This window comes from Centruroides vittatus, unplaced genomic scaffold (genome assembly GCF_030686945.1).
Source record: "Centruroides vittatus isolate TY-2023 unplaced genomic scaffold, ASM3068694v2 contig_753, whole genome shotgun sequence".
In the NCBI taxonomy this organism is placed as follows: domain Eukaryota; kingdom Metazoa; phylum Arthropoda; class Arachnida; order Scorpiones; family Buthidae; genus Centruroides; species Centruroides vittatus.
Genome location: NW_027122489.1, coordinates 672259 through 728638, shown reverse-complemented (window position 1 = coordinate 728638; position 56380 = coordinate 672259). Strand labels below are relative to the sequence as shown.

General features: G+C 30.8%; 1 protein-coding gene, 1 long non-coding RNA gene and 1 other non-coding gene across 3 annotated transcripts; 1 reads left to right on the top strand and 2 right to left on the bottom strand.

The window, feature by feature from the left end:
- Positions 1-6582: 6582 nt before the first annotated feature.
- On the bottom strand, positions 6583-6670 carry LOC136981359 (small nucleolar RNA U6-53/MBII-28). The gene has a single exon (XR_010881693.1). It is a non-coding gene; the product is annotated as a small nucleolar RNA U6-53/MBII-28 (small nucleolar RNA).
- A 3880-nt stretch (positions 6671-10550) lies between these two features.
- LOC136981338 (uncharacterized) lies at positions 10551-16549 on the bottom strand. Its single transcript, XR_010881688.1, has 3 exons — positions 16467-16549; positions 12548-12581; positions 10551-10758 (listed from the first exon to the last, which is right to left on the bottom strand). It is a non-coding gene; the product is annotated as an uncharacterized lncRNA (long non-coding RNA).
- Positions 16550-18951: 2402 nt separating this feature from the next.
- On the top strand, positions 18952-47071 carry LOC136981346 (ras-related protein Rab-2). The gene is made up of 8 exons (XM_067277663.1): positions 18952-19121; positions 36677-36748; positions 38250-38317; positions 43523-43605; positions 44638-44730; positions 44812-44923; positions 44993-45061; positions 45741-47071. The coding sequence occupies exons 1-8, from the start codon at positions 19076-19078 to the stop codon at positions 45834-45836; spliced, it is 639 nt and encodes a 212-aa protein (XP_067133764.1). The 5' UTR covers positions 18952-19075; the 3' UTR covers positions 45837-47071.
- Positions 47072-56380: the final 9309 nt, after the last annotated feature.

The window sequence follows — 56380 nt, the reverse complement described above, 5'->3', positions numbered from 1 at the left end:
GCCCTGGATGAGTTTAAAAGTTTTTATCGCACCCTTACTAACAAATATGTTGACAACCCCTGATTTATTTAATGTTCATTCTACAAGAGAATAAATTAAAATTATACCTTTGAAAATTTAAACATTGACATCTATTTCGTTTGAAATTTAGAATTAAATTTTATTTTTTACAGATATTTACGTTTAACGATTCTAAATAAAAATATAAGTAGAATTTTAGGAATTTTCCTGTTTCGAAATGTAATTGGAAGTCTTGTTATTGCAGGAAAATATTCCTAAATTAAAATTTATTTTGGGGAGATATTTCCTGTTAATTATCATTAAAACTGTGAGTTGCTTGAAGTTTTACATAATATACAGTCTTTGAAACAAGTTCTCTATATTTGATTAAGGTTCTCTAGTTTTTTCATCAGACTTAATATTGATCGTAATCATTGACTACAAAAAAGGGGAACATAAATATTTGTGTAGGTGTGCGTGTACGTGTATGTATGTATACGTGATCAAAATAAAATGTAAATAGGACTATGGAAATTAATGTTGCTTTTATAAAAATCCTTCAAATTGAAATTAATATGAAATATCTGACGTTATTTTGTAATTTTTTAGTACTGTAGTATAATATAACCATATTATCGTCATTATCGATAGAAAATTTTAATCTAACTTCTTAGAATAATTTTAATATGAAACAGAAACAACAATAAAAAATACACAGAGATTATTCTATTAAATATTTAATGTTTTAAAATTAAAATTATATAGAAGCAGTAGGCCATAGGCCAGTTTCCATAGCCCTACTAGGCCTGGGCCCAGGAGCGCAAGAGTTTGGGGTACAAAAATTAATAATAATAATAATAATAATAATGATGAAAAAATAATTTTAAGTAAAAACAATTCATAAAGGAATTAGTACAAATTGAAAGCTTAAGTAGGGACAAAATAACACATATCAAATAACATTAATGTATGAATATATTTAGCATGAACAGAGTGGTAGGACTAATAACGGGTTTTCAATAGCATTGCCCTTTGCCCCTTTTATTCCTACTCCATTATGGCTGGAAAGCAACGTCGACAACTCACGAAAATCACTTTTCACCTGAGGGAAAAAACTATCTGAAAGACTGGTAGTGTGTAAGTTACTATTGTATTAACTTCACTACTTGCATTCAATTTTAGTTCAATTCAATCTGTATAACAAAAATTGCTTTATTCTCTCAATATTCTAAACAACAAATTTGTTTTTCACGATTTCGATATTTAAAAATGAGTAAAAATACAATTATTGCAGAATTAAAATTATAAAATAGAATCATTCGGTGCAAAAATGGCGCTAATAGTTACGAGGCGCAGGCACATTGTGGGCCTGGGGTGCCATATTTTTAAATAAACCACTGTGCAGACGTTGTCATCATTTCTGCCTCTTCATTGCTGAAGACTATACTGTTTACCTTCTGTATAAAATTTATATAGAAGCTAAGCATTGTTGTCTGCTATCATTCTTGTTGCAGTTTTCAAATTACGAAGTGTGATCTGTTTGGTCGAATACAATTTAATCACGTCGAAGTTTATAATAGCAACGATTAAAGCCGAAATATTCATGAAATATGACAAATAACTAGAGATGGGTAGTAGTTAATCATAGTTGGTTTAACGAGTATTGGAAGGCATCTAATAACCTTTAACTAATAGAAGAAATGAGAGGTCACGTCACATCTTATCCCTAAATGTACGTAGTTTGTATTTTTCTGGCGAACTGTAACATTTAACTGAATCAGCCTTGTTCTAAGCTAAATTCGCGCTATAAATTCAAACGTTATTTTATTCGTGTCTTTGTACAAATTACGGTTAGAGATCAAATACACCAGCAAAGTGCTTTGTACATATTTATACAATTATTTGTTTAAAAAAACAATAAGCGTACGTTTAAGTTTGGTGTGAATATAAGTCACTAACAACGCTCCTTCCTGGAAACAGCCTCCAAAAACATTCTTTAGAATTTTCTCAAATCTCCTTCTAATTCTGTTCGAATTATTCTCAGTTCTCGAACTGAATTTGAGTGTTTCGCAGTACATTAATTTAAAAAAAAAAAAAACAGTGAAATCCACTACACACTAAAACTGTTTCTGTATATGGCGCTGTAATTATTCTTTTTTTTCTTCTTTTTTTAAGAAGAAGATTCTTTTAACAAAAGGATTCTAAATAATCCTAACAGCACTTGTGACAACAGAAATGATGTTTACGACCTTCACGTTCTAAGCGATCAGCAACATTTTATTTGGAACGTCATGTTCCAAATAAAGTGCTTCATCTTTCGCCAAAACAAATGTATTAATGTAATTAAATGATCTCAACAAATAACAATTAAAAAACCTGGTAAATTAGAGTCACTGTACAGTATATTATAAAAAGAAATAAAATTATGCATTATTGATAACTTCTACGTTTGAAACGTAAGATCGAGTACATTTCTATTATGAGCGGTTCATGCCAATTTCGGCGGTTTTTATTATTGAAATTAAACTAATTAAAAATGTAAGACTGATGATTGTAAATAAAACAGTGTTTCAAAATGCCGACCGTTCTGAGGGACCGTGGATCGAATTCGATTCGGTCGAAAAATACCCAGAAATTTTTCGGGGGTGGTCCGACCAGATATGTCGGCCCCGTCCCTTAACACTCGGTCGCCCCATTGTGGGCCTGGACGAACCCATAATGGGCTCGCAAAATGAGGCTCTCTTAGTGCCCATAAGGCGGAGAGTAAAAAAATTATTCAGTCTATTTTATTTTGAAAAATATTACAATTTTTTAATAAACTTAATGAATCCTAATAAAAAGTTTTTTAAAAAAACCAATGAACCCTTTTTTTTAAATGTACAGTACTTTTCAGTTTGTAAGATTTTGTCAATACACAAAAAAGAACTTCAAAAATTATTTATTGATCCACTTCTGCCAAAATTCATCCGTTATTTATTTATTTATAATTTATGGTTACGTATGACAATAAACATAAAAGTTTGAATAAACAAGGAAATATTTACAAAAACCATTGCAGCTTAAATGGCTTTATGACTACGACCTTAAATAAAACATCTGTTTTGATGTTTTTCAAAACAGAAACTTATTGCAATGTCAGTTTTCATTATTAAAATTTCAATTTTTTATTATATATATTAAAATGTGTTAGTATTTAAATAAAATTTGATTTTTAAAAATTTTAATTTTTTAAAAAAAATTACATTTTTTTTGGAAAAGGTGAAATTTTTTTCACCTATTATTTCTATTTAACACACATTTTACTAACACATTTTTATATATATAATAAAAATTCAATTTTATATACGCACATTCTATAATATTAATTTTATTACTAAATGACAATAATAATTATAAGAAAAAATTTATAAAGCATTTTCAGTACACAGATGCATCTATTGTTTCTAGTTCTGGGAGAATATTTCAGTAATACAAGTATTTCTACGGAATGTACGATCATTTCGCGACCCATAGTTTTAGAAACGCTGATCTAGATTAATTAATTAATAGCGTACAATTTCAGATTAATGCAATAAATCAACAAAACAAACTTTCAAATAATGCATTGTTTTGTTTGTTTTATTAAGTTACGGCAACGCAACACTTGGGCGATCCTAGGAGAGATGGCTTCCGGGAGGTCTTTTTAAGGGTAACTGGTCCCTATTCTGGTGTTACAGACGTGGAGAAAACCCGAAAAACTCTAACGTGGCCAGCCCATCCCGGCCAGGCAGGAACCCACGACCGAACTCTCAGTGTTCAGGGAACGGAACCGCTTAGCCACTGGTGGGCTTCAAATAATGCACTGGCATATCAAGAGGGCCTAGGAACTATAGCTTTTCCAAAAAAATGTAATTTTAATTTAAAAAATTTTTAAAAATCAATTTTAATTTAAATACTAACACATTTTTATTAATAAACATCAAAATATGTGACTACTATTAATTCGTTAGCCTCTACCAAACTTGACTTAGCATCATACTACTAAATAAAAATTGCAATTTGTTTTCATTTTAAAATAATTGAGCAAGTTACTATTCATTAAAAGAAAAATTTTTTGTTAGCAATTTAGAATTTCAAATAAATGATCTCAAGTTTGTTGTACTATACTTTTAGCTGTCGAAATGAATGATATACAGATAATGTAGGTACTACGCTTTTCCTCGTTCTATTTACTATTGAAATGAACTGAGTCAGGGTTACACCTTGCTTTTACCTTTTGGTCAACCAATTTTCGTCACACTTGAATTCTGTACTTGGCCAATATAAAATGAGAACAGTCGACAATATAAGTGATTATACAGATTTTAACCTATTTATCGATGAATCATAATAAGTTATTTTGAATATATCGCAAATTCATAATAAGCCATTTAATCTCTAAAAATCTTAATAAACGAAGAATAATAGGTCTTTTTAAACTCTCTGTGGACACTAAGAGGGCCTTTTTAGCAAGCCCTATCATGAGTTTGGCCAAATCCGACATAACAGGATGGACCACCCTCGAAATATTTCTGGGATTTTTTGACTCGTTTTGTTCTGGGTTCTCACAGCGGAAGGCTGCCACCTTAATAATAGACCTACTTTATCAGTTTTATTTTAAATATTAGAGAGGTTGAGGCGGACGCATTCAGCCCAAAACGTGAACGGCGGACGGATGAGCGCCACCATCTGGCAATTCTATACGGTTGATAATGGCGTTCGCTACTTCTAGAATGGCGAATAGAAAATCGGTTAAACTTCATTTTTTTGTGTTTGGAGTTAAAATTATGACTTATTTTATTAAAACAACGATTAAGCATTTACGAATAATATTGCAAAGAAACGGACGATTTTAATCCAGAAATTATTTAATTTCTTTGCAAGTGATGAGAAATGCCTATAGAATTTGCATATATTTGTCTTCATAATAGCTTATCATAATTCTGTAGTAGGTTTGTTCTTCCATGGCATCTTCTACCATCAATAGCGTAATACGTTTGTAAATTTTCTAAAAAATAATTTTCCAAGCCTCTTTCGAATTTATATAAGCCACTATTTCTCTCGATAAAAGTATGAAGTAGTCCTATCGTCCAATCATACGATAGAAGACACTAAATAATTATTTTAAATTAGCGTTGTTATTAAACATCCTATAAATACTTTTAAACAGTTTAATTTGTTTATTTACCTTCGCTGGTAACCCTCGATGTTAAATGTATCCGCCATTTTTTCAACAAATTTCCCGTGAGTCAATGCGCGAAGTTCAATGAGTCACGTGATGTTGTGAACGAGCTCCCCAACGTCTTTTACTCGGACTTAGAACGTCAAACGCGTACTTCTGCTTGCCGTACAAATTTAACGTTTGTACTTGCGCCTCAACCTCTCTAATATTAAATATTTTAAATTTTACATAATGAAAAATATTTCAAAATTAATATCTACTTACTAATACAGGCCATAGTTTTTATTTCATTGTTTCTAATACTTGGGATTTAAGAAAGTTTATATATTACTTAATTTGTATATTCCTGTGCTCTTTATTGCTGGTGATAAGTGTGCACTTGACGATAAACAAGAGCCATTTTACAAGCCTATTGAAATTACTCAGGAGAAGAAATTGAACCTGGACAAAGGTTACTGTCTACAGCATATGAACTAGGCTTGTCATACAGACAGTGAATATATGAAGGATGTGAAGGGACACTAATAAAGGAGCATGTAAATAATAATAAAGAAATACAAGATGAAGAAATTAACTATGGATGAAAGATAATATTAAGCAGCATACCCACTAAACCTTATAATGATCCTGGCTAAGGCATGAAGGCTTTCTTGTATAATTTTATTAGATGTGTTTACAATAAAGACAGGCTACAAAAAGCTACTCTAAGGTAAACTAGGCTGACTGGAAAATCTGACTTAATTAAATAATGAGTTACAGAATGATCTATTTGCTTAACTTGAGGACTGCCTTGTAGTACTGTACATTAAATGTAAAATTCTGAATATGTAAATCTCGTTTTATTCAACTAATTAACAAGTCAAGTATTTATCACAACAGATCAATGAAAATAGAAAATTAACATTTATAATTTAAATTTTCAATTTTTTAACATTATGACAGTTAACCAAAACTGATCATTTTATATGAAGATGAGCAACAATAAGTCCTAAGTACTAAATGTTTATTCAATAAAAGTTTTTATTTAGTTTCAAGTATCATTTGAAAATACTGTTACATAAAAAGTAATATCAAAATAAAACATTTTTTCATAAAGCTTATAATGTTTTTTTACTGAGCAAATTCACTTTCAGAGTTTAATACTGAATGAAGATGAGATATTGTAATACTCAATACAAAATCTTGAATCTAATGCTTCAAAAGTCATTACAATGATTTTCAGGTGTAAGATCTAGTATAGCTGTTTTTACTTAATGATTTAGATCCAAAGATAATTTTTTCAACTTCTTAATCTTCAGAATGACAGTCTAAATATAAATAGATAAAAAAAACTAGATTAATTTGAAATTATATTGTATATAAAATACCTGATGTAATAATATTTAACTCAGAAATTATATTTGAACTCACAGAGATCTCTGCTTAAAAAGCAAGTTCTCTCAGTATTAGCATGGCTAATCATCATAGCAACACACACCAAAATTAAATTTAAACTTCTACACAGATGCAACAATACTAAAGAACAAAGTATAAAAACTTCCATCATCTCACCAATGACATAAAAAGTTTATGGAGACAGGATTGGTAGTACTGGACAAAGAGAGAAGTGTTGACCAAGGACATCAGATGAAACCATTGATTGTGCATACAATTCATTATTATATATTTGTAAAAAACATCTTGGTGCTAATGGAACAGTAATCATACACATTACCAATTTGGCCAGGTCCACAACAGGAGTGGCCCTGAGATATTGAGAGAAGCTTGGAAGTTTGACATATCTGAAATAGATCACCCACAGCCTTCTCCCATTGATTTCTTTTGGGGCACGGTCAAGGATATTGTGTATCATATAAAAGTACAAGACATTGCAGACCTGAAACAAAAGATCCAGGATACAATTTCCCCATTCATGAAGATCAATTGTACCAAACATAGCTGGAAATAAGCATTGGCTTGATATGTTGCATGCAACAAATGGTGCATACATTTAGATGTGGTAAAAAAGTAACTTCATCAATTACCACATTATGTATTACTTTCAACAGTTTCTCTCTTTATCTGTGTTTACTACACTTTGTCAAATTGGCAAAAGGATTATAGACACCCTATTTTAAATTTTGCATGTAAAAAACACACTAAATCAGATAATATTAAATGTAAAACTAACATACCATTGTTATGTTCTCAAGCTATATTGTAATACAGTGTCACCTTGGGAACAAAACTTGCAGACTTCTACATCTGGTTTTGACACATTCTGAAAAAAAGTTTTTATTTGAGATAACTAAATTGACTAACACTTCAGGATATGTCTACATTTATAAATTAAACTTGAACTGAATACTGTATAATACATATTAGTGTCAATAATTAGTGTCATTTGAAATTGTTTTTCTTCTACTTTCTATAACAGCACAAGTAAAGATTATTATTAAATTTTTGTTGTTATAATCACAGAAAGAGTATTAAAAAATAAAACAAAGACAGAGAATATACCATTATTGAAATTTTGCTTTGTTAATTAAGTATGCTTTTAATCTGAGATAAACATGAAACAAGTATAGTAATTTGATTGATAATTTGGATATGTTTTAATTTTATTTTCTAGTGAAAAAAAAGCTAATAGTGTTAAAGTAAACTAAAAGACGTGTTATTAAAAAAAACACACTTTGCATCAATAACATTACATGTGATATTAGATTTATTATTAAGTGGACTGAAAAAATTAAATATGAAAATAGTTAGGCTGAGTTTTTACTCCAGAAAAGTGATCAGTAAGATTGCATTAAGGGTCCACATTAAGTTTTCACATGCCCCATATGGAGTTCCCACTACTATGCAGCAAAGGAAATAGAAGCGTAACATAACTACCAGAATGTGTCTCCATGTAACATGCCAAATTTCAAATGCTATTTATTTCAAGGTACATGTTTTGATTTCTTGCTAAAAAAGTTTGTAATTATAAAAGATTTTCTTTTGTTTAAGTCATGCTGCGGTTTCTGCACTTCTCTTCATCACACTGAATTTCTTCACACCTTCCAATAGCCGCTTTTTCAATTCCTTCCCAATTTTGGGAAGGAATTGAAAAAGCAAATGTACCCAAAGAATGGATTGGAAATAAAGTATTATCAACTCGATTAACAATAGGAGAATTGCCCTTACTTCGTATTCGAATACCTTCGATTTGATCAATTACGGTTAGAAAAAAACCCATGGAAACATTGACTACAAAAATTCCTAAACGGATTGCATCATCTAAAAAAAGCGTATTTCATGAAAAGATTATTGAGATCTATTTATTATAATCCATCCCATCCTGCATTGTTCGGTGGTGTAACAAGCTCAACAAAATTATATGAAACTAGCATTAGGAGATCCAGAAATTAGCAAGACATTTGGAGGCGTCTATCCTTCGGATTTATTACCTCAAAAAATTAGAAAGAATCAAGGATTTATAGTTAACACCCAGAACAGTCGAAAAACTGGACATTGAATTGCAATATTCTTTGAAAATTCTACCTGTTATTATTTAGATTCCTATGGACTACCTCCAAAAATTCCATCAATTATAAAATTTATTCATCAGAACTTTAACCATCTATGTTGAAATCAAAGAACAATACAAGGACCGTTCAGTTTTATGTGTTGTAAGGAACTGAGTCCGAACGTTATTTTTATTTTATTATTATTTCCGTTTTATTATCTTTTGTTTGGAGTTTATGTTTATTTAGGACAAATGTTCCCCACCACTCTCTTGTTAGTAATGAAAAATGAAGATAAAACAACTCACGGAGAAATAAGCGCCATAGGAAACATCTTGCGCACTTGCGCTGCCCAGCGGAAGTAACAGTCCGCAGAAAAAAAAATGGAGGGGGGAGTCCCCACAATCACTAGTAGAGAAATACTTGATAAACCGTCTTAAACATCCCAGAAAATTATGATAAATATTTTGTAAACGGTTTATAAGCTTTGTCGGAAACTTAAAGCTGCCAGAACAGAAAGTTAATGTTAGCAACTAAGTATGTAAATAAGAGGAGTAACCCAGCTCAAGTGTGACGTCACCTCACAGTATAAAACCCGTACGTTAACCGAAGGAAAGGTGATTTCCAAACCGAGGTGAATTCCAAATCGAGGCGACTGTGAGAGCGAGGTTAATTCGAAAGCGAAGTATTTTCTGATAGAAGTCCAGATTGATAATTGGACGATCCAAGGTGTTAAAGAGGAGTTTGATTGACGATTTGACGATATCGAAATGATTGAGGAAATAGTTTTCTTCGTATAGTGAGGTGACGGATAGACGTTTAATTAGTAAGAGATTTTGTTCATAGTTTCTAAGTATTTGATTTGTCGAATTTCAAGGGGAATTACTATTAAGTTAAGCTAAGTAGCTAAGTTTATTGTCAGGTTGACTTGTTGATTTTCGTTAATAAATTTTGTTTGGAATTATTGATATTTGTACGTAGTACGTTCTAGTTGCTAATTAAATATATTTGAATTTTTGATCTGACTTGATATTTGTCGTTATTATTACTAATTTTTCGGTGCACGCTTAAAAGCCCAGGCCTGGCAAACTAATCTCGAATCCGCGTAAAGTACCCATTAGGTTAACGGAAGTTTCACTGACCGTAATTATAGTCGGTTTCCTAAGCTACTAAAAAAATAGTACTTTACAGTGTGGTTACTTTTGTCTATTTTTTCTCTATAGATTAACAAGAAATAAAGATTTAGTAGAATTACACCTGAACACTAAACATTTCAATGACGCTTTTGTAACTATTTTCGTACGTATACAAAAATTTCCGTTTCACCTGATTACCGTCTAATATAAAAATTAAATGTAATCATTGTAGTACTAGTTTACTCTAATAAAGACTATTGTTTTTAAATTTAAAAAAAATGTTTTATTTAATCCAAAAGAAGGAAAAAAAAACTAGTATTAAATTTAACTGCCTATACATGAAAAAACAAATATTTTACTTACCACTTTTACTCTATAGAATCCATAGATTCTGGAAAGAAAAATATTAATTCTTTAAAAAAAAATGAAACTAAAAAAAGATTATTCAAAATTTATAAATTTTTGAAAAAGATACTTACCTTCTTCAACTAATATTATTTTATCTTTGAGTGTTACAACTATCCAATCATTATTTTGTTTTTAAATAATTACATTTTCTTTTGATAACGAATTTAAATATTTTCAATTTTTTATTATTTAAAAAAACTTCATATTTTATCAATTTAAATATTACTATTTCTGATTGTAATTTTTCGTTAAGTAGTGTTAAACCAGTAACATCATAGACATTATGGATGTCTGCCGACATCCATTTTGCATCTTGATATTCTGGAAATTAACTTTTTTAACTAAAACAGAAATTTTTATTTAAAAAAAAATAATTTTTACTAAAATATAAAAAAGATAGTTATCCTGTTCTTCTAATGACCACCACTTGTCGTTCTCATCTTTAAACATAATTTTCTCTCATCATGTTGAATGAGAATTTCTGTTAATATCCACTCCGCCAACAGGAAATTAGTTTTATGAAGACCATCTAAACATACAAGAAAATAGTTTTATAAAGACCATTTAAAAAAAAAACTCTCGTACTAGATTACTTTAGGTAAAATTTAAAAAAATGCTTTCGCTAGTAGAATCTATATTTCAAGATTTTTTACAATGCTATTGTAAATCTAATCTTGACTATGTTGATCTGACTATTTTTTTCAGAGGTATAAAATCTGAATTATTTAATATAATTACAAATTTTGGAAACGATTATAGAGTTTGATTTGTTATTAGTCTTAAAGTAATAATGTATAAATGCATAGAAACAGGACATAAATATGATTTTAAAGACTTTTTTTTACAAGTTACGCTGAATGAGTTTTATCTCCATTTCTGGCTTGGAAACATTGATAACGCAATAGAAAAAATTCTAGGAGACATATCAATCGCTGTTATATTATGTAGTGGGTAGGTAATTTATAAATTAGATTTCATAATGTTCATAGATCGGGATATGATGGATATAAAGGTGTGTGGAGGTCTATAATTTTACCCAAAATTTTTACAAATCATCTTTACATTGAATATTTAAAATATTCAATGTAAAGACAGTAAATGTTTTGTTTATTCCATTCTCGCATCTATTTTTCCATTTGCAAATAAAAAATAAAGTATCTACTTATAGAAAATATTTAAAATTCATTAATAGTTTGAATTTAAAATTTCCTATTTCATTAGATCAAATTCCAGTTTTTGAAAAATCAAATTCTATTTGTATTAATGTATATGGTTATAAAGATATTGTTTTTCCTTATTACCTAAGTAAATTTAAATTCGATAAAAATGAAAATTTATTATTGTACCAAAATCACTATTTTTTAATTTGAAATTTCAACAGACTTTTACATGAAAAACAAAAGTGTATTTATTACTATTGTAAAAATTGCTTAAATGGTTTTCAACACAAATCGAGTTTAAATTTACATAGAGAAATATGTACAAATTTCAAAGACTGTCAGTTCCTAAACTCGAAAATTCTATTCCTAAATTTTCTGATTATAATAAAATGTTAAAACACCCCATATGTATTTATGCCAATGTATTTGGCATTTATGAATAACGATTCATTAAAAAAATTAATTCTACCCGTAATTATTCACATAACCAAGATGCCTGCAAAGTGTCTTAAAAAGGTACTGTACAGTACATCTTCATCTTAAATGCTTCAAAGTTAATAATTACTCCTATATTAGAAACTATATTATTATACCTGGTATTAATTTTATACTAGGTATTACTCTAATTCAGAGAAGCTCATAAATATAACCGAAAGAAAGTGTTATCGACTATTAAGAATTGACAAAAAAAAGTTTCCCAATTATTCAGCTTTATATGAACAAGTTATGCTGTCAATTTTAAAGGATTTGCCCTTAAAGTTAAAATGCCAGTAATTTTGTGGGGGACATGGCTGGATTTAAGCATTCAGAGACCCTAAACTGAACTGTGTGAGTCCCCTTACCAACCTTTCACATTTTTAGAAGTGAATCATAAAAAGAAAATAATTAACAAACATATTAACTACATTTTATTTTGTGTAGTATTTAAAGTATTTTTGTTGGTTTGTAAAAAATTTTTTATTACAAAATTTGACTTTTTCTTTTTTATAGAAATTTTTGAGGCCCCTTGAGGCCCCCTAGAAGTAATGAATGGTTTAATGTGCCAAAGATTACATATACATATACTAATGTTATATAATATTAATTCAGAAAATTGATTTACTTTAGTAATTATTCCTTTAGAGTTAGTTTTAATATTTATAATTCCAGTTAACTTACCAATTCTTTTTAAAAATCCACAGTTGAAATGAAACTAAGAAAAAAAAAAAAATGTTTTTGTAAATTCTTTACGGTTTAATTAAAAAACTAATTTAAAACACTTTTCCAAATCAGAAAATTTTTACTTCATTTTAATCAGAACGTTTACTTAAATCATCATTTCACTACTTACACTTTGCTTTAATAAATATAAAAATTTTTATAGTAAAATCTATATATACTTCACACATTTCTTAAAAATATCAATTAAAGCAAACAAATTCAAAAATTTTAGTAATTTGACATCACAAAATATAAATATAGTAGGCCCTCAATTTATGAGACTAAAGTCCATTAAATCCAACATTTTAGCATCCTCTATTCACAAGTACAGGTACTCCTCACTTTACAACCTATCTGCTTAACGACCACTCTAGTTTCGACTTGCAGTTCGGAGAATCCCCTTTCTCAGCATGGGTGTCGATCAGTGGTGATTGGTGACATGCGAACTGAGCATACTATAGGCTTACTATACACTTTTTAGTCAGTTTGATGTAATTCAAACAATTGTGGGCCTTGCCAATGCGCTTAATTCAGATGTTGAAGTAGAGGACATTGTTGAATTAGTGAATTATGCCGATGGAGAGCTAACAAATGAGGATTTAATAGAAGCAATGCAGCATTTGGAAGAGGAGGAGGAAAGAACTGAAGAAGTGAAAAAGAAATTCATGGTACAGTACATGGGTTAGTTGGTGTGTTCTCCAAAATTAATGAACCTATGTTGGAACTTGAGGCTATGGATCCAAATACTGAACGTTTTAGTAAAGTTGAATGTGGGATGAGTAAACTTTTGAAGTGCTATAGAGAAATTTATCAAGGAAAAAAAGATTACAAAGCAAACCACACGAGTTTCTTTTCGACTGTTACATCCAGAACCTCCACCCTTGAAGGTACAACTTTTCATCGTTGTCATCTCCCTTACCTGGACCCTCTATAGCTTCAGATAACCAAATAAACAAATTATAATATGTACTACATATGCATGTCTTTTTATGAATAAATTTGAAGTTTGTGCATAATTTGTATAATTTTACAACGATCCTATATTCCCGGCACAAGCTCCTCGCTTATCGACCAATTCGCTTAACGACGTAGTCGTCGGAACGGAACTTGGTCGTAAAGCGAGGAGTACCGTAGTTTTAAATTTTTCCTATCAGACAAAAATCTTTTTCCATAAGAATCAAGGGTTTATGATATTGAGTTTTGTGATAAAAGGCTAGTTGAGATGTAAGATACATCATATTGAATATCAAATTTTAACAAGTTTCCTAATTAATTTAATAAAATTTTACTTTAAAAAACTTCTAAAAGGCATTTCTGAATGATACAATTTACAGAAAAGTTTTTGATTTAATAACAAATAATGAGAATTCTTTGAATTCAATATTTTTCATTTTTTCACACTTTAAAAAAGTTTTTTGTACAAAAAATGACTATTCAGAGAAATAAGACATTAAATCAGTCATTGACTGATTAAAATTGTTAAATGTCTCTATTCTGTATTGTTTCTAATATGCACAGACAAAAATAATTCAAACTTATTTAAACATTTTCTGTTTATATCAGAACTTACAAGAAAAATCTCTACACATTATGCTTAGCTTCAATGACTCATTAGCGTTATTTAAAATTTTTACCATTATTTTGGAATCACTATTATGTATGCGAGGTTCATTAAAAGTTTAATAAACCTCAGAGGGAAAGAGTCTTTAAAAAAAGCACTGAAGAAATTCATTCACAGTGTATTAGAGCCAAAATATGTTCTGGAAATTTTTTTACTACTTACATACAAAACATATAATAGTAATTATTTAGATAAAAATTCATTTACAGAGGTCCTTACATTCTGCAATTTTTCACAATAAGCAATATAAATGCTTTGTTTATTTTAAAACTACAAGAGTCATCCAGAAAGTAACAACCTATTGTGCATTACAGTTGCACAGTTTGATCTCGAGCTACTATCCAAGGTCAAATAGTTTCTTTGACATCTTTTCTCAGTTTTGTGTGAGTTCTAGAAGAAACAAGTTGTTATTGTGCATTCTGTGATTGTCAACAATAAACTGTGTGATACAAAGTTCCACCAACTGTAAGGTCAGACGTGTTATTTGATTTTGAATGCTCGGAAGTTGAAACCTGCAGAAATTTGCCGTCAACTAAAGGAAGCGTATGGTGATACAATAATGAACGAAAGAAATGTGAGAAAGTAGTGTGAAATGTTTAACAATGGACGAACAAACGTGCATTGACGAAACTCGACCAAGACATCCGTCACTCATCACAGATGATTTGAAGAATCAAGTAAAGAACAAAATTGTGAAAGACAGATGAGTAACCTTGGATGAGTTACACATTTCTTTCCCTAACATTTCTCATTCTTTGCTTGGTGAAATTGTCTCTGAACATCTTGGCTATAGCAAAATTTGGCTTGAGTCTCTTGGCAACTGAGTGACCAGCACAGAACACAGAGAATGGGTGCAGCACCGACATTTTTTATGTGGTATCATGCAGATGGAAATGCCTTTCTTGATCAAATTGTTACTGGTGATGAGACATGAGTGTCTCACTTCACCCAAGAGACCAAGCGCCAATAACTTGAGTGGCATCATCCCTCATCACCCAAAAAACCGCAAAAATTCAACCGTGAAAACTCATGGTGATGGTTTTTTGGGATTGTAAAGGTGTTCTCTTGGTGGATTTCATACCAAAAGACACTATGATCAATGCAGATTAATGTTGTGACACCTTAAAAAACTACGGCAAGCAATCCAAAACTGTAGTCATGGGTGGAATGCTTTCTCATGGTATTGTGCTTCTTCACGATAATGCCCACCCTCACACTGCTGCTACAACCACAGGCTTGCTGAATTGATTTGGATGGGAAATTTTTGATCCACCCTACAGTCCCAGATTTTGCTCCTTGCAATTTTAGCCTTTTCACAAAGCTCAAAGAGTTCCAGGGCAAGAAACGTTTTGGAAGTGATGACGAGGTGAAGAATGGAGTAAACAACTGGTGGCAACCTATTACAAGACGGGAATTCTAAAGCTCACAAACAAATATGACAAATGCTTAAATAATGATGGCGATAAAGTAAGCTTCAATTTTGTCAGTGACATATTTTTGTTAATAAAATATATATTTTTTCATTTATTAAAACCAAACAGTCGTTACTTTCTGGATGACCCTCGTATTAACATATGAAAACTAAAAACAATTACCTGTACATAGTGAAAAAATTCGGTTAATGTTACCTATGGTAGCGAACATGGCGGCTTGTCTCTGAAAAAGTGGGGACGTACGTTCTAACCTAACCTAATCTATTCTAATAATTTGGTTGGCAATAATTATGGTAATTTATTAGAATAGGTTAAGTTAGGTTAGAATGTGCGTCCCCACTGTTTCAGAGACGAGCTGCCATATTCGCTACCATAGGTAACATTAACCAAAAATTCAAATCATGAAGGAGCAAGAATTTCACTTCTGTTCAAGACTTTAGTACAAAGGATTGTTTACCAAGCACAAGAAAAAGGCAACGATCTGAAAGACCATTAACTAATTAATGGTCTTTCAGGTCGCTGAGACCGTTGAACTCAACGGTGAACCAATGCTGACGTCACGGGGTTCAACGGACAACTCAACGGTCGATTTAGAAACGTACCCACAGTATCGTTTCGGTATATAATATATAAATTTTGGTATAATTCGCATATCATAATCATAGAAAAACCATAATTTATGACCTATAATACTTAAGTAGAGTTCAAAAATGTTATATTGTTCGTCCTTATTAAAATTACACTCGATCGAAATCTCAGAGAATGAATCTATAAAGCACTTACATATTTAAAGTTCGTTTTATGTATTAAAACGCGTACTTACTCAAAACTATATCTTGTATTTCAATATAATAAAATAAGATAGAAATGCCTAGGAATTTGTACCTCCTACGACACAAAGACGGAGCTGAACCGGATCTAACGGATTGCCAAATTTAAATTTTGCCGTTATTTTTAGGTGACGTCTTCAAGCAACTTTTAAAATAGCCAAAAAGTAGTAAAGCGAATTCTTGATTATCGTTTAAATCTAATTTTAAAAATAGACTGTTATGAATAAAATTAAAAATATTGTGATATTTTAGAAAAACATTAGCTCATCAAACTAATTTTGAGTTTGGTTGTAACAGGTAATCTCCGAAACTACTCATCCGATTTCAAAAATTCTTTTACCAATATTTAGAATGGACCTTCAGGGTGGACATAGGCTCAGGCTATATATTATTCCGTTAAACATTCATATAAGTTAAAAGATATCATCTAGGATTAAGGCTTTTATGTCCAATAGATGGCGCTAACTCCGACGACCTAAGTTTGCTTTTCTGTGAGACATTATGCTTTTCTGTGAGAATGGACTAAAGCAGATCATTTTCTATCTATCTATATACAGAAAAATGTAACATTCGTTTGTTCCTACCGATTCCTTTGAAATTTTGACACAACGTTGCATTCGAATACGCACGTGATTTTATATAATATACGTGTCGAAATTCCCCACCCACCGGGGGAGATGGACGGGATTAAGGCTTACCGTAAAGAACTCGGCTTCTATTATGCTATTTTAGATGCGGTTTTTTGCGTTTTAATAGGGTACGTCAACAGAATATACACTAAAAAGGTATTTTCCGATATTCCCCCGCGGGGAGAGGGACAGGAATAAGACTTACTATAAAGAACTCTGCTTCTATTTATACTATTTTAGATGCGGTTTTTTGCGGTTTTGATTGCGTTTTAACAGGGTTCGTCAAGAGAATGTACACTAAGAAGGGATTTTTTAAAATTCCCCCCACGGGGAAGTTTTATACATTTATAATAAATACATTTTGAGCCACAACAACGCGTTGCCGGGTCTGATAGTTTTATATACAGCATGTCCAGTACAACGTAATTAATTTTTACTGCTTAATTTATTCAGAAAAATTATCATTAAAAAATATTAGTATATGTCGTATTGTACTAATATGTATATATTCTACTATTTTTTAAACTCTTTCTGCCCTGTGGGCACTAAAAGAGCCTCTTTAAGCAAGTTCACTATAGGTTCTGCCAGGCTCACAATGGAGCGGCCGGGTGTGAGGGACGGGACCCGACATATCCGGTCGGACCACCCTCTGAAAAATTCCTGGTGAATTTTTCAGAATTCCCAGAGCGATAGTCTGCTACCTTGACCGCTCGGCCATCTGGCCGTCGAGTTATCAATCAATGGTTACGACCATTACATCTGATCATAGGATTCCATAAATTACGTAACGCGAAGAACATGGATGGGTGTTACTGAGCGTTATACGGGATGGAGTTTCTTTATACAGTGTTACCTAACTCAATACAATGTTTTGAGGTACAGATTTTGTAATTACGGGTAATTACAAAAATCTAAATCTTGTTTACTCATAAGCAGTGGCATGAAGATAATTGGTTTGAACTTTCTTCCTATCTGTGCAATGTAAATTACTTAGCCAACTAAACCTAGCGCTCACATGCGTTAAGTAATATTTACGTGGTTATGTTTTAAAGAATAAAAATAAGACCAATTAAAATTGTGCTAGCGCACTTTTTTCAAAGATAGACTTATCATACTGGATTAAAAAATAGCACATTCATTTGGCTGGATGGCCGAAGCAGCAAATTTTTCGGGTATAGGCTGTCCCCACGGACGTCAGTACATTGAGACAATTGAGACACGTGCTCCCCTTTTTATCTGTGCTGCCTTTTTCCTAATCACCAAGGAAACCTCAATTTCTATTATCGAAACGAAAATTCACGACTTCTGTCCTATTCCGCAAAAATAAAAGAAGCTAAAGAAATCTGTTTATCCATTGTCCCTCGTACGTTAACCAGGCCTTGGCCTTGAAAACAAGGAATGTTCCTTGTTTTGAAGGTTAAGTTAGCCCCGATTGCAAACAGTGCCACATTGTAGAAGCGCTGATCCAACGTTGAATTATTTCAAGCTTCTTGCATAACGCACGATTTTTTAGCTCGTGCCCCCTTCTGTACCGTTTGCTGTGCCACTATAAGTCCCATCCCTTATCACCCGGCCGTCCCATCTGTGCCTAATCGAACCCACATTCAACTTAAAAAATGTTCTGTTGGCGCCCATAGAACAAAGTGAAAAATAAAATAAAACAATAAACATCCATTCAAAATTTTTTTATTTTAAAATATCAGAAATAAAAATATGAACGCGTTATTAATATTATTATAACTATTATAATTTTTAATTATATATTTATATTTATATATAATCATAATTAATAAATTTATAAAAAAATATTTTCTTCATTTGGCTAAATTTGGGCGTATTCATTATCGGCTGCTATATAGTTAAAAAGAAATTTGATTGCGATCTTTACGACAGCTGGAAATTTTGTATTGTAAGAGCTTTTGACGTGTTGCGAGAATTCGTCAAAATATTAAAAATCATTATTGTATTAAAAGATGTCTTATGCTTATCTTTTTAAATACATCATTATAGGCGACACAGGTAAGTTATTTAAAAAAATGTGTTGATGATCTTTTTAAGATGGCTTCCATTTCATCTATCAATTACGACATTAAAAAATAAAATACTTATTTAATAATTAGTATATTATATTAATAAAATAATTATGTATTTAATTGATTGGTAATTGATTACATGAATGCGTTTTTATATATAGTTAAATTTTTCAATTAATTTAATTATAGCTCTTACAAAAAATAAATATTTGCTGTGTATTGTGAATCATAGCGACGTCAATGTTATCTATTGTTCCTTTCACATGTGTAAATACTGTAGATAATATTTAATATTTTCATATGTCTGTTACGAATTTAATGCTTTTATTGATTTTCTAAATGCCATAATTTTATGAATTTTGTGTGAAAATGTGCTTTTTTTTATACTATTTAATTAACTATTTTGTTTCATACTTTGATAATAAATAAACTGTTATATTGTCAAAAATGTTGAGTATTACATACAACACATTTTTCTTATTTACAGTTAATTTTCAACATTTTTCAATGTTTAATAATTCTCTGATGATGATATGATTGATTTATTTTTAGATACTTCATTGAAAGTGTTTAAGATAAATAATATAATAAATAATATATATATATATCTTAATCTCCAGTTGCTGAAATGATGAATTTCAGATTTAATTACTTAGCTTTTTATTTTATGATTCCTATACATATTAATTTTTAGCTAAATAACTGCAAAAGTCATTAGTAATTACAGATATTAATGTACCAAGAAATAAAATTTGAGTATTTCAATACAATTATAATAAAAATATGTTGGGGAAAAAATCAAGTACTGAAAATGACTCACTGTCAATCAATATCTATGAATATAATCTTTGGTGAAAACTGAAAGAAAGTAAACAAAACCTGTACAGAATATAATTGCTCTGTATTTATTATTGCTGCTAATAAAACATTAATACGCTTAATTTACATCCTTAGATAATTGCTAAGACACAATTAATTCTATAAGAAAAATAAATGTTTTTGTTAAAATGAAATTATATCTAGAAAAGGAAAAAATTATTTGCAGAAAGTTGAATAATTTGAGAAAATTAAAAAAAAACTTAAAACAATGTGAGTAGTTATTTTTATTTAAAAAATTTTTTCATGTAATAACATTTTCAAATGTAATAAAACTGAGTAGATCAATCCATTTTCAAAAGCTTCTAAATATGAAATCAATATAATATGTTTTTAATTAATGTACTTTTATTTATATTGGAATGTAATGCCAAAAATTAGAATTTTTAAATTTCATATATGTATCTCAACATATAAGAATTTATTTATAAATCAGGATATAAGTATTATTAATCTTGTGCTATAACTTGCTAACATCTGTTCATTCCTGTGTTATTTATTAATCATCTACTTATTAATTCTAATATTCTTTCATGCATAATAATAATAATAATTACAGATTACATTTCCTATTTTTTTTTATATAATTAATAATTTTCTTATTTTGAGGATAACAGTTTCTGTGAAGCTGACAGGTTTTATTTTTATCAGTTTATATAAACAGAAATATTAGATTACAAAACCAAATTTTATATAAGCTATGTTCTAGTAGTAACTATCCAAACATCATAGAAGATTTAATCAACAGATTCCAGAATAGAACCAAATTTTAAACATCTTTTGTAGAATATTCAATGAAATTCTCAAATAGTGCAAGTATGTTTCATATAAAAACACATGTATATATAAATGTGTTTTTATATGAAATATACATAAAATGTTGGGAAGATCAAGTAAAACATAGTTATTGTATTCATTTTTTAAGCTTGTTAATTTTTTTAATAACTGCAATTGCACTTTAAAGAAATTTCAATATTATAGTATTTCAATAATGTAATACAATAATTTAATGCTACAAAATTCTTTTTCTAGGCTACAGGCTTTTTCTAACTTTTCTAGGTGTTTTTCTCTAAGAAAATATTCTGTATTAAATTATTTAGGCCCTATATGAGGAACTTCCTTATAATACAATGGTTTACTTTTAATAAATTATTCAATTATATATAGAAATGATTATTTTATAATAATAAATTAGATAATAAAATTAATAATAAATTGTGTGTGTATGTGTGTGTGTGTGTATTTATCTAGGTTATGCTTACAAATATTAAATGTAAATATTCTGATGTAAATGAAAGTTACAAATGTTCTTATAAACAGAAATTCCACAGTTGTTTTATGTTGACAGAATGAAGTGATGTTTCCTCAATTGTTTGGCTTTAATATAATTATTGGACTTTGAAATGTTTAGATACTTATAAACAGAATTCATTCATAAGAATTGTAATCCTAAAATTTACTGTTTAAAATACTTAAAATCTTAGTTTCTTACTTTATATTTTTAAATAAATTTTGAAGATGAAAATATAATCTTTCCAGAATATTCTAAACCAGTGGTATTCAATCAGTGGTTGTGACCCCAAATGGGGTCGTGGAAAATTACCTTGGGGTTGCACTGTTAAAATGTTTGAATACCATTGTTCTAAACCATTAAATTTAATTCAATAATTGATTAAATTAAAATTAGTACAAGGTGGCAGCCTAATTACCTAACTTTTAGACCAAATTGCTTTAGATTGATTTAATTTAATAGTTAGTAAATACAGATCAATTTTGAGCTATAACTTTGCTATTATTATTATTATGTTGGGTTAGGTGAGATATACTCTGTTAACACCGGTGGCTGTGTACTATGCCGGACCAAAGTCAAGGCATAGTGACCAAAACAGAAATTAAAGAAGTGTATCAGTGTGTGTGTCTGTATTCAGGAATTTTCTCACAATATGACATGTGCTCAATATAGTGGCCTTATTATTATTATTTTATTAGGCTGCAATTTGAAAAAATTGTAGACCTATAAATTCCTACTATTGTCCATCTGCCATGTGTTCGTCTATCAATCTTTCCTTAATCTCAAGAATGGAGGTAACTAGATGAAAGACAAGACCAGATATGGAAACCTTAGGGGCAGGAGGCCCCAATTAACTGTATAGAAACGTTTGATATAAACCGGAAGTCACATTATTTCAATTCAAAAATTCCCTTCAAAAACATGTTATAAATGACTGGCATGACTCTATTGTTAAAGAAAAAGTATAATATACAGGAGCAAGCTAGTACTAATTTGAGTTGGAGATTATATATTTTAAATTAAATAAATTAAAAATATGATTAAAAGTTGCAGCCAGCATTGTGATGATATCACAATAAATAATTGCTTGTTTATATTTAAAATACAAATGGTTGAATTTAAAAGATGGGTATATTCTTGATAATTTTCTTTTAAAGCAAATTAAAATGCATATTGTCAGAAAGTTAGCTTGTCTCTATTGTCACTATAGCTTGTCTCAAAAGATACAGTAGTAAATTGTAACTGAATTCATTGTAAAAGATATTTTTAAAGTATTAACTATTATATATACATCAAGTTAAAATCTGAAAGGTTGAAAGAAATTGTTTTTAATAAATATTGATAAATGATTTAACATGAAATTTAATTGAATCATTTTTTCATTTAATGCATGACAATGCATTAAATTGGGAGCATAAACTTTGTTTATAGCCATATTTTGAATTTTCTTTATAGCATTTCATGCAAACAAAATTAAGAGCAGATTTTTAACAAATTAGATGTATAGAGTATCAGTACAATATTACTGCTAAATAAACAAAAATTATTTGTGAATTGTGTGAAGCTGGTACTATTTTGTCATGTCACATGATTCAAAAAATTTTGATTAATAGATTTATGTTATACAGTACTGTTTATCCAAAAGTTGTTGAGGATAGCTTGAAATTAAGAAATAACACTAAGGAACTAAGAATGAATGTAAATTTTTCAAAAATTTATCTTGTTTAAACATATTTAGTTAATATATACAGGGTGGGCCAATGAAAATGAAACGACAGTGTTTGTGTTCGTCCAAGCAAATCGCTCGGACAGGTTGATTTTATTCTCGAGGGGACATCTTTTGCAATAAAGTTTTCACGATTCTGAATACAACAGACAACAAAAAGTTTTAAAAACTCATTTATTTTGTATTAACTAAACAAACATTTATTTCGAAAAAAAAGTTCATTTAGTTAATATTCAGATTCGCAAAAACTTTATTGCATAAGATGTCCCCTCGAGAATAAAATCGACCTGCCCGAGCGATTTGCTTGGACGAACACGAACACTCTGCCATTTTGTTTTCGTTGGCCCACCCTGTATATATGTACTGTACACATAGAATGGGAAAATATTAATTCAGCATGCATTGAATGAAGAAAATGTATGTTGTCAAAATACTTATAATCTCCTCACTAAATAATTCATTTTTGAAGTGTTTAGCTATTTGTAGTAAATAACACTGTCAAAATATTTTTTTCAAAAAATGCAGTGAAGCCAATCTTTGTTTCAAAAAGATAATGCTTTACAGTTAATTGGATGTGACTTAAAAACCTTTAACATCTAATCAGACAAACCTTTTATGTACAGTACAATCTAATAAAATTAAAATTCACTTTGTGCAAGTTTGAAGACACTGAATTACTTGGAAGAAATACTCCTAAAGTTTTGTTTTATTAAGTTGCAGTTAAATGGCTAACTGGTTTGTCAGCTATTAGATTGAATAAAAATATCTTAAAAAGAAATGTCTACATTTTCAAAAGAAATATTTTTACCTGGATTATATACATTTTGATGACTCATTTGGATGACTCAGCAGAAAGTAGCAGTTGAATTGGAAAACTTAAACATATTCCATATTTTTATCATATTCACTAGATTTAACATTACCAGATATCTATTTATTTTATTCATTACAAAATTATTTAAATGGGTTAAGAAATTTTTTGAAGTAAAACTTCATGGTTTTGAATTTTTATATAGAAGAGATCAATGAAGAAATATATTGATCCTATATAAATATAAAAAATTTTAGGTAACCTATGCTTGTGAAACACAGAAGTACAGTAGTAACAATAAACAATGAAAATTATACTATTGATTATTATTATTATTATTATTATTATTATGTTGGGTTAAGTGAGATATACTCGGTTAACACCGGTGGCTATGTACTATGCCGGATCAAAGTCAAGGCATAGTAACCAAAACAGAAATTAAAGAAGTGTATCAGCGTGTGTGTCTGTATTCAGGAATTTTCTCACAATATGACATGTATTCAATATAGTGGCCTTCTGTAGAGTGATGTATGTGTTTCTATTCAATTGTAATGTGCCCAGGCTTTTGTGTAGTGTGTGTGGTATGACACCTGTAGAGGAAAGAACAACAGGTACAATAAGCACCCTATCCATCCTCCACAGATGCCTTATTTCCTGGGCGAGTTCTGTGTACTTGCTAATTTTTTCAGTGCATGCGTTTTGTATATTGTGAGTGTTTGGAATGGATATGTCTATAATGTATGTGATTTTATTGTGTTTGTCAATGAGTGTGATGTCTGGTCTGTTGTGGTAAATTGTTTTATCTGTGATTATAGCTCTGTCGTAGTACATTTTGTACGTGTTGTTTTCCAATACTGTCTGCGGAATGTATTTGTAGTATGGTTCATGGATGTCTACTAATTTGTGTTTCTTTGCAAGCTCTTGGTGTATTATATTTGCTTATTATTATTATTATTATTATGTTGGGTTAAGCTAGATATACTTGGTTAACACCGGTGGCTAAGTACTATGCCGGACCAAAGTCAAGGCATAGTAACCAAAACAGAAATTAAAGAAGTGTATCAGTGTGTGTGTCTGTATTCAGGAATTTTCTCACAATATGACATGTATTCAATATAGTGGCCTTCTGTAGAGTGATATATGTGTTTCTATTCAATTCTAATGTGCCCAGGCTTTTGTGTAGTGTGTGTGGTATGACACCTGTAGAGGAGAGAACAACAGGTACAATAAGCACCCTATCCATCCTCCACAGATGCCTTATTTCCTGGGCGAGTTCTGTGTACTTGCTAATTTTTTCAGTGCATGCGTTTTGTATATTGTGAGTGTTTGGAATGGATATGTCTATAATGTATGTGATTTTATTGTGTTTGTCAATGAGTGTGATGTCTGGTCTGTTGTGGTAAATTGTTTTATCTGTGATTATGGCTCTGTCGTAGTACATTTTGTGCGTGTTGTTTTCCAATACTGTCTGTGGAATGTATTTGTAATATGGTTCGTGGATGTCTACTAATTTGTGTTTCCTTGCAAGCTCTTGGTGTATTATATTTGCTACTTGATTATGTCTGTGTAAATAATCTGTTTGTGCCAAGAGCTTGCAACCAGAGGTGATGTGTTGTATAGTTTCTGGCATGATGTGACATTTTCTGCATGTGTCATTTGTGAGTGTTGCATCTTTGAGTATGTGTTTTCTGTAGTTTTTAGTATTTATGACCTGATCCTGTATGGCAATCATGAATCCTTCCGTCTCCCCAAAGAGGCATCCCCGAGCTAACCAGCTGTTTGACGCAGTTTTGTCAACAAAATCCTGGGCCAGATCGTAAGGATGCCTGCCATGGAGTGCCTTTCGAGCCCACGATTGCTTAATGGTGTCTATGCTTTTTATATGTTGTGTTGTGTCCATATGATGTGAGTGTAAGTTTAATGGTGTGTTATTCGAGTCTGCTAGAGTTACTGCTTTATGTAATTGTGATGTTTCTTGTTTTTTGTAGAAAAACTCTCGCAGTGACTGTATTTGTTTGTAGTGAAGGTTAACTATGTCAATCAGGCCACGTCCGCCATCTTTACGTGGAAGGGTTAATCTTTCTGTGGCGGATTTAGGATGATGTTGTTTATGCTTAGTAAGTGTTGTTCTTGTTTTCCTTTGGAGTTGCTCAAGATCTGTGTGAGTCCAATGTATAACTCCAAAAGAATATGTGAGTACTGGGATGACATATGTGTTTATTGCTTTAACTGTGTGTTTTGCATTTAATTGTGTTCTGAGAATAGCATTTAACCTACTTTGGTATTCTTTAATTAATCTTTGCTTTATTTGTGTATGTTCTGTTAGTTTGGCCTGTTGGAATCCTAAATACTTGTAGAACTCGCCCTCTTCCATGGATTCAATAATGTCTCCATTTCCAAGTGCAAAATCTTCTTTCTTCAGGATTCCTTTTTCTATGTGAACTGTTTTGCATTTATCTAGGCCAAATTCCATTTGTATGTCCTTGGTGTATGAATGTGTGATTTGTAGGAGTTGATGAAGTTGTTTTTGTGTGGATGCATAAAGTTTTATGTCATCCATGTACATGAGATGTGACAGTGTAAACTGTGTTGTTTTTTTGTGTCTGATATTGTAACCATATTGCGTGTTGTTTAACATGTTGGATAATGGGTTCAGGGCTAAGCAGAACCAGAGAGGACTCAAGGAATCTCCTTGAAAAATTCCTCGCCTAATAAAAATTTGGTTTGTTTGTATGGAAGTGTTACTAACCCTGAGATGTAGTGTTGTTCTCCAGTGCTGCATAGTGTTTTGAAAGAATGCAATGAGTGATGGATGTATTTTGTACATGTGTAGGATATGTAGCAGCCAACTGTGTGGAACACTGTCGAATGCTTTTCTGTAGTCTATATATGCCATGTGTATGTTTCTGTGTTGTCTGTGTGCTTGCCGTAGAATGACTGAATCTATGAGTAACTGTTCTTTGCATCCCCTGTGGTTTCTACGACAACCTTTTTGTTGTTCTGTTAGAATGTCGTGTTCTTCAACATGTTTGTATATTTTGTTTGCAATACAGGATGTCAATAATTTGTAGAGTGTTGGAAGACATGTAATTGGTCTGTATTGTGTGGGGTCTGTGGTATTGTTGTTTTTAGGTTTCATGTAGGTGATGCCCTGAGTAAGAAAATTTGGCATGTCTTGTGGATTGATGATGATGTGTGTTAGATGTTTAGCTAGTTCCTGGTGCAGTGATGTGAACTTTTTGTACCAGAAATTGTGAATGTTGTCTACACCAGGTGTCTTCCAGTTGTGTGTTCTGTTAACAGTGTATTGGAAATCATGTATGTTTATTTCAACACAGGGCATAGTTGGTATGTTGTGTAAGTTTTTGTTCTCCTCCTCGATCCATCCTGCTTCAGCATTGTGCGTGACAGCACTGGACCAAAGAGAAGACCAATATGTTGTGAGTTCTTCTTCTGTTGGTGTGCCACTGTGCTGTGTATCAGTGTTTGCTTTGTTATTAATTTGTCTGTAAAAGAGTTTTTCATTGTTTGTAAATAATTTATTTTGTTGTTTTCGTAGTGTACATGTTTTGTATCGTTTGAGTCTACGTGCTTTGGCAGCAAGTTTTTGTTTTAGTGTATCAATGTATTCTGTAATGCGTGTGTTGTGATGTTCATGTTTTGTGTGTGTTTTTATTTTCTTGAAAATGTTTTTGAGCTGTTTCCTTAATTTGGGTGTTATGTTGTTTTTAGTGTATTGTGTTAGCCTGCCTAATTGCTGTCTAATGTCATTTATTTGTGTTTCTATTCTTCTCTGCCAGGCAGGCTTGTGATAGAATTGTGTTTTCTGTGTATTTGTCTGTGATTGTACTTTCAGTCCATGGTGTGTCACTACTGTGACTGCCCCAGCATAAACTAATGTATGAATGTCTGCGAGTGTAGAAATTGAATGAATGTAGTGTGGTAGTAAGTGAGTGTTTACATAATTTAGTGTTTTTCCTACTTTCTTTGACGTGTTGATTTTTGGTATTCGTGGTCGTTGTGTGGGATCTGTACCTGTATATTTAGTGAGTGTTTCCTGAAATATAAGTGAGAGCGTATTAACTAAATCCAAGTCTATGTTATCAGTGATGGATGAGGAAGTGTCTGTAGTATCATTAGTGGTAATTGTTGTATGTGTGTTATTATCAATGCTTGTTGCTGGATTATCCTGACAGGTTACATGATCTTCATTAATGTTAGATGTTTCTGTCTGTTGATGTATTTGATCAGCAACCTGTTGTTTGATAAGTTCAAGTGTTGTTTGTGGAATAAGGTTGTTGTGTATAATTGTTCTTTTTTGATCAACAACCCTTTGTTCGGTGACAGTGAGATGAGGATACTGTTGCGTGAATCTATGGTGTAGTTGTTGTCTGTATGCTGTCATGTTTGTTTCGAGTTTTGTGATGGTGTAATAATTACGGATGATAAACTCGTTCATTTCTACTGTCCATTTCATCCGTTGGCGTGGTTTTCCGGCCTTTGTGGTCTGTGGATGCATTGCCACAGAAACACCAAGGCTGGGTTGGTTCCTCACATCTGTTGAGGGCATTGCAGTAGCCATGCTTGGGCCGGTGCTGCTTTTCGCCACCGGTAACCAAGGGAGACTGTGACCTATTTTTCGAACGTGAGCCTCTGCCTAACCCACGAACGCGGACCTTGTTAACCCGGGCGACGTCCGAGCCGGTATCACACTTTGATCTAGTTATTACCATGATGAATATCTCCACAGAATGTGGGCGTGGTCACTCTTAGCTTCATTTCTCCCCATAGACCTTACTGGCATGGGTGTCCCTACCAGGAGCTTATGCTCCAGCCTGCATTGCCCTATGGATCAGTAAAATTACTGGGCTCTCCCACCACGACCAGGTGGTGACCCTGGGAGAGTTATTATTATTATTATTATTAAATATATTTCGTAATCATACTTGAGCCCAGGATTATTTTCACATTTGAAAATAAAGACAATATGAACAATGTTAAAGTCCTTTAAATCCTCTTTCATTCCATTCAGGGACTAAAGACAACTTGAAGCAAAATCTTCATAAAATTGACCTATAAACACTATTAAAAAATTGCACGTTAAAAATGATCTTGACGTTGCCCTTTTGTTGTAGGATTCCACGTCTACAAAACATTAAAAAGGTGTTAAAATTTTCACAACATAAGTTTTGCTGTGGTTTAGCCCTGAATGGAATGAAAGAGAATTTAAGGACTTGAATGTTGTTTATATTGTCTTGATTTTCAAATGTGAAATATATTTCATTTAAAAAAACTGACTTTCATCTAAAAGTTGGTAGTCTTCCATTCAATCAAATATACTGTATATTTAAATTTTTATATGTTATGAGAAAATTATATATGTGTATAAGTTAATTTACAGATTTTAAGTACATATTTTTAGAATTTATAAGACACAAAATTTTCATCTGGAAAAAATATGTACACTAGAATCTTGTTTAATGGATTGTTCGGGGTGCTGAAAACCATTTGTTGTTCCGAGTATCTGTTATATTGCAAACAATGGATTTCCTGTAAACCCAAGAAAATATCTGTTGTTCAAAAACTAGTTCTAGTTTAATTTCCTGATTATAAATAATAGCTGTACTTGAAATTGTTCAGTCTCTTGAGATCTCTTTTCTTTATTCTATTGAAATAAACATGTTGCGCAAGATTATATATTATGCCGTACATATGTAAGACAAAGCTGACAGAAATTGTATATACTGTAAGCACAAAAGGAGGCAAATCATATACGTCCATTTAACACATCACTTGACTTACACTTTAAGTGATGATATTAAATACTGTATTCCTATTTGAATTTTTTTTTTGAAAGTTGATAAATTTCTGATAATTATCCTTATCTGTATAATAATATTTTAGAGAATTTAAAGGGTTAAGATGTAACATAATTGTCATCCTACTAAGTTATCGACTTGTTGCTCTTTCATTACTATAAAGTAAATTTTGATATTACGTGGTGAACAAATTGTTTGATCTGTGGCAAGGTTACTATCTGTTACAAAAGGGGTTTATAAAACTTTTAGAGCCCAACTAAGTACTGAATAATAATAAAAGAAACCCTTCTAACCTTTTTTACCCGGTGTGGTTCTATTTTTAGAATCGCTTCGTTCTATTTACAGATTAGCAAACGTTTTCACAGCCCCTCCTGGGCTCTTCTTCAGGCTTTGTCAAATAGGCCGTTAACATTCGAAAATATTCAATTTAAATTTCTTTCCGGAATATTATCACGTGCGGCAGCTAGATATTTGTACTGCGCATGCTCGATGCTCCTCTCCTTTAAACGCTGTATATAATCTCTCTATTCACCGGAACTTGTAATAATAAAAGAAACCCTTCTAACCTTTTTTACCCGGTGTGGTTCTATTTTTAACCGGTGTGGTTCTAAAAATAGAACCACACCGGGTAAAAAAGGTTAGAAGGGTTTCTTTTATTATTACAAGTTCCGGTGAATAGAGAGATTATATATAAGTACTGAATATTGTTCAGTCAAGATATATGAAACAGTTGTAACTAAAAATTGTTATATACCATACCAGGTGTCACTCTGGAAAATTTAAAAAAATTACCAACCATTTTGCTAGTTTTAAACTTTTTTGCCAATTCAAATTATTTATCACTATCAGTTTTATTTACTGATCAATGCAGCTGGCCTTATCAGTTTGGAGTATGGAAAGCTAAAGTGACAAGCTGTCACTTAAAAATAGGAATCATTTTTGAATAATTTTTTAATAAATAATTTGAATAACACATTTGATCACAATGCTTAAGCAGTATTTTACAGGTTTTGTCATATCAAAATTTTTCACTTTAGCTGAAGAGTGCTTTATGATTCAATTTCATCCTGAATGTCCAAATAAGTGGACTAAGGTTTTTATCGCCAGTATTATATTTTTATTGCCACTTCAATGAAAATATCGCTAACTGGTGATTTTTGGCACTATACAGTGTTAGTTGCTGTGCCATATATTTAAAATAACCCTAATTTCATTGTACAATTTATATCTATTTTGTTTACTTAGGCCTTGCTGCAAATGCTGTTTACAAAAACCAGGTTAAAGAAAATTTGTTAAATATTTACAAATCTCTGCCAGAAAGAAATTTTAAGCCTTCGGGCTAGAACACACGGACAGATATTTTCATGTATAAAATTAGATGTGGAAGCATACATAGACTGATATTTATTGCACAGAAGTCAGAGAGCTGGGCTACTTCATGTATTTCATTCAAAGGTGATTAGCTGCCAAAATTTCTATGTTTTCTCTTTCATTTCAACTCTGTATTGTCATGTCTTGGTCTGCATTAATTCTGCACAACAATATCCATTTGTGTTCCATTCCCCTTAAGAAATTTCATGGAGTATTTTCTGTTTTTGCTTCTACCTACCTTTGCAAACAAACCATTTTGAAAATGAAATTAATATTAAAAAAATTATTTAAGTTACACAAACGCACACATTTAAAATAATACTATATTAAATAATTTGAGTTAGAAGACAGTAGTAAAATGAATTCTTGTTCTAAACCGTAATTGCTGAAATCCTATTTTGTTCATTCATTCTATTGAATGGCTTGATCATTCTAAGCCATCAAGTTTTTATCATATAAGGAAGACAGCTTTCATTTGAGCAAGTTGACTGTTGAAGGACAAAATGTTGTTTATCAATTTGCTTCATTTCTGTTTTATTTATCACACATTAATAACATATGTAATAATAACAACATATTAAATTCAAAAAGATTAAATAGAAAATGTCTTAATTTTGAGCTTAGTTCGTACAAATAGCAAATTATCGGTGAAAAAAGTATTATTTGACACAACAGACAAAGAATGTTGTATTCTTTCAAATTATTTTATTTCAAATTGTGATTACATTTTAACATGAATGTTTCCTTAGCAAAAATATTTGTCACTAAGTGGAATGGCAAATTTCTGGAGGTATGATATTTAAACAAGGAAGCTGCAAAACCTATACTTACTAATTATATTCTTGGTTATTATAATTAATTTTGAAGTTTTCTGTTAAATAAATAGACTTAGTAAGAATTTAAAAAAATTTGTTGTCATCAGTGTTATCTTGTTTTAATGACATCTGTGGCCATTCTCATATGATTATTCATTTTATTATTATCATTTTGTGTAATAGCAGTGAGAATCAAATTTGCTAAGTGAAAGTAAATCATTTTATGCATTTACTTTTGCTAGCAATTTTCAATTTGAACTAAATTTAGTTCTCCACAGTGAATTAGAGCTGAGCAATTGATTTTTGAATTCATATCATTGGATATTACAGACATTAAAATTTAGTTTTTATATAATTTTCTCAAGTTTATTTTAATATTTATTATTTTATTATTATTATTATTTAGTAAATAAAACACATAATGTGATATGATTAAAAGACTTTTCTGGTATAGTATGCATTTGTATTTATAACACATGTAGATTCCTTCTTAGTATTTTGTTTCATTTATTTTATAATTATGTCTAAAATAAATTATAACAACAAACATTTTAATGTTGAGCTGATATGTTCGAAGTAAACCAGTATCGTGCATTCAACAGCTGCTCTGAAAGCATAGGATATATGGTTGGGCAAGTTATGTGAATGTTTTATTTCCACTCTAATGATTTTCTTTGTGATACATGCATAAAATTATGGTAATTTCCCTTAACATTAAAGTGTATCTGTATGGTCTGAATCTTTCTTTTGAGATTTTTTTAGCCATTACAAAATATTTAACATACATATAAAAACATAGCAAAGCCTGATGATATAGTAATATGCCCAATTTAATCTGGCAATTGTTTGGCATATTTAATATGGTCATGAAAATACTTTGTTTACATAGGCCTATAGTTTTCAGAATTGAATCACAAATACAAACATGAAGTAAATCATACATACTAAATTAAAGAAACTAATTTATTACAGATATATCTAAATTATTTATTAGTTAATTATAAATTATTGGTAATGATTAAATTCTTATAAGGTAACTTCCTATTTGTTATTGAATTTAATTTACCATAAAAGCTCCTTAATATTATGTTATTCACATTTCAGTGTATTAAGTTTATAATCCCAAAATTCAGTTTGCATTATTATGTAAGAAACTATTAAATTTTCTTATAAAAATATTTGTTGCATCTTTAGACTCTAATTATAATTTATTGTTAAACTGTAATAAAACTATTTTTTTTTTATTATAAGTCAAAATATTGTAGATGAATATTAGGTGTAAAATACATTTTTTACCAAATAAATCTTTTTACCTCTCTGTCTAGAACTGTGATCTTTTTCTTTATATGCCCATTATATATTTAGGTCTCTCAGCAATGGAAAAGAGTAGCAAGGATTTGACAAATCTTGATCAAATTATCCATAAAAATTTGATCAACCCAGAATTAGGCCAAGTGACAAAATTGTAGAAGTGTACTTTAGTCATTCAAGTTGTCCTCAAAAGTTTAGTAAAAGTGACATTACAGACTGATGTGAAAATCAGGGGTTAAGCGCCGATGCCTAACCTGTTTCCGACGGCAGGACTATGAGGCCTGCTCATGTGGTCAGTGGATGACATGTAGGAGGGTTACTCGAGTGGGAAGATTGCAGATAAGTTGATAAGGTGTCGGCGATGTACAAGTAATCACTCTCACTTAAGTTATCAAATAGATTTAATAAGAACATTAACTAAATGGTTACATATTATAACTCAGAGACATACAAAGATAGATCTTTAGAGGGGTGATGTCGGCGTTCGCAACATCTAAAGGATCTAATCCCCTTTCATCTTCCTAATTAATCTAACTAACTCTCAGTCGACTGAGGGAGGGAGAGAGAGATTTTACACAAATAAGTATAGATTTACCTTGCTGTTCGTCCTTCTTTGCGCTGCATAGAGTGGACAGAGTTGATAGAGTTGACCAGCCATTGTTTGGACGCACCGACAATTGGGTGCGAGCCTTTTTTATACTATTTTTTGAGGGGTGAGAACTGTCATATAGTTGATGATTTATAAAGACACCTGTTAGCTGTGCCGGATCTAAATCCAGCCAGTACGGAACATTTTCAATGTATTGTTTTGGTCAGATTGTTGACGTTGGTCTATTGAAGATGAAATTTTATGATATAAATTCCTACGAATTTGACAGTCCTCTCCCATTAATTATTGTATAGTTTGACAATATCTTCTCAGATTTGACAACAGTTTCTAGATTGTTCATATTAAATATTGTGTTAGTTGACGAGTGAGGTAATTCATTATTACGTTGTTTTGGTTATTGTGCAGGTGTCCACAGACATGTGCCACATGCAGCTAAAGCAGGGGTGAGAAGCACTGCTTGTTAATTTCTTTTAAATGCCCATTCTTGCCTTGTTGACTTTATCATTGATCGAATTACAGTTTTTATTGGTATAGACTGTGACATTTAACCCGAGGAGAGAGTTTCAATCGTTGGTTGTAGACTATCCTTCTTTTTTTTTTTTTTTTTTTTTTTTGTAGAGTTAAAAGGAAGAACGATACTGATTTAAACAACAAAAAAAAAAGAGGGGGGCCAGAATATCACACTGACAATGATATCTAGTAATTCAAAAATTTTGCTGTATAAAATCATCTTGCTTTAATGTTGTTTTTTGTTAATTAACATTTATATATTCATGTTAATTACAAAAAACATAGTAAGTAAATTACACGAAATATTCTTCCTAAACACATTCAACAATAAATTATTGACAGCATACTTCTGTGTTTGTTGGAAACATCTGTACCTGTTGAAACACAGATATGATGAACTTTCTAAATATACACTAATTACACAATTGCACTTTATATAATTACATCATTTCTCTGACTGTTAGTTTTACTTTTCCATCTACTATATAACAAAGGAAAAGTATGTCAATCAATCCAAAAAAAATAACCCCAAAGATTTTTACATCTTTGGGAAAGATCTTGATGAAACATCAAGAAATTCAATAAAAATTTTTTATGTACATATGGATGTTAATTGTATATATGTGGCACAATATTTATCTATTTTGAAGCTTAACTCCTATGCTAAAAGTTTCTGAAATTTAGCAGGAAAGTTTGTATATTGGGGAAAATATTTTTAGAAATTTTCAGGTAAATTCAAGCATTAGTTTGGAAGGTATGGCTCCCACCCCTTAATAACCCCCAAACCAGTCTGAAGACTTGTAAAGGTAATGGTGGCAATTATTAGAGATAAAAATAAATAATGCTGAGGAAGTTCAGCAACAATATTGCCAGCTTTTTAAAAACAGGTCTTAGTAATGTTACACTCTGATGTTAAAATAAATTAAATAATTGGTTGTTAACTTCATTTTTCTCCTTTTTAAACCTATGATCACTCATTAGTCAGAATAATTAATTTATCTATTGATCAATATGCAATCAGTTACAATAACACTGTTATTTAGTTATACAGTAGAACCTGGTTAACTCAGTCATTTTCTTTCCCTGATCGTCCAGCATGGATTTACATGTGAAATCAAACTGCTATTCCTTGAACTGTTAACTCTGAGTTTCGATACAATATTTTCATAAACTCTTCCAAATTTTAATATTCCATTAAATAAAATAATTAATGTTCATCTATCAAATAAACTAATCCGAAACTTTCTATAAAGCATGGAAACCATGTATGACTAAAAATAAATGTCGTGACAGTAGGCAGGGGCGGTGGCTTCTAGGCAGTATGTTTGACCTGGATACTGTATAACTACCATTCAAACCTGCCTTTATTTTTTTATTTGATTGCTGATGGATTTCTCTGACTAGCTGACATAATAAATGAATTTTTGACAAATTAATTTTTGAAAAATGATTATATTCAAATTTTATGTAAAAATTTTTCTGCAAAGTAACCTTTGTGATGAAAAATAAAAAAACAAATTGATTCTAGATGCAAAATATTGCACTTAAAAAAAACCTTACTAAACACTTTGGAGTGACAGATTAACCCATTCAGGAAAGCATTTCTCAGTAGTTTGTTTAAGCATTTTAGAGTTTCTGGACAACACTAAGACGTTTACATTGACACAATGATTCTACATAATAAGATTCATATAAATATTTTATGAATAGTTTATTATGGATCACTGATAAACCAATGCACAAAATCTTGAGTTTTAGCTTCAAAACTTTTTCAGAATCCAAATTTTTTTTTTCTCCTGACCAACTCAAGTTAACTAGATTCCACTGTATTAGAAATCTAGTTATGTTTATCTTACATTGAAAATGTTTTTAAAAAATTACTATTTTGTGTTAAAATTGAGTTCTTTGTTGAATGTATTATTTGAATTTTTTGGATCAAATGATGATGCATATGTAGTCTTGGAAAATATTTAATCATAAATTATTGATTACTTAAAAACCATAAAAATTGCTAATAAAATGTAAGGTTGCATACATATTAAATATTTTATGCTCAGAAGAAATTTCTACCACCAAATAAATTTATCCTAGAGTCAGGCTTTATATGCCTACCCCACATTTTCTGCTATGTGAACAGTTTTATTGATGTTAATATGAATCTGGAAAGTAGCCTTGCCACGATGAAATTAACATTAATGATTAGGAAATTCATTGGAGTTTTCTAATTAGATCTTATAACTAATTAAAAAAAAATGAATTAACTTCCTTATCCATATAGTAATCTCAATAAAATAAAACTAAAAAAAATAATTGTTATATTTTATATAATATTTTGATATGTAATAATAATCTACAATGTTTTATTATTATTAATCCATTATTTATAAATATATTTTAATAGGAGTTGGAAAATCCTGTTTGTTGTTGCAGTTCACAGATAAGAGATTTCAGCCAGTCCATGATTTAACTATAGGTAAAAAAAATTTATATATTTTAATGTTTGACTTCGTATCTCCCTAAAAAGATTTTTTAAAGAATTATGGTTCTAATTATAAAAATTTATAAGAGTTATTTTAAACATTTTAAATAATAATAATAATAATAATAGTAAATAATATGGTTTCAAAAATCAATTGAATATTTTTAATTTTGCATTATTTAATTTATTGTACATGAAATATTAAAACTTAAACACAGAATTCAAAGTTTGTCCACAAATACTTCATATATACAAAGTTTTTTTAAAATAAATGTAGGATTACATGTGGTTATTATGAAAGACTAGAAATTCTCCCATCAAGCATGATGGAATGTTTTTTATGAGAAAGTTGAGATTGAAGAATTGAGAAGAGCTTCAAGTCAAACTTGATGTTGTGATGCTGTTTCTAGTGGCCAAGTGATCTTTGCACCCTGAACACTGGGAGTTCAGCTGTGGGTTCATGCCTTGCTCAGACGGGCTGGCCACGTAGAGTTTTCCAGGTTTTCTTCACTTCTGTAATTCCTAAATAGGGGCCAGTTTCCCTTAAAAAGACCTCCTGGGAGGAATCCCCCTAGGCAGATCGCCCAAGTGATGCATTGCCATAACTTAACAAACAACAAACAAACAGTGCTGTTTCTGCAGCCCTTGACGAAGCTTGATGTTTCTCAACTCAGACTTCAGCCTTTGGGTGTCTCAGTTGATCTTATTCTTTTAGATCTAGAATTTACTTGACTATTTTTACTCTTATGGTTCTCCCTACGCTTGTTTTTTTTTTTTTTTTTTGACAAAATAGCATGTCATTTTAATTCCATATTGATAATTTAGTCCAAAGATGAATTGTACATATGTTAATTAATTAGATGAGCGATAACGACCCGATGCGGCTATAATTTTTAGTTTAAAATATGCCATTTTCCAAAATATGTAAAAATGCAACTTGAGGGAAATTCCTTTGTTGAGCATGAACATCATATGGTCACTGACATCACTGTAACTGCGATCACCAATTCAAAATTGATAAAATGTTTATTCTCTAGCTAATATTTCTGCAAAATAAGTAGCCTATACTTTCCATCAGAACATAAAATGAATATAACTAAAATTTCATCTGGATTGGACAAAAATTGCAGGAGTTAAAAGCAGTTCATATGTGTGCACATGACAGATTTTATATTAGTAATGTTACAGAAGCCAGTGATTATTACAATCTGACCTAACACAGAAGTCTAAATTTACTAATGCTGTACAAAATCTATATACACTCAACAGTGGAGCTTCAAATTAATCTGTTCCAAAACAGAACTTTAGGATTTTATGCTGTAATATGATTTGATGATCAAATTTTGAGGCTTATGATTAATCTAATAATAATCTATATAATTATAATACATTTATAAAAATTAAATTTTCATGTTAATAATTTTTGTCTTCTGAAAATGATGTATGAAATAAAGTTTGAATATATTAATTTTATATATATGTAATTATTTCTCAGGTGTTGAGTTTGGTGCTCGTATGATTACAATTGACGGAAAACAAATAAAGCTCCAAATTTGGGATACTGTAAGTTAATTTTATTTAAATGATTACTGTAAATTGAATTTTCTATTGAATTATCAGTAAATTAATTTAATCACAAATATATATATTTTTAAATTAGCTAAAGTTATATTCTTTGATTCATATATATAAGAAAACTGAAGTCTCTTGAATTTTTGTGGTCACCACCTGGTTGTGGTGGGAGAGCCCAGTAATTTTACTGATCCCATAGGGCAATGCAGGCTGAAGCACAAGCTCCTGGTAGGGACACCCATGCCAGTAAGGTCTATGGGAGAAATGAAGCTAAGAGTGACCACACCCACATTCTATGGAGATATTTATTATGGTGATAACTAGATCAAAGTGTGATACCGGCTCGGACGTCGCCCGGGTTAACAAGGTCCGCGTTCGTGGGTTAGGCAGAGGCTCACGTTCGAAAAATAGGCCACAGTCTCCCTTGGTTACCGGTGGCGAAAGCAGCACCGGCCCAAGCATGGCTACTGCAATGCCCTCAACAGATGTGAGGAACCAACCCAGCCTTGGTGTTTCTGTGGCAATGCATCCACAGACCACAAAGGTTGGAAAACCACACCAATGGATGAAATGGACAATAGAAATGAACGAGTTTATCATCTGTACTTACTACACCATCACAAAACTTGAAACAAACATGACAGTGTACAGACAAGAACTATACCATAGATTCAGACAACAATATCCTCATCACACTGTCGCTGAACAAAGGGTTGTTGATCAAAAAAGAACAATTATACACAACAACCTTATCCCGCAAACAACACTTGAACTTATCAAACAACAGGTTGCTGATCAACAGACAGAAAAATTTAACATTAGTGAAGATCAAGTAACCTGTCAGGATAATCCAGCAACAAGCATTGATAATAACACACATACAACAATTACCACTAATGATACTACAGACACTTCCTCGTCCATCACTGATAACATAGACATGGATTTAGTTAATATGCTCTCACTTATATTTCAGGAAACACTCACTAAATATACAGGTACAGATCTCACACAAAGACCACGAATACCAAAAATCAACGTGTCAAAGGTAGTAGGAAAAACACTAAATTATGTAAACACTCACTTACTACCACACTACATCCTTTTAATTTCTACACTCTCAACATTCATATGTTAGTTTATGCTGGGGCAGTCACAGTAGTGACATACCATGGACTGAAAATACAATTGCAGACAGATACACACAAAACACAGTTCTATCACAAGCCTGCCTGGCAGAGAAGAATAGAAACACAAATAAATGACATTAGATAGCAATTAGGCTGGCTGACACAATATACTAAAAACAACATCAAAATTAAAAACACAATTCAAAAACATTTTCAAGAAGATCAAAACAGACACACAACATGAACATCACAACACACACATTACAGAATACATCGATATACTAAAATAAAAACTTGCAGCCAAAGCGCACAGACTCAAATGATACAAAACATGTTCACTATGAAAACAACAAAATAAATTATTCACAAACAATGAAAAACTCTTTTACAGACAAATCAGTACCAAAACAAACACTGATACACAGCACAGTGGCATACCAACAGAAGAAGAACTCACAACTTACTGGTCTTCTCTTTGGTCCAATGCTGTTACACACGATGCTAGCTGGATTGAGGAGAACAAAACTTGCATAACATACCGACTATGCCCTGTGCTGAAATAAACGTACACAACATCCGCTATGCTGTTAACAGAACACACAACTGGAAGACACCTGGTGTAGACAACATTCACAATTTCTGGTACAAAAAATTTACATCACTGCACCAGGAACTAGCTAAACATCTAACACCATCATCATCAATCCACAAGACATGCCAAAATTTCTTACTCAGGGCATCACCTACATGAAACTTAAAAACAACAATACCACAGACCCCACACAATACAGACCAATTACATGTCTTCCAACACACTACAAATTATTGACATTCTGTATCATAAACAAAATATACAAACATGTTGAAAAACACAGCAGAACAACAAAAAGGTTGCCATAGAAATCACAGGGGATGCAAAGAACAGTTACTCATAGATTCAGTCATTCTATGGCAAGCATGCAAACAACCCAAACATACACATGACATATATAGACTACAGAAAATCATTTGACAGTTTTCCACACAGTTGGCTGCTACATATTCTACACATGTAGAAAATACATCCATCACTCATTGCATTCTTCCAAAACACTATGCAGCACTAGAGAATACCACCACATCTCTGGGCTAGTAACACTTCCATACCAGCAAACCAAATATTTCATTAGGCGAGGAATTTTTCAAGGTGATTCCTTGAGTCTTCTCTGGTTCTGCTTAGCCCTGAACCCATTATCCAACATGTTAAACAACACTCAATATGGTTACAATATCAGACATGAAAAAACAACAGTATACACTGTCACATCTCATGTACATGGACAACATAAAACTTTATGCATCCACACAAAAACAACTTCATTAACTCTTACAAATCACACATTCATATACCAAGGACATACAAATGGAGTTTGGCCTAGACAAATGCAAAACACTTCACATAGAAAAAGGAGTCCTGAAGAAAGAAGATTTTGCACGTGGAAATGGAGATGTTATTGAATCCATGGAAGAGGGCAAGTTCTACAAGTATTTAGGATTCCAACAGGCCAAACTATTGCTATTCTCAGAACAAAGTTAATTGCAAAACACAGTTAAAGCAATAAATACATATCGCTACTTTGGAAGAACACTGGCACAACTCAAAAAAGTGTTTTTTTTTTTTTTATTGTGGTAATCAAAATGAAAATGTAGTAAATTTTGATGTGTAAAAGTGTCATAAAAGTAACTTGCGTACTTGGCCACTAGGAAGCAGCTATGTGAGTGTTGAATAAGTGATAATTGATATTCAGTTAAATCTTTGAATGGGATTTTCTCAAAACTAGTTATTTTGAGTTGTGCCGGTTTTCTTCCAAAGTAGCGCTATGTCATCCCAGTACTCACATATTCTTTGTGAGTTATACATTGGACTCACACAGATCTCGAGCAACTCCAAAGGAAAACAAGAACATCACTTACAAAGCATAAACATCAACATCCTAAATCCGCCATAAAAAGACTAACCCTTCCACGTAAAGATGGTGGACGTGTCCTGATTGATATAATTAACCTTCACTACAAACAAATACGGACACTGTGAGAGTTTTTCACTGTGAAAAGCAAGAAACATCAGTTACATAAAGCAGTAACTCTAGCAGACTCAAATAACTCACCATTAAATTTGCACTCACAACATATAAAAAGCATAGACACTGTTAAGCAATCGTGGGCTCAAAAGGCACTCCATGGCAGGCATTCCTATGACCTGGCCCAGAATTTTGTTGACAAAACTGCATCAAACAGCTGGTTAGCTCAGGGATGCCTGTTTGTGGAGATGGACGGATTCATGATTACCATACAGGAACAAGTCATAAATACTAAAAACTACAGAAAACACATACTCAAAGATACAACACTCACAAATGACACATGAAGAAAAATATCACATCATGCCAGAAACTATACAACACATCACTTCTGGTTGCAAGCTCTTGGCACAGACAGATTATTTACACAGACATAATAAAGTAGCAAATATAATACACCAAGAGCTTGCGAAGAAACACAAATTATTAGACATCAACAAACCATACTACAAATACATTCCACAGACAGTATTGGAAAACAACATGCACAAAATGTAGCCATAATCACAGATAAAACAATTTACCACAACAGACCAGACATGTCACTCATTGACAAACACAATTAAATTACATACATTATAGACATAGCCATTCCAAACACTCAAAATATACAAAACACATGCAAGTACAGAGAACTTGCCCAGGAAATAAGGCATCTGTGGAGGATGGATAAAGTGCTTATTGTACCTGTTGTTCTCTTCTGTACAGGTGCAATACCACACACACTACATAAAAGCCTGGGCACACTACAATTGAATAGAAACATACATCACACTACAGAAGGCCACTATATTGAATACATGTCATATTGTTAGGAAATTCCTGAATACAGAGACATACACACTGACAGTTTTTTAATTTTTGTCTTGTTTTGGTTGCTATGCCTTGACTCTGGTCTGGCATACTACCGGTGGTCAGAGTCAGCCACCAGTGTCAACCGAGTTTAACTCAATAATAATAATAATAATAATAACAATAATACATTGATTTAATATAATATAATGTATGTATTAAAAGGTTATGAAGATAAAATTTAGACATTTTGAAAGAAAACTTTGATGGTTAACTTGACAATGATTAAAATTTAGTTTTGTAGGTAATCATCGTCAATATCAACCACATCTTGCCACCTTTGCTACATATTTTTATCCCTGTGAATATAAAGTGATTGGAGTTCTTCTTTGGTGAAAGTGTCAGATATTGTCATTGAACTGTATATTGGCAACATTGTTTTGCAGGATGCAAAATAGATGGTAATCAGTTAGTGCAAAGTCTGGGCTGTAAGGTGGATAAGGTAGAACTTCTCAGCTGAGATTGGCCAACTTATCTAAGTCTCATTTTTGCTCTATGTACTGGTGCATTGTCATGGTGGTGTTAGACTTTGTCAATTTTTGGAGTTTATGGAAACACTTGAGTAGTGCTCTGATAGTTGACTGTAGATTATTGTTTATCAGTTTCATGAGAATGTCATTGTCAACAGTGAAACTGCTACCTGATGAGGTTTATCTTGAAGCTAAAAATCTCCATTCTTGAACCAGTTGTAGCAAGTCTGCTTGTTTACTGTCTTTGTCAAATACCTTGCAGATGAGATCATGCACCTTTGTTGCATTGTGGCCACTTTTGAAGTGATAGAGCAACAGCATGTGAATATGTTCTTTTGAAAGTTTCATATTGTCAGACATTTCTGATATATATATTTCCAATGAAATATGTGATGAAATGCCCCAATTATTCTACTTATATACCAACATAGAAATGTTTCTAGAAAAAAATTAAAATGCCTAAATTTCAACTACAAAACCTGATATAAATGAGTTAAATTTACAATATGCAGTAATTTTTTAAAATAGTCAAATAACTAGAATTATTTTATAATTGTTTTTCTGTAACATTAGTCTAATTATTTACATTCATAAATATACAACAGCATTTATTTGTCAATATAGGCTGGCCAAGAAGCTTTTCGTTCCATTACAAGATCATATTATCGAGGTGCTGCTGGAGCACTTTTAGTATATGATATTACCAGGTATTTAATAATTATTATTACAAACTAATTTTACTATAATTCAGAGATTCATCATTTCAGATGCAACAGTCTTTTAAAAAAAATTATTTACTATATTGATAAACCATCTGTTATTCATGTTATTAAACAGTGTATTGCTGTAGATCAGCAGTCTGCAACCTTTCTGACTCACAGACCACTAAACTCACAATTTTGAAACCTGCGGACCACTATCATGAATTTTTTTTAAACAATACAAAATCTATAGAATAATAATCATAAAAGTTCAATTTTACTATATTAATATGAAACTCTCTTGTTTAAATATAACAAATTAATGCAAGCCTAGAGTTCATTGCTACTTGTTTGAAATAAGGTTATGGATTCTTAGTGCTTTTCCATGAAGGATGACAATTGCATTCACAATATTATTTATTGATCAATATCCAAATTTCTCCAGGGACCACCCAAATTTTCTCATGGACTACCGGTTGCTGACCACTGCTGTAGATGACATATCCAGCTGTCAAAGATGCTTCATATAAATTGGCATTAATTAATAGCATTAACGTAATAGTGCTAAGTGTTTGCAAAGTGTTGGAAAAATTCATTCATCTGTTGAACTATTTATAATGAGACCTTAGTTTATCATTCGTATTAGCTGAGTCCATTATGGGTTCCACAAATTTATGTTAATTATGCAGTCTTCAATGTAAAGAAAAATCAAAATCGTTTTTAATGACTGAAGATAGTTAAACAAATACTAATCAATGATAGTAATTATGTTAGCATTTGTGTTCGTAGAAAATATAGACTTGTATATTTAGCATCTTATATCCAAAAGGCAAGAACAGAGATGACTTGTTTTAATTAAAAATAATAATGGATCGGTTTTATAATATTTTTATTATACTTCTTGTATATTAAACATACTAATATTCCTTCTAGATAAGTCTTTTAGATATAAATGAAACCATATTTAATGAAATAATACTATAAACTGTATTTATATCCAATTTTTATAATTGAGAAAATTATGGAAAATGTTTTCAGAAGAGACACTTTCAATCATTTAACGACATGGCTAGAAGATGCACGTCAGCATTCCAATTCCAATATGGTTATTATGTTAATTGGGAACAAAAGGTAAATTTAATTTATTTTAAGATGAAGTAATAGTTGTTAAATATATATTTTAATGACTTATTTTTAACTCTAATTCAATAGTGATTTAGAATCTCGTAGAGAAGTAAAGAAAGACGAAGGTGAAGCATTTGCTCACGAACATGGATTAGTTTTCATGGAAACTTCAGCAAAGACTGCAGCAAATGTCGAAGAGGTAAAGTATTTATAAATAATTAACGATTAGAAATACATACATAGATAAAACAAAAATTTGTATTTTTAGGCATTCATTAATACAGCAAAGGAAATTTATGAAAAGATTCAAGAAGGTGTATTTGATATAAATAATGAAGTAAGGGTTTTTTTATTATTATTTGTCAAAACTTTCTTAATTTGCAACACTTCTGCTCTTTAATAATAATTATTTAAATTAGTTTTAATAACTAAATGATTATGATTTTGGAGAAACAAATTTTAAAAATAAGTTGTTATAAACAGATAAAAAATATCAATTTATACTTATTATTTTTATTAATATTGAAATAAAACTACATTTAAGTACTTTTATTTCAATTCATATCAAAATCAATTGATATAATATTTTTAAAATATAGCAAAAGTATGAATGTAAAATATGTTCAAAAAAATTCAAATGTTATCACAATTTTGTGTACAAGAGAGATTTAGCTTTCATTTTGAAATTCTTGTCCTACTTGATGTAATTTTTGTGTTACTTCCTCGTGTATACTTTTAAAATATTTCTTCTGTTAATAATGGAAATTAGCTTTGCTAACATCTGCAAAATTACACAGAAGTGTAATTTTGCAGATGTTAGCAACATAGTTCTTATTAATTTTGTGGTTTATTCTGAAAATGAGATTAAAGTTTTTCAGTGAAAATTAAAAGTCAAAAAAAATTTTAAACACAGGAAAACTACTGCAATATCTTGTGTTAATTCATTAATACACTTTGTAGCCATACTTAAATACTAATTTAATTTGGGTTTCTAAATCTGAATATTGTATTTCTAGGCAAATGGAATAAAAATAGGTCCTCAACATTCCCCAACTAATCCAAGTATGCCAGCAGGTGGTCAAGGTTCCAATCAGAGTGGGGGATGCTGTTGAGATTTTCTTTATATTCAGTTACTGAGCTACAATTTGTATCAAACCCTGCACAGGAATATTTTATTTATTATATTTTGTATCTACCATAAAGAACAGATTCCTTCCAGTTTAATTGTATAATATTTATTACAGGAATGATTTATCAAAATATAAGCATTTTTGCTAACTTCTATTGCATTTATTATATAAAAGATTTTTGTAACTCCATTTTTTGTTAGACTCATCTGATTTCTCATACATATTTTTCTGTGATGTTTACCTGTATCTTCAAAAATTCGATTCTCATAAAGTATAAAAATAAAATACCATGTACCATAATATATTAGCAGGGATTGAAATCTAGTCAAATGTTTATCTGTTTGGTGTTTGTCATTGTAATTTGCATAGATGGTAAATGGCAATATTTGCTTAAATGTAATCCATTGTATATGGATGAAATAAAATGGGGAAACAAATATATAAATATGTTATTAGTAAGGTTATTTCTTAGGAATCTTTATTTTAGCAAAAAAAAACCCTTCAAAATCTTGTGTAAATATTTCAGATACGAGGATGTTGTAGGATGCTATGTATGATGGAATATTAGAATTATTGAAAAACTTTGAAATTTCAAAGTAAAAGTGCAGTAGCTTATTTTTTTCTAGCAATTTAATACTAGCTATTAGAAAAATGATGATATATTTTACATTTTTCTTTATAACCATTTGGTTTTATGTGCTAATTAACAAAAATATCTTTTCTCAAGTCAGAATGTTGGATTTTGGGATAATGTTACTGAATCATATTAGTTTTATATCAAAATTTTCATCTTTCTCTTTCATACATAACATCCTGTATTTGTATTGTTAAATATACAAATTCAAATTAATTTTCCTTATTGCATTACTATAAAAATTTAATCAAAATATCTGAAATATTAAAATTTTCATGTTTGTTTTAAAATTTTAATGATCAAATTTAAATAAAACTAGGTTTGCTGTATTACCTTAAATGATGATGATCTGTGCTAACAATAATTTTCCTAAATTTATCATTAAGTGTGAACTGAAATCTTCAATACTCTAACAATCATGAATGAAAGATTTGTACTCATCAATATAAATTTCACACATTTAAAAATGATTTAGTTAGGACATTCTTTCAGAGTAAACATCAAAAAATTAATTAAAATTGTTGAATCAATTTTTCTATAATTTTGATGTTAAATAAAATTTGCATTAAATTTTTTGATATAATTTCATCATTTTCAATATATTCAACTAAAATATAGATTTTTATCAGTACAAGATTAATTTTTCAAATTTTTCGAAGAAAAAAATTTTTATACTTATAAATTTTACTATTATAGAATTAACATTTTTATTGTTACAAACATTTTAATGTTTTGATATGATTGAATAATCTTTAATTTTAAAGTACTGCTAACATATGCCTCATGTTTGAAATTAAAGTTTAGCCACAATTCCACAAATTGTAATATAAATTGTATGTGTGTGTTCTCAATAACAAATGTGCATTTTGAGTGATACGAAATATCTTTTATTATAAACTTCCAGTTTACATTTTTTGTTTTAGTGTTAATACTAAAAAAAAAAAAAAGCAATAGTTATGATTTATAGAATGCTAATGCTGTTAAAAATTTCCTACTAATTTTTTTTTATGTAATGACAATTGCTATTTGACAATCTATAGGTCAAATTTTTGTTTTTGTCAAAATTACATGATACGGATTTAAATTGATAAGATTATCGTTTTTCATTTTAAAATATATTAATGTAACTTTATTGAATTTTTTAATCTAAGATATTTGACTTCACTTCCTCATTCACTGGCACAAAATGTTGGTATGTATATCCCCAGGCATTAAACAAGACGGTGCAATGAAAAAACTTGATTTCAAAAAATTCTCAAAGGTTGTATTAATGGTAAATGTTTTTTAGCATTTTCAGTGTTTTGTTCATTTACTGGTGCATATAAAATGTGTGTTTCCTCCTGGCATTGCACTAATAAGTCAGCATAGTTAAAAAAAAAAAATATGGTATTTCATCCATAAGTATTAATAATACACACTGAATTTTTATTTTCCTAGTATATCCTAGTTGGCTTATATGGAGTGCTCCAGAAACAGCTGATGGTTTTTAAAATAACATAAATGCAGGGGAAAAGATAAATATTTATTGCTTTGCACAGATAAGGGATTTAGTTGCCATTAAAAAAACCATCATTAAAATAACATTTTAATGATGGTTTTTGGTAAATGGCCACCATGTTCTTTGGATTAAAATTTAAAAGTTCAGATGTTTCTGGTGCATCATGTATATCAGTGCCTAATGTTATGCCAGACCAAAATCAAGGTATAAATGCATACAGGGAAAAAGTTGTGTGTGTCTGTGTTGAAGAATTTCATAACTGACAAAGTGTAGTATGGCAGCTTGAAGACTTGTTTTGTAAAAGTATGGGAGAGTACAAAAGAAGTGCTACATTGCATATCATAATATCATACTGCAAGGGCTATTTTTTTTAAATAAGGTCCATTTGTGAATGAAAGTGAGAATGATGTGTGATTGCAGCAGTGTGCATGAGCATCTGCTTTCAGCATGCTTTGTGTGAGTTTAGATGCCATTTGCAGCCCCGTAGCCTGTCTGTCTGTGTGCTGAGCTGTAAAACTTTATAATGTTTATGAAAATTGAGTCGCTCACCAACTAAGATACGATCTGTTATTCGATTTCAGCACAAAAGATCATGGTAACTGTCTTTTGGGACAGGAAAGGGACTTTGTTGTGTCCCTTGGCATAAAATCCACTAACAATCAATTCTGATGCTTATGTGTGACCTTGAGAAAACTCCACCGTGCCATACAAGACAAGCGCATGGCCTAATGTCTTCCGGTGACAGGTTTCTTTGAAGTCTGAATTTAAAAAACTTTTGAGCGGTATGACAAATGTTTGAACGAAAATGGAAATTATGTAGAAAAGTAGATAAAAGTATGTAGAATATGGGAAAAAATATATTTTAATGATATTTACAGTATTTTTCTTATCAAAAAACAGACCTTATTTAAAAAAATATCCTTCGTAATTAACAGGCATATCTTTAACTGGGATGAATTGCCATGTTTGAAGTACAACACTACTACTACAATACTGTTTGAAAATTGGGGATATTCTCCTGTACAATGACTTCTGGTTTCAATCTAATACTGTTTTGGAAAAATCCTCCATACAAAATTTCACAATTTTTAAGTGTAAACTCTGTTATTTGATATTTTGTTTTTATTCAAGTAAGTACACATGCTGTCTCAAATTTGCTCATGGATTTTAGAATATTGAAATATTCAAATTATTTTGTGCTTTTCATCAGATTTACTTTAATGAAAACTGATAGGAAAGTTAGTGCAGATTTTTTTTTCTTCCTTTTCTTATCAACCAGGTAAGTGTTGTTAAACTTTTTTAACCATAAATATTATTTACCTAAAAGTGATTTTTTTTGTTCGTAAAAATGATGAACGAAATATGGGGGGTTATCTCAGTACTCAAACACAAATTCTGGAAAAAAGTCACTTGGTACTTGACTGAACAAATGTGACCCCCTTGAACAAATTTTCCATTAATAACATATTTTTATTTCACCATCCATAAAAATTTATGATATAAATAAATATGAAAATGTTGACGATGATACTTTGTAAAAACAAAATACCCTCGTTTAACCAATATTAATATTAATGCATAACACAGAGTTTACTTTGAAATTGTTAATTTATTGTTCAATTAAATCAATAATTATCTATTGCCTTAATAAACATATTGTATATTTTTGCTAAGAGAAATTCTTTTTCATTACTAATTTCTAGAATGACATGGCACTTCTTCGGGACAAAAATACCATGTTATACAAGGGCTACCTGTATTTCAATCTGACAGATCAATATATTCAAATTTAGGAAATTTTATGTTGCAAACTTCTAGGGTATTATTTGTTGTAGGGCTTGATTATTGATGGCAAATAATAATCAAATTAAAATTTAAATGGAAATATGGAAAAATGTACAGGACATAAGTAAGAATTCTCATTTATGGCAGAGAGCAAACCAATGAACATTTCTGCAAAACATAGAAAGTTGGTAGTTTAGTAAAATTTAATGCTTTAATATGAAATTAACCTACTTATTATTATACATAAAGTAAATAATAGATACATAAAGTATCTATTATTGAAAGAACATGAGATAAATTTACATTAGAAGTATGTAAATTTGAACACATATACACATCGCCAGTTTTTTTTTCACTTTTTATTTTCAACAGTTTAATGTGAACAAGGAACTATTTCTCACTTAAAATATTAGTATCACTCCAGTGAGTTATTCATCACAGGATTGAAACTGCCTGATTCTCCTAAGACTGAATCTTTTGATATGCTACGGGGGGAGACCTTGAAATAGAAGTGACCTTTCTGTTTTGTAACTGGCTACCACACAAAAAATAGTGTTGTCTAGGAGAGAAAAGTCTTCATTCATAAGTTGGGTATTTTTGAATCTCAAGACTATTCAACAGTGTTGGCTAAGAAGTGAAGAATAAACATTAGAAGGAAATTGGAAACCACTGCATATATTGTTACTTGTATAGAGTAATTAATCAGGATAAATGATCTGTATCAGTAAACAAATTAATGCATATTTTCCACATACAACAATTTCTTGTATCTGCAGGAAATCATGCCCACATTTTTACTGTTCATTCTGTGTATTTTTGAAGTTTCGTAAAATGTCTAACAACTTCACAAACCAATTCCAAAGTGCACACTGTCTAAATATAAGAACAAAATGAACTTCATGCAGTGTTTGTTTTAGTTTTCCATGAACATTTTATAAACTTTGAGTGTTGTTTTGGCATACTCAACTGTTTTAGAATTGAGTTTGCAATGAACTATTTAAAGTCTCTCATAATATAAGGGCAGTTTTTTCCAAGTGAATTTATTGTCTTTTTTTTTATGGACAATCATTTTGTTATTTGCACTTATCAAAAGTTAGGTACAAACATGGTTACTTATCAACATAATCACCATGAAGATTGAAGCATTTATCACATCTGTGAATGAGCTTTGCAATCCTCTCTTCATAGAATGAACTGTCAGTGACTTGATGGCCTTAATGTTGTTTTGAAGATCGTCATTAGTCTCGAACCTCTGCCCTCCTAGCCACGTTTTCAGGAAAGAGGTGGAAGTCACTCTGTGCTAAGTCGGGGCTGTATGCTAAAAAATTCCAAGCTGGGTGGAAGTCTGAAAGATGGAAGTTTTCATGCCTTTAATGTGCGAAGACTTCCACCTCTTTCCTGAACTAAAAATATGGCTAGGAGGGCAGAGGTTCGAAACTAATGACGACCTTCAAAACAACATTAGGGCCCATCTCAAATCATTGGCGGCAACATTCTATGACAAGCGGATGGAAAAGCTCATCTGCAGATATGACAAATGCCTCAATCTTCAGTGATTATGTCGAAAAGTATCAAAAGTTAGGTACAAACAGGGTTAAGTGTAAACAACAAAATGAATTTGTCTTTTTTTTTTTTTTTTTGGTAGACCATTGGAGCTTGAAAACAAAACAGCCTATGTATAACTGATTTTGCGGGTAGGTTAGTTTTCCCGATTAAGTTATGAAGTAAAGAATAATTTTGTCTTTAGGTGATTACATGTCTATAGGCTACTAAAGCATGAGTGTATATAAATGGAGCTGTACTATTTTTGTTTATTAACACAAATTATAAATTTTTTGCCCATGCAAATAAAATCGTATTATTTATAATTGTTCTGCCTCTATTATCTGTAAAAAATTCAAACTGTTTAAGACCATTTGATTTTTTTTAATACTTTTTCTGATATGCTGGTTTCCAATAAAGACAGTGTGTATGTATGTGTAAGAATTACTAAATACCATACTGTCTGTGCACGATCACTCTGGGAAACAGACATGTCATTTATCAGATTCCTCTAGACACTCCTGTGTCTGCACATTTCTTTCACTTTGTGCTCGTCCACTTGCTCCAATCAAGTTTTCCTTGGTCATCCCATTTTAATTCCTGTATTTGGTGTGTGTGTGTGTGTGTATATAAATTTCAACATAACACTCAAGGTGCCAGTATTTATTTGTTTTCTAGAGAAAAATGAATACACTACTTATATCAATCAAAAATAAACAGGAATATATTATTTATGAAAATATATACATATTGCCAGATTAGTATACAAACTGTGTATACTAATCAGACAATTTATCTTAATTTTTAATCTTTACAGGATATGAAATAATAAATTTCTTTATCATTCATCATGAATTCATAAAATTTTTCAATGATACCTTAAAACTTCAAAAACAATGAATTTTTTGTTTATCCAAATTTGACTCAAACAATTCATTTTCAACATTGATTAAAATTATAACAGATGCATTATTTCAGCTCTGTGCTAATACAGTGCAATTTTAAAGTCCCTCTGCAGTGGACCATGCCCATGTGGCTCAGCCAAATAGTAGTGACATCATAACTCTTTCAATGTTTGGTTACTGTGACATCATTACTTCATCTCTAGAAACTCTTCCCATTAGGGGTCCACGGCAGAGATATTTAATGATCGCATTGTATATATCAACAAATGATGAATTAATGTTGTCTTCAAACCATATAAGATAAAATCTTAGTACATCAAAATATAATAATCATCTTTAACAAACCTGTTTTTTGAAATTTTTTAAATTTTAGGTTAAAAACCTATAAAAATTACTTACAGCTACAGATTTTAAATATAATTTAATACATTTTGGTAATTTTTTATATTAAAATGATTATTAGTTAAAAAATTGAAATAACTTTGGATTGTAACAAAATTATAAACACAGGCTTAAAAATGACTAATAATTTAAGTTGCTCTGCTTATTATTAACAATAGAAGGCAATACAGTAGAGCATAGATTATCCGACCCCCGATTGAATTTGCCGACTAGAACGCGGTCGGTTAACCGACCGCGTTCTAGTCGGCAAATTCAAATGTCCGCTAGTGATGTGGCGCTACAATATTTAGTTATGTCTTGGCTACTTTAATATTATTTTTGTTAAATTTTTGCATGTTTTAGCTGGCAGCACTGGCTCGACCATGAAAGGGAGGCTAGTATTTAAACTGGGCCTAATACACTATACTAATAATGTATTTTTTCATACTTTTCAGTTATCCAACCAACCCCAGTCCCCAATTAAGTCGGATAATCGATGCTCTACTGTAATAGTTTTGAAATCAAATACAGTGGCAATTTAAACAGTGTTTAGAAATTTTGAAAGGATTTTAAACAATGCCTCGTGGTTGCAGTCTAACAGAACAAGAAATTCTTGAAATCCATTTACTACATGGATCTGGAAAATCATTAAGACAAGTAACAGCTAGTGTGAATTGTTCTACATTTGCTGTAAGGTATGTTTTACAGCAAAAAGAACATTATGGAAAAATTAAACGATCTGGTAGGCCTAAAAGTGTGACTGACCGACATAGATGCCAAGTATTTAAATTAATAACAAACAAACATGTCATCAAGAGAAGCTGAAGCTGCTCTACCAATCAAAGTATTGTACATGACTGATTACAGTTTGTTTGGAGAACCCTAAATAATAAACTTCCTAAAAATGAAACAACTAAAGTTATCCAAACAGCACCAATTAGCTAGACTTCAACGGGCAAAAGAAAAAATGTCCCAAATCTCGGAATGGCATCAAATAGTGTTTACAGATGAAAAAAATAAAAATGGAATTTAGATGGACCAGACAGCATGGAGAAGGACCAGTAATGGACCAGACAGCATGGAGGAGGACCAGTAGGCAGGTTTTGGATATGGAGATAAGATGAATGCTGAAAATTATCAAAAGATGCACTATGACAACTTACTTCCACCAATTAATGGCCCAAATGTAATCAACTGGAAATTGCAACAGGACAGTGCTTCAGTACAAACCTCAAAATCAACAAAACAATGGTTTGAAAAAGAAAAAAATTGAGGTAATTGATTGACCATCTAGAAGTCTAGATAGAAATCCCCATCAAAAACCTATGGGGCTGTCTAACATTTGTTGTCTGTAGAGGAAACAATCAGTACAGCTGACCCTTGATAATCCGACAGATATGGGACCAAAGGGGTGTCGGATTACATATTTGGCATTGTTTTGCTAGCAGTAGCCTACAATATTCCTATATTTTATGAGTAAAATGCTGCCTAGGTTAATATGGAAATGAAACACCCATTTCGGTTAACTAAAACATGTTTATTAAAAGAAATATGGAAGCCAATAAATGTACATACAGTATGTATAGGCATAAATAATACAGCACGTACAGAAACTGCTCACAGAAAACACAAGAAATGTGTGCCATCGTGTAAGAATTGGGTGGAGAGATTCATGTCGCGACATCCTTCTGTGCAAGCAGACACGTAATGGGACTGGGACTATGGTGACCTTGACAGGAGGTGCATCGGACTACTGAGCATGTCGGATTAGAAAAGCGTCAGATTATCAAGGGTCAGCTGTATAACAGTTTAAATGAACTAAAATTAGAAAATATATGGAAGCATGGGAGGGACTAACTGAAGAAAAAACTAGTTGATTTTATCTGGCATTGAGCTTACTAATTTCATCAAAAGGTGGGGTTTTCATTAAAATTGTTTTAATATTAAAACAATTTTAATTGTTATTTATTAATACTGTGTTTATAATTTTGTTACAGTCAAAATTTAAAAAAAATGTATAAATGATTAATTTTACAAGTATAAAATAATTACTTTATACAAAGTTTTATAAGATGATGATTTTAACAATAAAAGTTTAAATTTAATTTATTACTTATATATTAATTAATTAATTAAAAAAACAGGCGTGTTTATACTTTTGTTACAGATGGTACACATTAAAATTAAAAAAACTATGGTATAAGTTCTAACCTAACATTAGATTCGTGAAGGATTAAATTATGAAAACTGAAAGCATTTTTTTAAGGCTCATACAGGCAATAAGTTTTACTGAAACTTTCAATAGATGACAGTAAAAATAATATGGAGAAATGGATTTAGTGTTTTAAGATTTATTCCAATATGCATTGATTTTAGAAATATCTTTTTTCATTTAATTTTAATGATGGAAAGAATGAAGTACACGAGTACAGTAAAACCTCAATTTAGCAGACTAAGTCGGGTGAAGAGGATGTCTGTTAAAGGTGAAAATCTATTATATAATAAAGTAGGTTTTTCAAATGTGCATGTTAAAAAATTGACAAATTAGTTTATTTATCTGGTTTTACTTGCTTACATTTGTATAAGCATGTATGTATGAGAAGTTTAATTTCACAGAAAAGTTTTGTGTATTGTTGCTTATGTATTGTACTTGCCATAATTCTGAGACTGTAATAACCAAATATACAGTCTAAATTGAAATAATGAACATTTTCAAAAAACTGTTTAGTTAAATACAAAATTTGACAATAAATAGGAAACTTTTTGTGTTTGAATGATGATACTTGTATATCAAGTATATTGTGGCACCAAGTTAAGGGCAATGGCACTTGAATTGGAAAAAATAACCTGTTAATTATGTACAAAGAGCATTAATTTTCATATATGACACAGACCAGAAATTTTGTCCATTAAATTGAGGTTTTACTATATTAAAATTTAGTAAATAATAATGTCAGGAGGGTTTAAAAAAACTCAAGAAGTTTTGTTATATGGGCACTAAAGGGCTGTTTTCATGTTCATTGAGCTCTGAATGAGATGAATTACATAAAGGACACCTAAACCAGACTACTATGAAAAAATATGAGCATCTAATGTAGACTTTAGTTAATGTTCTGTTCTACAGAATATATCTCAGCCAACCAAAAACACATACCTATGTTATTAATTACAGTAAAACATATGTCAAAGGCAAAAGATTAAACAAGTATTGAATTAAAAACACTAATATGAAAACAGAAATGAAATCAATCAATATTTATTTCAGGCAATAATAATAAGTATGCAAGTTGCTTCAAAGACACACAATTTAGCTCTAATGACAAGCTGATATACAATCAAAAAGTGTCTAATATCAAAGTGAAATACATTAAATCTTGATTTAAAGTAATTACATTGTAATTATTAAACACTTGGCTGGCAGTTTAGTAACTAAAAGATATTTGCTATTTTTTTTTAATTGATCACTCAAAGTTTTTCATGATGAGATAGTCAACAGGACCTGACTACACTTCAATATAAAAATTTTCAGCCTATAAGTATAAGAAACTTACTCTACATACATTAGATTGAAAGTTGTAAAACTTGGTGCTTTGACAGGCTAAAACAAGAAAATGGTCATCGCTTCAAAATGTGACCTATATTTTTTTTGTTCCAGCCTGCTTAAAACAAAGTTTATAGAGTCCTGTGTAATTCTAGCTTTCACAAGTTTTACTGGTGAAAGTATTAGATTGTATAAACTTTGGAGTTCAAAAATGAAAAATTCTAGAAAATAGTCATATAT

Coding starts and splice junctions, on each gene's coding strand:
- LOC136981346 (XM_067277663.1), top strand. CDS start 19,076: ATGTCTTATGCTTATCTTTTTAAATACATCATTATAGGCGACACAG. Junction 43,606..44,637: donor TTAGTATATGATATTACCAG/GTATTTAATAAT, acceptor AAATGTTTTCAG/AAGAGACACTTTCAATCATT. Junction 44,924..44,992: donor CTGCAGCAAATGTCGAAGAG/GTAAAGTATTTA, acceptor TTGTATTTTTAG/GCATTCATTAATACAGCAAA.